Here is a 68,087-nt window from a genome sequence, read left to right on the forward strand (position 1 = left end):
GAGTATTTTGTCTAAGAGCCATTAAAAATAATTTTAAGAGACTACACATAGAGCTCCTTTATGACCCAGCAATCCCACTTTTAGGCATTTACCCAAACCATCACAAACAAGAGTATACTAAAACTACCAGCACAACTATGTTTATCGCAACATTATTCATATAGCTAAGATATGGAACCAACCCAGATACCCCTCAGTAGATGAATGGATCAAGAAAAGAATGACACCATCCCATTTGTTAGGAAATGGAAAGACTTGAAAAAAATTATAATAAGTGAAGTGAGCCAGACTCAAAGAAACATAAGTCCCATGGTTTCCCTTATCTGCAATAACTAGTATATTTCTAGGACAAGCAGAAGAGGTCAAAAGCGATGTACATATGACCATATAACCTGATGCTAAATGGAATAACCCCAAGATAGGGACACAAGGGATTTTATCTTTCTTGTTGTTCTTTTTAATGTATTTATAACGTACTATGTGATTTTTTTTTTTGTTTCTTTGTATGTTCTTCCCCCATGGTACAATCCCTGTTGTGATTGTATTTGATCCTGGTGTCCTGCATTTTGTATATACATTTTTCTAATTTGGGGAGGGGAAAGGAAATAACAAAATGCTGAAATAGGGCTATAGCATTACACATTACACTATGTTGAAAACGAACTTTACAACTTTGTGGGGTGGGAGGGAGGAGTTGGAAAGGTGGGGAAGAAAGGGATGGTAGGGGAAAACAAAGGAAGGGGTAACAATGCTCTATAGGAAATGGACTCACTACCCTGCTATGTGATTGTAACCCCTCTGTACAGTATCTTTACAATAAAAATATATTTAAAATTTAAAAAGAGTGTTCCTCAATAAAAAATTAAAATAAAATAATAATAATTTTAAGGCTGTGAAAAGGGTGACACACAAGACATAAAATGGAGAGATTTTAAAGGGGCTCTGTTGCTCTAGAAAGAAAGATACACTGAGCCTCAGTTTTCCCCTTTTCTTGCCCATACATTGAAAAGTGACTTTACTCCTCGATATGACCAAGAGGGAATATAATATCATAATATTAGAATGTCCTAATATTGAACTCAAAAAGGATCTTGGAGGCAAGAAGCTTGTTACACTATCTAAGGACAAAATAGGGCTTTTCCAAGTTTCCAGAAAGAGGCAGGAGAATAGTTTTATACCTGCTTGATGTTGCTTGATTCTGAGGCTTTGCTTTCATTGTTCTTACTGCTGTACTTCAAATCAGAAATATCCCCCAAGGCATGGTCTGAGAATCAGAGAAACCCTACAGCAGCCTTAAGTATTTTACTGCTCAAGCCAAGGGAAGACATGACTATACCTCTGGCAACGTGAAAGGTACAGAGTCTTTGATCTGAAAGAAAAGCAGGTCCTATTGCCATAAGTATTTATTATAAGTCTTTGATCAGACTGGAACAGAATTGTACTGTGTGGCTAAAAGTTGAATGTGTAGCCTCTGGAACTCTCTTAGGGTTAAGACCGTCCTTCTCTTGTTTGAAGTTGTTTTGCAAGGAGCTATTTTTCTCAAGACTATCCTAACTCCTTCATTGCCTTCAGATCTCCAGATAAAGTCAGATCCCAACATACCACAGATGGAGCCTTGTATGGGCTATTCTGGGAAGATATAATCAGCGTACTCCACAATTCTTCAACTGACCAATCATTTATATTGATAAGAAACTGGGAACCAAGTGCAGGAATGAATAATCATTGAACTGGTATAGTATAGACTAATGTATCGATAAGCATTTACTAACTTGACTTTCTGGAATTTCATGTGCTTAGTTTTCGTGAGTGCAAATGGCTCTGGCATTTTGCTTGTTTGGATGACTGAATAGCCTGATGGCCTATGTCCAAGGAGATCAAGATGCCAGAACAGCTCTGGTATAACATGGAAGAAGGAATCCAGAGACTTGGGGAGATGTAAATAGCTCAAGAAATTTATTATAAGCAATCTATCCCCTCTACCCTGGGAGATGTTGGGGGTAGTTCACTATGGAATTTTAAAATGCTTTGGGAAGACGGGAACCAGTATTATCCTTGAAGAGTCTTGCAGTGGCTGTTCCTTACAGAATAGGTTAGATATTATCACTGGGTTTCTGGGTTGTGGAGAGGCAGAACATCATGGCAGAAGGGCATGATGATGCTCACTTCAAAGATGCTCACTGATGGCCATGAAACAGAGAGGGGTAACACGAAAGGGCCAAGGCCAAGGTAAACCCTTCAGAGGCAGGCCCTAGTGACACTTTTCCTCCAACCTGACCCCACTTCCCACATTCACCAACCAGGAGTCTACTCAACATTTGAAACCTTCTTTGGATTCAAAAAAAAAAAATCAGTAAAACCAAAGCCATCATAATCTAATTATCTCTGCAAACACCCTTATAGACACATCCAAAAGTGTGTTTTCCAAACCTCCTAGATGTCTTCCAATCCGAACAAGAGGATAGACAATATTAATTATACTATTCAGATTCAGGCTCAAGCAGTTCTAGCTGGAAGGCTCAAGGAAAGTACTGGAACAAGTGTGATTTGTGGACTGCTTAGATACTCCCTCAGTCCGCATGTCCCTCAGTCTCTTCTTAGGGTCTCCTGAAGAGTTCCCTGTGGTCAGTCATGGAAGGAAGGAAATTTATGAGCCTGGTTTACAAATAAGTCCGCATTATCAGCTGTTTCCAACAGGAAGTTGTTCTAGCTACCACATTAAAGCTCTACTCCAAGGTGTCCTTATAGAAAGTGGAAAAGGTAACTTAAAGTGAAAATAAAACAACAACAACATTTAGATAGGACATTTGGTTGTACACTTTACCTGGAAGAGCTGTTTACAGATCTCCTCTTATTCATAGGCTAAGTTGAACAGTTGATCAAAGACTTAGAAAGAAGTTTGGTTCCAAGAACGTATCTGGAGGAGGAGGTGAACTTCTTAGAACAACCAGAGAGAGTATCACCTGGTGATTTGCCACTCTGAAGTGGGTAAAAATGGACTTTGAAATGATAGATGGAATTCAGTGCTTCTTCTTTGTGGAAGTATGGGAGTCTTCACTTGCATAAATGGTAGAAACACAAAGTTAGCATTTGGAAGGAGATAAACATGGGCAAGAATGTGAGAGCAGATACTAAGTGGTCACAAAAGAGAGATTAGGCTGGTTGTTTGCTGGGCTACCCATTCTACTCTGTTTCACTAGAGAGCAACACTTGCAGTTTGCCTTTCCAAGGTTCTCTGAATAAGTTGATTCTGGTTGGTTAATCAATGGCAAACTGGTGGAAGGTTAAGGGGAAAAAACACAGCATTGGTCCCTGTCTGTCCCTACGCAGGGCAGCATCTCTGGTAGTTCTGCCTTCCTGTGCTTGTATCCAGTCTCATAACTTTCATTGTCATTCTAGTCCCTGCCACAGGGCCCAGTTCCTGGATTTTCCAATCATGGGACTAATAGCTTCTTTTATTATTAATTTTGATTGCCTGCCATTCCCTCCTTGGCATTTGGGATCTTTTCATCTCTGAGGCTGGATCCTTATATTAAATTCCCCCTATTGAGCTATCTGGTGAGGGCTGTTTTTCTGATTTCATGACAGACTAATCCGTGTTGCTCCTGAGAGAAGTCTCCTTCTGGTGCTGTGCAGTTACCTTAACTGTGTGTTATAGTTCATCAAGTTCAATGTTAATGTCCCCACACACATTTAGATTAAATGACTCTACAATGCCTTTTTTTAATTTTTACTTTTTATTTCTTTTTTTTACCTCTCATCAGAACTAAACTGAAGAATAAGGAAATTGCCCAACACGGTTTCTTGATCAAGTTCTTTCTAGTTAGAATTCACCAGCCAGGTGAGGGTGGCTCACACCTGTAAATCCTAGCTACTCAGAAGGCTGAGATCTGAGAATCAGTTCAAAGCCAGCCCAGGCAGAAGAATCCCCATGAGACTCTCATCTCCAATTAATCATTCAAAGTCTGGAAGTAGACCTGTAGCTCAAAGTAGTGGAGTGCTAGCCTTGAGCAAGCAAAAGCGCTCAGGGACGGTGCCCAAGCCCTAATTAGGTTCAAGCTCCATAACTAATAATAATAATAATAATAAAATAAAACAAGAATTCATTATTTGCATCTCTGTCATTTTCTTAGAAAAACTATTAGAAATTGATTTTTTTTAACTATGAAAGTCATTGATTGGTAAATGACAAACTATCCCAAGTTTAAAAACTTGATATTATATTTACAACACTGTGATCAAGTGTCAGGATTAAAATTTTAAGAGCAGTTTGCCTGGATGGAAACAGATTGGAATTGCTTGTGGAGTTGCCTTTGAACTGATTGAAAAGATTGAATTCATCTAAAAGCTTGATTTGTACTGGAAGCTGAGCTTGTTAGTTTGGTCATCAGAAGGGGACTTCAGTGTCCAGACCCCTGAACTTCTATACAGAGCTGCCTTCACCAGAACAGGAGGGAGTATGTGGGTGTGTGGGTGTGTCTGTGTTTATGTGTGTATGTGTGTGTGTGTGTGTTTGAGAGAAAGACAGAGGGCCAGAGAGAAAAAGAGAGACAGAGACAAAGAGTCAGAAAAAGATACAGAGACACAAAGAAAGGCAGAAAGACAGAGTAGGGGGAGAGATACAGAGAGAAAGACAGAGAAAGAGGCAGAGAGGGGGAAAGAAGGTAATATTTTATAATCTAATCTTAAAAAGGATATATCATTTCTATTATGTGCACTTGGTCAGTCAATCTAAAGCTGGTCAGCAGAAGAAAGCAGGAGCTATGTGAAGATGCCATAATAGGAACTGGGTTTATTGAGACTTCCTATGAGACTAGTCACCTCAGAATCTCTGTTCAACCAAAATGGCTCAGTCTCCAAACCTTTCTTACATGATATGTAACATTTTTTTCTCCCAAGAAAAGCTAAGTGAGGCTACCACATTTAACATTAAAATACTATCCGTGTTGTTAATTAAAGTCTCTGCCCACTTCAACCTTCCAGAATACCTTTCGTTATTTTTTTTTCATTTTTGAAAGGAGATTTTATATAAATTATTTTACTTGTGAACTTCACCATAATCTTTTTTTTTTTTTTTTTTTTTTTAAAAAGGCAGGCTGAAGGAGCCAGGAGCAATCTGGGTTCTTGCCTTGAGCCTGACAGACTCTTTACTACACTTTGCTACTTATCTTTGAAATGTAAACAGATTCCAAATTCATTTGGTTTTTGTTTTAAAACAACACCCCCTTGAAGGGTCTGAGGTGGTTATTTTTACTGGTGTAAAATCACTAATGCTCAATGAGACTTGTAATTGGCCTCAGGAATCCTCTTTCCAAAGCAGTAGTTAATGTGGTTATCTCCCTTTTAAGAGAGCCAGGCTCAGTACTTAACAGATCCACATAACTTATTCTAAGAGGTCTAAGGGGTTTGCATTTTCAGGTCTCTTTTATTCTGTGGCCTTTTAAGCTACAAGGAGGTCAATCATTCTGCATTATGGTGAGCCTGGAGTCAAGAATGGAAGGTTTTCTTTCAGAGTATCAGCCTAAAAATAACACCAACACCCAAGAAAGCATGGGTTGGATTTCTTTAGAGCATTGGGTCCCAATTCTCCAAAGCAATCCCTAAACTGTCTAGGGGGGGATGAGCCAAAAACCTCCCCTTATTTGAAATAGATTGGCAAGAATTTCACATTATTCGCAATAGAGAGTCCTAATTGATGAGTGGATTATCTCAATTTACTCTCCTTCCTTGAAATTTCCGCTTCATAGATGGTAGTTGGCATTTAGCTGGTCACATGTAATGTTGCTCCTCCTCTTCCTCTACTTGTCAAACTCACAAACTCAAAGATCACCACTGTGCAACCCAGACACAGGGAGGCACAGTTAGGTAACCAAAGCTAGATATGAAGGGGCTTCCCAGGGAAGGGGTCAGGCACTAATTCCAAGTCAGAGTTCAAGGCTTGTTCTACAGTATGACTTTTGACATGTCACTTCCTGACCCAGTATTAAATTCTGTCACCCATATGATGGGAGGGAGGTGGAGTTTGATGATCCTGTTGGCCTCCCCACACACACTTTTTTTTTGGACACCCTAGAATGCTGTGCTATCTCTGCTCTGGACTCCTTTTGGGTTAATAAATCCATGTGAAGGCTTGCCCTGTCTTAGCAATTGTGTGTGTGTGTGTGTGTGTGTGTGTGTGTGTGTGTGTGTGTGTGTGTGTGGTTTTGCTTTTCTCCAGTCCCATGGAGCCAGTCCTGTTCTTCCAGTATCCCCCTTAAGACATAACACATACATGGATGGCTCCCTTTGGGGCTGTGGGAGAAGTTCAGTGGGACTTAGTAACTCATCAACAGAGGATATGGGAAGTTCTTATTTCTCTTTTTTTCTCTTTTTTTTTTCCAAATATAAAGTTAAGTGTGTCCAACTGGAAGACTGCAACACACTAAAGCCCAGCAGTTCAGCAGTCTCCTGGGTTTGTTCCTCAGACGAAGAGCCACCCCTACTCCCTCCCCCACACCCTAACCCTAGAGGCCCACAGTCCAGTGGCTGTACAGCTATGAAACAGATGAAATTCTTAGGGGTTTCGGGTTCAAGAAAAATCACTGTCTGAGCCATGGTGGCAAGCACCACGGTAATCCCCATTACCTAGGAAGTGGACTGGGACCAGTCATGTGAAATCAAATGAGGGCAGTTCATCGCTGACTTAAGAAATGGATTTTTTTTTTTTGCAGAATGTTTAAAATAAATAATAGTCCTTCCTTCCTTCCTTCCTTTCTTTCTTTTTTTTGGGGGGGGGGTCGGTCTTGGGGCTTGAACGCTAGGCCTGGGCACTGTCCTTCAGCTCTTCAGCTCAAGGCTAGTGCTCTATCACTTGAGCCACAGTGCCACTTCCTGTTTTATGGTGGTTTATTGGAGATAAGAGTCTCACAGACTTTCCTGCCTGGGCTGGCTTTGAACCTCAAGCCTCAGATCTCAGCCTCCTGAGTAGCTAGGATTACAGGCGTGAGCCACCGGTGCCCAGCTAATAATAATAATTTCTTTTTGGAAGTTTTTGTTGTGATTTTGCTCAGATCTTCATGGAATTGTTATGTTTTGCACTTTTTAATGTGTTTTTTTATTGTGAAAATACTGTACAGAGGGGTTACAATTACATGGGCAAGATAATGAGTACATTTCTTATCAAGCATTGTCGCCTCCTCCTTTGTTTCCCCTTCCCATCCCTTCCCATCCTCACCCCACCCCCACCCAATCCTCCCCGCTCCCCCATAATAGTCATTTCTAATAAACATTTAATATGGTTCAATTGGCAGAGAATTATAAAGTAAAAGTTATGAAATTTATCTTAAAATTTAGTTGAAGATGCCTCTGTAGGCTTTCACATACATTAGGTCCCACTGAATGACAGTTCCACTAGCACATACATGATATGGGAAGGATGGGGTCATTTTACAGGTGGTGGCTAAAAGGCCAAGGGCTGCTAGGAAGCCAGTCAAGGCCTCAGATCCTGCTGCTAGTGTCACCTCTGCCCCTTTGGTGCCTTCTAGAAGCAGAGGAGTTCTGAGTTGGTTGATGGCTTTCCTTCTGACTCTGTGAGTTATAATCAGCTTCTAAGGGCTTTTAGAATATGAGCTAATAATACAGGGGTGAAGTATGGCAGAGGGTAGTGCAGGCTGGGAGTACAGGAGAGGAGGCTGGAGGGAGCCTTAACAGCTTTGAGAAAAAGGCAAATCCTAGCACAGGCCAACATTCTATCCCCTATCAGTTGTGTGATTATAGTAAGTTTCATAACCTCTCTGAGCCTTCGTTTTGAGGAAAATGGGAAAATCATATTAGACAGTACAGGTAAGAGCTGCGTGCTGTTTACAGGTATATTAAAAAACTTGAAGCATATTTGTATGTGTGTGTGTGTGTGTGAGAGAGAGAGAGAGAGAGAGAGCGACAGACAGACAGACAGACAGAAAGACTGAGACAGAGAGGGGTGGGGGAGGGTCTGGGCACTATCCCTTAGCTTTTTCACTCAAAGGTAGTGCTCTACCACTTGAGTCACAGCTCCACTTACAGATTTTTGGTGGGTAACTGGAGATAAGCGTCTCCAGGCCTTTCCTGCCCAGGTTGGTTTTGAACTGTGATCCTCATTGTCCTGGGGATCTCCTGGCAAGCTATGAGTTGGGCTTTGTGCTCTTCACACCCATACTCCTAGAAGGACCATTCACAAACATTCACTGCTTAGAGTGCCACTTTAGTAATTAGCCCTACATTGCTAATTACCCTTTGCTGATTACAAACCGTGCTGACAATCTGTATAGGCTTGAGCTCAAATGGGTGGGTTTTGATTTTTTTTTGCCACCATCTGATAAGAATGGTGACTGATTTTAATGCTGGTGTCTTATCTTCAAGTGGGTAGACAATAGGACATTGTGATAGATTGTACTGGAACTGGGGAGAAGAATTGGACAGGCCCTGGGCCTGTGCCTGTGAACCCGCCTAGGAGCAACTCCCTGTAGGATCAGGAGACAGCAGCCTTCTTGTAGGGAGATGTTTTTGTTTTGTTTTGTTTTCCTTGTTAGTCTACAGTGCGTGGTCTGTAAGGTCATTTTGCTAATAAGAAATAGTCAATGAAATCGCTCTTGCCTGCTCAGCTTTCCACACGCAGGCTGCCGTTTCCAGCACACACAGTCCTTGGTGTGGATGCTGGTGCCTTTCCTCTCTAATGCAAATGGGGCACAGAGACAGGTAGTGACTTGCCTAAAGTCACACAGGACCTGGCAAGAGCAGTACAATGGGTCCCCAGTGAGCCATAGTGGTGAAATAAATAATATAGCAGTACCTGACCACCGAACGAAGCACTTGTCCCTTGTCCCCCATTTAAAATTTTAATTTAAATTTTAAAAAGAAAAGAAAATGGGATGGGGAAGCTTGGGAAAAGCCAACTTCTAGTGTAATCGTGGTCATCGCGAGCCCCGTTTCAGGGCGCGGGTTCTCCCTGCAAGATTTCAGTCTCATGTCGCTCTGCCACCCTTGTTCTTTGGGCGAGGAAACCGAGGTTCAGAAAAGTCGGGGATCGCACCTGCCGCCCTGGGCTAGCAGACCCCAAATGGAGAAGGGAGGAAGAGAACACAATTCGAATCAGATGTCAGCCCGCATAGAGCCCGGTGGAGACGAGCTGAGCGGCCAGCAGACCCCGTGCGTCAGCCTTGCTCCTGAACACCCGCGAGGCGCGCGCGGCAGTGGCCGCGGGGACCGGCGGGGACCCAGCCCCCACTCCGCCCTGTGCTAATGGGGGCAAAGCTCGGCCGGCGCCATCCGGCAGGCCGAGTCTGATAATAGCCCTGATTAACCGGCGGGGCAGCCAGAGGCAGGCCCCCGCCGCCGCCAGGGCCACCGCCGCGCCGGCCAGCGGGACCCGCCGAGCCCCGGGCCTCGCCGGCCGCGGGGCGGAGCGGGAGGCGCGCGGGGCGCAGCGGGGCGCGGCACGGAGGGGCCGGGACCGGGTCCCCCTCACCTCCCCACCCGTGGCAGCGGAGGCCACGTCGCCTGGCGGCGTCCTTAGAAAAGAGATTCTCTCCACCCCGCCTTCGCTCTGGACTCCTCCGAAATGGGGAGACCGAGGTTGGAGGCTCGGAAGGGAGTGCTGTGGGGTTGGAGAGGGATCGGCGGGTCCCAGACCCGGGGTCTTGCCCGCGGCTGCCTCCGGTTGCCAGGCCCTGGGAAAGCTGGCGACGGCCGCCTGCCCAGCCCTGCGCCAAACCGGCGCTCGGACCGCGGCCGGCTTGCAGGAATCAAATCCCACATCAGGCACAGCCTTGGCCTGAATCTGATTTAGGCTGGGGTCACCTCCCCTGCCCTGCCCTCTTAGACAAAGTGAGGCTCAGAGCAGTACCCACAGCCCAGGGACAAGCCGATTCCAGCTCTGGAAAATACGCGTCCAAACATGGGGGTCGCGCACGGGGCTGCTTCCAGCAGGCTGGAGGTAGCGAGCGTCCCTTGCCCTTGGTAGGTGGCAGGGAGGGACCTGTCCTGCATCACCGAACCCCGAGATTACCAGGGAACAAGCCAGATTGCCAAGGAACAAAGCGCCAAGACCTTATTGGCTGGCTTTCTGCTCAGGCAGCTGAGCGCGCTGGGCAGTCACAGCTGCCCACACCTCCACACACACATGCAGGTGTTTGTAAACTACAGGTGGATCGAGAATATACAGCTGGGTACCAGTGGCTCCTGTTTGTAATCCTAGCTATTCAGGAGGCTGAGATCTGAGGATCCGTGGTTCCAAGCCAGCGGGGCAGGAAAAAGTCCGTGAGAATCTTATCTCTGCTTAACCAGGAAAAAAAAAAAAAAAAGCCGGGATTGGAGCTGTGGTTCAAGTGGTAAAATGCTAGCTTTGAGGGGCTAGGAAAGCTTAGGGAGAATGTCCAGGCCCTGAGTTCGAGCCCAGAACGAGGGGGGAGGGTGCGGGGGGGGGGGTGGGGGGGAAGAAGGAAAGGAATGCGTGGAAACGCTGGCTCCCAGAACTTGAAATGTACACAGACCCCTTCAAAGTGTGAATGAACCAAGCCCAGTGCACCGGTGGAGTGTGGTCTGCAGACATCCTACAGAATGCATTTACAGCACAAAAGCAGAGACCCTCAGGGAGCTTCTGTTCCATTCTGCACACTGAGATCTTCTCTGTCCCAGAGCTCAGGAACCCAACCCATAAATGCCGCAGAGAAGGGTGGTTCCTGGCTCCCAAATGCAGGGTTGAAATGTGAAACACAAAAGCACCACAGCCTGATGCCAGATCCTAAGCGTTCCTCTGGAAGGGCTAAAGACTAGTGCAGGATGATGGCCTTGGTGTTTGATTGTCTTAGGTATTTTCATCATTAAACTTTTATGGCCACCTAAGGGCCTTTCTATATGATTTTTTAATTAATTTATTTCTGTTATCTTTCGTTGTACAAGGGGTTTCAATTCAACATATCAATTTATAAATACCATGAGTCTTGATCAATGTCACATCATATCCATGCCTTTTTTTTTTTTTAGATATCTCGAAGCTATGTTTTGAGTCCTGGATACACAGCAGTCATCTGCAAAATTGGCCACATTCCAGCCTTCTCCACAAGACACTACCTGATCTGAAGTGAATGGTCTCCCACAAATAGGTTGAATCCTCTTTTAGTTTCCTTAAATCTTGATCAAAGGGTTCTGGTCCTTGCTCCATCGTCAAGCCTGTTAACAATACGGAGCTCCTCCTGCAGGAACAAATGTTCTGCATTCATTTTTTGTTTTTTGCCTTTTGTTTTTGTTACATGCATAAGACTTTTAATCCCCTGGGAAATATGACACTATTTTGTCTGAAGCCAACTGACCTCTGGGAATTACCTTCCAGTCCCTTACCAGTGAGTGTCATCAATTGCTGGGAATAAAAAGAGCCCCATAGACAGGTACCTGGAGTGATGGATTCAATGTGGGATTTAGTTAGTGACCGTGTGCTTAGAGGCTCACTTCTTGCCAGGTTTTCCCCACCTTGATTCCCAAACTTCCTGATAAAGGCGTGGCTAATGGGTAGCTGGTTCTGGCTGTTGAAGAGGGAAGATGGGACCTGATTGGAAAAGGAGTGCAGACTTCTACCAGTCGCTGGCACAGGACCGTGCCCTTGAAGCTGCTAATGGCAGGTTGGATCTTCCACTGAAATTCACAATTGCTGGAAGTTCAACTGCATGATATCCTTAAACTAGCTCTATGTTGCTAGGCAACCAGACAGCCTGGTGGTCCTCTACAGAAGGTGCCTTCTTTAGAGTTGGTTGAGCTTTAAACACCTAAGAAACTAGACTCATCCAGCCTTCAACCAAAGCACCTGGGCAGGTCCCCTGCCCCTCTCCTCTTTCCTGTGTGGGCACCAGCTTAATAACCCAGTGCAAGTACAAAAGAAGGAGCTACTCTCCCCAAACCACAGTTGTTTATTGTCACCCACTCCTTAACTTTCCTGAAAGGCCCAGCCGGAGAGACCAACACAAAACTTAGGTTGTCAAAACCCTCAATAACAAAAACCAACCAACCAAACATAATCCTTTGAAGATCAAAATTTAATTTCAAAATCGTGATGCACAAAAATATCTAAAATTTAGATACACAGCAGCCATCAGCAGCAGGGATGGAGGGGAGGTTGGAGGGAACGAGATGGGGGTCGCCACCGCCCCACAGCTCAGGAGACACGCGTGGCAGAGTCGGTGTGGGTTCCAGGCCCAAAGGATCCCTTCTGCCCCCACATCACCCCCCAGGCCGAACCAAGGGCGTTGGCATTTTACCTCCTGAGGACATGGACCCTGGAGATGGCTGCAGATGCCTTCAGCCTCCACCATATCCCTGTTTTCGGTGGCAGCACAAGATGCCTTTAAGATCTGATGCCGGTGCCAGAGAGCACACACATCATCTGGGTCCCCACGGTGCCAAACTCCTGCGGTGCCTCTACGGCGCTAGTTCTAGGCTTTGGCTTTAGAAAAGGAACTGGGCGAGGTTGTCTGGGCGTTCGAGGTCACGTCTGGGGTTCCGGTTTCTCAGGGAGCAGTAGAGTTGGAGAACGCTTAACCCGGCCACGATGTGCGTGGGGACCAGGAAAGGCTCCGATCACCCCTCGCGGTAGCTTGGATCACGTACCACCCGCCCCCCATTCCCGCCGCCGCCCACCCGGGCTCTGCTCCCACCCTGGGCACCCGGGGATGCGCCTCCGGACGCCCCCACGGCTCTCTGCACAATTTCCTCTGCTCTTCCGGAGACAGAATTTATGATTCCAAGGCACAGATGTCCTTTAATGTAGCTTTTTAAAGTGTCATCAGAATAAAACTGGAGATGGATGGAGACAGGGACCTCGGCCATCTTCGGGTGCGGCTTCCCGCGTGCTGAGAAGCGGGGCTCGCCTCTGCCCATCTCCAGTTCCCGCAGCGGGACGGCGGTCCCTGCATGACAGCTGTCACCCGTGGCACCTGCAGATGCCTCGCGAAACCTGCCCAGAACCGGCCCTGCTTCCCCCCAGTGAAGTGTTGTTTGGTCGCGTTCGTTAAGCGAGGGTTATCTTTGGCCCAAAGAGGGAAACTGATTCCTTCCTGGTTTAGCGATGGGAGTTGAAATTCTGATTTCAGGAAAACACAAGTGAGAATTGGGAAGTGCCACTGTGCCCTCCAGGTAACCAAACTGACGGATTAACACGATCTTACATTCCTAGGCTCCCAAATTTAGAAAGAAAAGTGTAACACTATCACGCTTCTGTTCACTGTGTACATCCAAAAAAAACGTTACAGCTTCAACCCAGCATGCAAGCCCTGCCTCCCTTCCTCCCTTCCAGCGAGAGTTTGCAAGAGTTAAAATCATGTTGAGCTTAACTGTTAGCGTTTTATGCAGTAGGGACTTTATTCACGCTGTACTTTTTGTTGTTGATTTGTTTTTAATTCTTTTTTTGTGTGCTGGTACTGGGGCTTGAACTCAGACTCTGGGCACTATCCCTTAAACATTTTCTGTTCAAGGCTGGCACTCTACCACATGAGCCACACCTCCGCTAGCTTTTTTAGTGGTTAATCGGAGATAACAGTCCGTCAGACTTTCCTGCCTGGGCTGGCTTCAAATTGTGATCCTCAGTTCTCAACCTTCTAAGTAGCTAGAGTTACAGGTGCGAGCCACCAGCCCCTGGCTGTATGTTTTATTTTTAATCTACAAGTAGGAGTTTTGATCAAAGCTTCGGAAGATTTAGGGAAGCTGCACAATCTGGAGACTCATGTGTTCTGGTGTCAGGATTCAAAGCCTTCTTTCAGTGCAAGGCAATTTCTAGTATGGGCTCTGCAGTCCCCTGCCTGCACCCTGGGAATTGAAAGGGTGGAGGGAATTTGTTAGTGTGATGGCTCTGTTTCCACGCCCAGCATGGTGTCACCTATTAATCCAGTGTATATTTTCATGGGAGCTTGGAACTGTGCACTGTGGGCCTGGAGGAGAGCTTTGAATCCCACTTGGACAGCATCTCTCTGCCAAGTGCACCAATTCCCAGTGTTTTATAGCAGCACATTGATTTGCAATGGCAATAAATCTGAGAGGGACAGTGTGGCCCAGATAATTAGCTTGTAGCACGTGTTTTACTGCTGGGGTTTCAACACCAGCAAGACACATAGCTCAGGGCCACCTGAAGGGCTCACCTCTTGTACCAGGATTTGTCACAGGGCCATTTCCATTGCACTGGTTTGCCCCCTGCCTCCTTGCTGGTGTCTCTGTTACCTTTAATAGGATTTCTTGACCATGGGAATCCAAGAGCCGTGGCATAAACACTCATGGAGGAAGAGGGAATTGATTTGTGACAGTGTGATTTTCTCCTTACTCCTCTATTTTTCTGAAGATTTACCCTCATTTCAATCTGAGCCAGTGAGCTAATTAAGAAAAGACATACTGTTCCCTTCCCCATATAAAATACCATGGGAAGCTTAAAAAATGAAGTCTAATTCCACACCTAGTGCGTGAAAACGAAAACCAGAGAACAAAAGCTGTGACATTCTATTGAAAGTCTCACCTCCTTCCTGTTGAGACCCACCCACTTCTTCAAGCAAAATATTTCTTGACAAAGTTTAAGCATCTGAGATGGGAGAAACAGCATGTGAACCACATTGGCAGGAAGAAAATATCATCCTGAGACAATGTATATGGAAGTTTGAGAGGATCATGGGGTGGGGGTGGGGTTACTAACTAAAGGGATGAGACTGGATCTGCTTGTCCAAAACCAGCAAAAGATTCAAGACTAGAATTCTTAGATGCACCGGGGTTAAGCTTCTATTCTTAACCACAGGCTAGTGTGAAAGTCAGAAGGCAACTCACAGCTCAAGTTAGCTCTGCTGGGGACTTCCAAGGAGCAGCCAACCACAGCTGCGGGGTACAATCACCGATGGTGCCTGCAGTGGGAATCTTAGCCCATGACCGCAGAATGAAGAGGAGGAAATCTGCTCCTGGCTTTTCTCTCTTAACAGAAAGTGGATTGAAGTTGTTAAAAGAAAACCTATTACTTCATACAATAAAATAATCTTATTCTTAAAAAGCAAATAGAGATGAGCTTAACCAGAGTGTAAGACCCTTCCAGCAAGAAAGTCTATAGCGGGAGGAAGTTCCCCGAACATTGACACATCAGCACGTAGCACTTGGGTAGCCATGTAAGAATATGCGATGTATTTGAGTGGCTTTCATGCAAGACCTTATTGGAAAGTCTTGACACAAGATGGTCAAGGCAGGCTTTAATCAGAACTCACACATGGCCTCATTCTGCTTATATAAATGCCCTCAAGAGCTCTTTTGGCTCCCAGTCACTTAACTTTATTTCAGGAGCCAGAGGAGATGGTGCAGTGGGAAATGGAAGCGATTTCCTCCCTCCCTCCCTTCCTCCCTCCCTCTGTCCTTCCTTCCTTCCTTCTTTGATTCCCTCCCTCTCCTTCTTTGATTCCCTCCCTCCCTCCCTCTCTTTTTTCCTTCCTCCTTCCCATCCCTTCCTTTTTTTCTTTCCTTTCCTTTATTTTTCTTCCTTTTTTTTTTTTTTTGGTCCGGTTGTGGGGCCTGAACTCTGGGCCTGAGCGCTGTCCCTCAGCTCTTCAGCTCAAGGCTAGCGCTCTACCACTTGAGCCACAGCGCCACTTCCGGCTTTTTTTTCTTTTTGCTTATGTGCTGCTGAGGAATCTAACCCAGGGCCTCAGGCATGCAAGACAATCACTCTACCACTGAGCCACCTTCCCAGCCCCCCCCCCCCCCTCTTTTTTTAAAGACCTACCAAGAGGCTCCTAAGCGCCAGACCTACTGGCTTGGTTTGGAGAACAAATATTTACATGTGTGGCTTGATTGTGTGTGTCAGCCTGAGTTTACACGGCTCCCAGTGAAGCGGATTACCCTGCGAATTCGGAGAATTTGAGTTATTCGACCGAGCAAGGCCAACAGGACCTCTGCCACCCCTCACCCCCGACCGTGGGAAGTCCTGGTTGCTACCCAGTTTGCAAAGACAGAAGGTCCGGGGTCCGCAGAGTCCGGGCGCCGTTAGGTCCCGCGGCCCCGCTGCGCGTGGTCCCCGCGAGCTCTGCGTCCTGGCCCGAGACTTTCTGGGACCGGCCACCCCTCCACTTCCCAGTGACTCTCTGGGAACAGGAACCCGAGTCTGCAAGCACACCCCACACTCGCAGCGCCCCTTGGCAGGGCTGGGTCTCCCCAGGCTCCCCGCCTAGGAGCCAGAATGAAGGGAGCATCGGGTGGGGGCCTCTTGCAGAACCAGCTCCGCGGGCAGCTTTGCGCCCCAGAGGCCGCTCCGCAACTTTTGGAAGTTGGTCGCGGAAGAACGAAAGAAATGATCAGGACGCTTCTTTCTGAGCCTCGCCCGGCCCGAATTCCAGGACCAGCGACTCCGGAGCCGTCAGCAGACAGCGTGGGTCCGGGACAGCGGGGCCGGGGCCGGGGACGGTGGGGCCGGGACCGGTGTCAGCAGCGGCTCCCGCGCCCCGAGGTGACGGCCCCAGCTGGGATCCGCGGCCCGGCTCGGGTCCTGCCCGCTCCCGGCCACTCGGACGCCGCGCCCCCAGCCCTTCCCGCGGCCCCGCCTCTGTCCCCAGTCCGGTGCTCAGCCCCGCCCCCGTCCCCGCCCCTAGCCCGGTCTCCGCCTCAGTCCGGGAGGCAGCCCGGAAGCGGTGACGTAGGACGGCGCTGAGTGGCTGCGAGCCGCCGCCGCCGGCGAATTAAGACGCGGGCCGCGGTGGCCTGGCTCAGTGACCGTCGCGCTTCGCCCGCTCCGCACGCCGCGGTCGGGCCCGGGTGCGATTAGGCAGGTCGCTCCCGGGACAGCCCGGGCAGCTGGTGCCAAGCGGAGGAGGTGGAGGAGTAAGAACCCGGGGCGCGGCGGGCCCTGGCGGGGCGCAGCTGGTGCCCGTCCCCGCTGCGGGCGGCCGCGGGCCCCGTGGCGCGCACAGTGCCCACGCACCTTCTTCGGCCATCACCCTCTGCGCCCAGTTCTTTCCTCGTAGGCTCCTAGTGAGGCCGGGGAGGGGAGGCCTGCTCGGGGTTCGGGCCGTCGGACCTGCAGTGCCTGCGCCCGTGCGCTCGCTCGGCGTCGCGGGCCGGGGTCTCCCGTGGGGAGCACGGACGCGGGCCTGCAGGCCCGCAGGCCCGGTGTCCGATCAGCACCGCGCGCTCGGGGCCATGGAGCTCACGGCGTCGCCCAAGCCCCAGCTCTCCTCCAGGGCCAACGCGTTCTCCATCGCCGCGCTCATGTCCAGCGGCGGCTCCAAGGAGAAGGAGGCGGCGGAGAGCACCATCAAACCGCTGGGTAAGTCCCTGCTCCCCGCCGTGCTGGCCGCCAAGGCCGGGGGCAGAGGGAGGACGTGCAGAAGTGCCGGCGTCAGTTCCCCCGATGGGGGCGGTGGTCCTGTCCCCTGGGCCGCGCCGAGTCTCCGCGGGGCCGCGCCGGGCTGGTTCGCTCTCCCTTCTTGTTATCTGTGGGCATGTGTGATTTGCTGGCATTAAAAAAAAAAATCAAAGATAAGTAGCAAAGCGAGATTTTCGGTGCATGTAAAAGTTTCGTACTCCTTTCGAATGTCAAGCTAGTGCACACCAAAAAATAAAAAGAAAAAACACGGCTTATTTTTGTTTCTTTGCTGTCGAATAGACTCTACAGCACCATCGCAAAGCCAGGTGCTCCGCTCACGAATCACGTCCTTGAAGGCGCTTACATTTATTTCATAATCGTGGTCGTCTTCAGTTGAGCTTGGCAGAAATATTGACTAGTAACCTTTTCTTAAAATCCTCAACTTGCAAAACTATTTTTTTGCTCTGCTTTGCGCAGAGGAAAGGGAGTATGGGCGTACGCTTTTCTCTGCACGAGTGAACGGTATGGGGAGGAAAATGCTGGTGTGGGGGGGGGTAGGGGGAGTGGGTGTGTAAAAATCCCTTTGCGATTGAAGGGGAAGGAATTGTTCTCACCACCTACTTTTTTGGGAAAAAGAAAAATAATATTACACTTCCTGATCATTCCTCCCCACCCCCAAACATACAGTAATCAAATAGCAAACTTAAGGGGATTGATTCTTCTGTATAACCTTCCCTAATTTTTCTCTTTCCTTCCCAACTCTTTAATCTGTTATATCCAAAATAATAGTAATAGGAAAGAGAAAATATAATGAAAAATAAGAAATTTGGGCAGAGATAAATGAGAACTAAAATCTGGAAGCAACATGGACCAAGGAAATGGAATCTTGACCATCTATAGAAAACTGGACATCAAGAAGTCTGTCCTCCAGGGCTTCTTCCTTTTTCATTCTTCCCACCTTCCTTCTGTCTAAATCAAACCCTGCCAATGGAAGGAGAGCAAGTCTTCAACGTGAGATGGTTTAGGGGGGAAAAAAATCACAACATCAAATACTCATTTCAAAGTTGTATTTCTGTGACTTCCCAACATTGTTAGTTTCTGTTTAGGGGCTTTGAATTCCTTTTAAAGACTCCCATCTCATTTTGGTACGGAGTAGGGAAAGAGGATTTCAGGTTAAAATTCCCAACAGATGCATGGCAAGGGGTTGGGAAGCCTGTCAGCTGTGGCCACTGGCCTTTCCATACTTCTTTTTGATTTTCCTGAGGAAATGAACCTTCCATGTAAATTCTTAAACTTGTAACTGTGAAGCCGTTCCCAGCTCTCAGAGGCCCCTCTACCCTCTCCTTCCCTACTCCACAGTCGTGAGGGAAAAAGGAGCATCCTCCCCCTGGGGTTGTTTGTTTGTGTCAATCCTGGGGCTTGAACTCAGGCCCTGGATACTGTCCCTGAGCTTTTTTGCTCAAGGCTAATGCTGCTCTACCACTTAAACCATGGCTCCATTTCCAGCTTTTTGGTGCTTAATTGGAGATAAGAGTCACTTGGCCTTTTCCGTCCAGGCAGGCTTTGAACTGCGATCCTCAGATACCAGTCTCCTAAGTAGCTAGGGTTACAGATATGAGCCAAACTGTCCTTGTCCCTTGACTGACTGGCTAGTTCCTAAGAGGATCCCAGCAGGAGGAACACCTCAACTTCCTGGTACCTTTATGAATGCAAACTGTAACTAAAGGTAGGTGGTTCAGTGCTCATCCACTTCAACACGTTCCCCAAAAGGAAGCTAACAGTTAAGTCTTTAAAAAAGAACCATTGGGCCATTTCTATTTCATTTTCTTTTCAGCCCCGTGCTCTGGCTACTCTGGGACTTAGGGAATTTGTTCATTGTTGGAAAATAAGAAATATGTTACAGTTACTTGCTAAATCCTTACAAAGACACCGTGTGTATATGTCTCCAGAATTATTACCTGAAAATAAGATTTTACTGCTAGATTGGTCTGGTCCCTTTTCTTTGGTTTTGAACCAATCAACATGACAATTGATTTGATTATTTTTAACTCAACATGTTTCCATGAGTGAGATTGTCATTGTCTGGGAAGAAAAGGTAAAACTTCACTATTTCTGATGTGTTTGCCCCACACCAGAAGGGTGAGAAATAAGAAAACATGTGAAATACAAGTGAGTCACAGATGCCAACATAGATCTATACACTGGTGATAAAGTTTTATCTCATTTTCCTTCTAGACACTTAGAAACAAAGTTGCTTTGGAGATAACTTTACAGGGTAGATTCCAGCAGTTTCTTTTGACAGGGACACTTAGAAAAGTTCCCCTGGTTGGCAGAGAGCAGGCGTCTTGGTTCTCAGGCAGTGAGTGCTATTCCAATTGCTGTTGGATGGTAAAATATCCTTCCCACTTCACTTCCCTTCTAGCTTGGGACCAGAGCTGCTTTCCTTACATCCAGAACCTTTCTGGGTGAAAAACAAAAAGCAAAAAAACCTGCATACATTGCCTATTTCCGAGAATAAAATGGTTCCAAGTGCTGGGTCCCTATTGGTTGAAGGAGAGTGTAAGATGATTCAAATCCAACTTTTTCATCTGAAAGCCCAGAAAATGGAGAGGCAGGCACTGGAGTGAGCCAGTGATGAGACTGATTGATTGATTGATTGATTGATTGATGATGATGATGATGATGATGAAGAACCCATATCTCCACTCCACCAACCTCCTTTCTTTTTCACTTATGGAGGGGTTGCCTCTGAAAATAAGGAAAGTATTGACTGAGCTCTTAGGCTCAGGTTTGAGCAAAGTCTCCTGGTGTCAGAGGCAGCACTAGTAGGCGCCTGTCCTCCAAACTGCACATATCTAATTTGAGATTAAAAAAGAACTCATTGGAAGATTTGCCTTTTCTCTTTCCAATCGTCACCTTTCAGTTTCTTCACTTGGGGTATTTCTCCTCCACAAGTGTGTTTCAGTAATGCTGGGAACAGGAGTCATGGCCACGGAGGAGAAGCCAGGTACACGTTGTGCGGAGGCCCACTGCTCAGGTCGTCTGTGGTGGAATTTCACAGCTCAGTCCTCCAAGCCCATCTCCGTGTGCCATTTTCTTTCCCCGGGGACTGTCCTGGTTAGATGGTGACGGGTCGTTCTCCGTTCTCTACCTGCAGAGCAATTCGTGGAGAAGTCGCCCTGCGCCCAGCCCCTGGGCGAGATTCCGGGCCTGGAGGCGGAGTTCGGGGGCGCCGGCGCCCCCTCTTCATCGCCCTGCACGGAGCCCTTGATCCCTACCACGCCCGTCATCCCCAGCGAGGAAATGGCCAAGATCGCTTGCAGCCTGGAGACCAAGGAGCTGTGGGACAAGTTCCATGAGCTGGGTACAGAGATGATCATCACCAAGTCGGGCAGGTAGCTGGGCCCGGGCGGGCGGGCGGGGAGAGCGGGGCGGCCGACGCTTGGTCCCGAAGCCGGCGCGCAGCTTCCTTTAATCCGGGCTGCGCCTTCCGAAATTGCTGCCGCGCTGGAGTCCGGGTTGCAGGGTCTGGCTGGCCGCAGCCCACCCTGCTGGCCGGCATGGAGGCTGGTGACCCAGGTGCCCCACGGCAGGCACTTGGCCAAGCCCCCCTGGTGCTTGTCAGGGCGCTTGAGTGAGCGGCAGGAGTTTGGTTACTTTTTTTTTTTTTAACCACTAAAATTCAATGCTGGGCCACCGATGAAGCTGCTAAGAGGAGACCCCAAGAAAGAAAGGGGCTGGGCGGGGGGTCTCCAGGGCGCCAAAGCTGGAATCCGGGCAGAGGTCCCTGCAAGCAGGAAGCCGCTGGGGTGCACTGATGACTGGTGAGCGGACAGACCGACAGACTGGCCAGGAAACAACGCTGGGACACCCACACCGTCTCGGAAACCCAGGCCGGGAATCGGGGGGGGGGGGGGAGGGGGGGAGGTCGGCTCCACTCTGGGCCATCTGGGGTGACTCTGGGTCCCCCCAAAGACAGAGTGCTTGATAAAGAAAACGCTGGGTGCTCCCCACCTAATGCCAGACTTTCTGATGTGGGGCAAAAAAATTCCAAATCGCGGGACTTTCTTCTAGGTGCGTGAGGGAAGTCTGGGGTCCACCCCAGCCGTCCAGGAAGCAAGGGGAGGGGGGGTATGGGGGTTTGGGGCTCGTGGGGAGGGGTCCTCACCGCGCTCCGCCTCTGTGACAGGAGAATGTTCCCCACGATCCGGGTGTCGTTCGCGGGAGTGGACGCCGAGGCCAAATACATCGTTCTGATGGACGTGGTTCCGGTGGACAACAAGAGGTACCGCTACGCCTACCACCGGTCCTCCTGGCTGGTGGCGGGCAAGGCCGACCCTCCGCTGCCAGCCAGGTGCGTGTCCCCGGAGGTTTGCAGAGCCAAAGTTCCCCCTCCTGGAGGGAAGTCTCTGGCTCTGGGAATGTTCCCCAGGGTCTGGTTTTCTTTTTCTTTTTTGTTTTTTTGTTTGTTTTTGTTTGTTTGTTTGTTTGTTTTCCAGCAGGCTCTGTCTGGTGTGAGTTTCAAGCCTGAAAATTTCAGGATCACATTACAAAAAGCAAAAAAACAAACAATACAAAACAACAAAACAAAACAAAACCAAAAAGCCCCTATAGTTAGGTCGCCAAGAAAGGCGGTTTGTAAATAGAGAAAACATTTTCCATCCCGTTTAGAGTTCGTTGCAGAGGTGTTGCATTTTAATTTGAAGATTTATTTACAAAGGTAACCCACTTGATAGCCCTATAACATTTCTGACAGCCTCAAGATAGTAAATAAACCTGCAGATGAAATAGTTGACCTAGAAAAAGGATTTGTTTCAGTTTGAGGGTTCACTTAGAGTAAATGTTTGTTAACAGCAGTGTGGTTATATCTGGGCATAATAAACATTTGGATAGATTTTGGTTGTTTTGATCACTGAAGTACTCAGAGAATTTTATTAAAAAGAGCCAGCTCTTTTATTTTCATCCACAATTTCAATGGATGGAAGTAATTCAGGAAGTTAGTATTCTTTTACATGAATCATAATTAATATATTAGAGATTACATATTATTTTCTAAGTAGTCACTGCTAATATTTTTCTAGGTATACCTGGCTTTAAAAAAATTAAGTTATAAACCATTATTGCTTTTCTTTTGCCCCAAAAGGCCATATATTTGTGAATAGCTATAGCTCAGGTCATAGAAATCAAACTATATACTTAAATACAAAAAAAGAATATTAGCTGGTGCTGTTTTGCACTAAAAGAAGTCACAGATTTTAAGTAGTTTAATAGCTAATTTTTTATGCTTGGTAGGTTTTTTTTTTTTTTTTAATCAGAGCTAAGAATTTGTTTGAATGTCCCACTTCAATATTGTTTTCAGTGAAAGAGCAGGGGCATGGAGAGAAAGAGAAAGGAGAGAAGGAAAGGGAAGGGAAGGGAAGGGAACAAAAGTTTTTTTTTTTAGTAGATTCCTAACCATTTTCACAAGCAAACACTCTTTTGTTTTTCCATTTCTTTTCCCCAGTCCCAGTCTTTCTTCTAAGAAGTTAATCGCTCTTACTTAGCATACATTTTTCTTCCTATCTGAAGGTATGGGGAAATAGTGCAGGCCAGCAGGACTTTGGAAATATGACATGTCTTGTTTATGTTACTAATCTGTTTTGTTAGAGAAAGAAAGCTTGTACCAATACACTATCTTAACTGAAGCATGTTTAAGCTATTGCTGGAATTTTAAGTTTGTGGGGGGGAAGGCCTTGCTAAAGAAGGGGCTCACTTCCTGTGATTTTTTCTTTTATCCTAGTTCAGCTTACATTAGTATTGCATAAAAATGTGTCATGCATTATGGAATAGAAGTATTCCAGATAATTCAAGAAACTTCTTTATTATGATTACTTTTATCATACTGAGGATTGAACTCAAGGCCTCATGCTTACTAGGTACTATTATTATTCAACATTTTGTTTGCTATTTTCTACCTCCCTGAAAGAAGAGTTCAGGAAGTGGGAATTTATGCATTGGTGACCTGTCTTTGAAGTACTTTATCTCAGATTGAAGTTCATCAGTCAGCCATTTCTAATCAGAAGAAGTAAAATTTGACAATATTATTTGAGAGTCAATTCAGAATGCTTTATTCATGTTTTTATGTAAGATACTTTATTTCAAGTAATTTATATTTAAAAAGTTTGTGTTAATGTGATTATATACAGTGAATGTGATTACTAAAGAAGGGAGAAGGCACATTTGTTACATAAATAAATGTGGACTTTCAATAATTTGGGACTTTTTTAGGGGGAGGTGGAATGTGATCAATAAAATACTCTGATTAGTAAAATACACTTGCAAAATTAGAGCTTTGGAGAAATGCTATCATATTAGGGCCATCCAAGAACACTCCTAAGTAGAAAGCATTTTTGGTCAGGACTGGTAGCTCATCCCTTTAATCTCAGCTGGAGAATGGGAGGATCTCCTTTTGAGGCCCGCTTGGGTGGAAAGTTTGAGAAAGCCAGCTCAATGAATCAGCAGGGTATGGGAGCACACACCCATTGCTCTAGCTGCTTGGGGGTATCACAAATGAGTGGCTAAGATTGTCCTCTGAGGCCAGCTCCAGGCAAAAAACATGACCCTCTCTGAAAAAAAGTTAAAAAGCGCTGGATGTGGCTTACAGGCCCTGAGTTCAAACTCCAGCACCACCAAAAACAGAAAAAAGTAATTTTGAGTGCCTTTGCTAAGAGCCATGAAACAAACAAGCAAAGTCCTGGGGTTCTTTAAGTTCCTTGGGGGAAGAGGAAGAATGTGGTGCCGGCAGCAGTGCTGTGCTTCCCCTGGAGGGCCCTGCAACCCTCAGTCTGGATACTGGATTCTGTCACAGGAGGTGACACATGTCCTGTTCTTTATATGAACTTGCAAGGAAAGGTTCTTGGAACTTTTTATTCTTACTTTGTCCAACCAAATTATCAATGTTTACTTAAAATTTTTAAAATTTTCATCAAAACAAACTGTTACTTAGATGAAGAAATTTGTCAGGATGTAGCTCAGGCATGCAATGAGTGCTTAGTATGTACTAGGTTTTGAGTTCAGTCTTAGGGTCAAAAACATAAAAGAAAAAGAGGGAAAAGGAGAAAGGAAGGAAGAAAGAGAGAAAGGGAAAGGAGAGGCAAAAGGAAATTTGTTCTATAAAAATAATTATTTTAGATGCACCTGTGTCTCATGCCTGAAATCTGTCTACACAGGAGGCAGAGAGTGAGAGGATCATGATTTAAGGCCAGCCTGGGCAAAAGCTTAACCAACTATTGAATGTGGTGGCTCACACCAGTTATCCCATGGGAAGTGTAAATAGGGCTGGTCCATGTATAAATGTGACACCCTGTTTGAGAAATAACTGAAGCACAAAGTGCTGAAGACATAGATAGATATCAAGTTCAAACCTTTGTACTGCAAACAACAAAATCTAAGGATTTCATCTTCTTTCTCTGATTTTGAGAAGATTGTGTCAAGAAGACACGAAGATAGGGTTTTATAGGAGCTGATTTGGGGTGATAGCAGGTCTAACGAATGGCCTATATTTTACTTTTAAGTAGGATGATGCACATAGCAACTTACCAATAAATGATAGTTTTTTTTTCTCCCAGCAGAACTTCTTTTCAATGTTTAAGCTGTTTACAAATAGATTAACTGAATAATTCAAAGCTCCCCAGCTTGTTTAAACTTTTTGAAAAATACCTACAACAGTAAAACGTTTGCATTTCATCATATAGATCTATAGTTGACTAGATAAAAACAACCTATCTTAAAAAATGACTTTCTCAGCAGAGAATAGAAAAATATAGTAAGAATTACCTTTTTCTAGATTATAAGTACATAAAAAATACATGAAATGTTTGGGAGTTATGTTTGCATTGCTATATTAATAAAGATGAGATACACGGAGCAAATAAAATTGGGCAATTATATAAAGTTGTATGTTCTTCACAACAAAACATGTTATAACCCAGAGGGGTTACAAGTACATGGGCAAGGTAATGAGTACATTTCTTATCAAGCATTGTAGCCTCCTCCTTTGTTTACCCTTCCCATCCATTCCCGTCCACCCCCCCACCCCCCCGCCCTCCCCACACCAAAGTTGTGAAGTTCTTTTTCAACATAAGGACTTGTACATCTCATTGTTGCAATGGGTCCACCTGGATCCCTATTTAAACGATTAGTTTTTCCCCTTCCCCTCCACAAATTATACCAACATCAAATACAGTGAAAGCAGGGGTTATACTGTGGGGGAGGGACATACGTAGCAACAAAGAAATAATCTTATAAATGTGTTAGAAACAATCACATGAAAGAAAAAAAAACATTTGAATACATATCTTAGGGTTCATTTTCCTAACATCACCTTATCTGACCTTTTCTGCTTGACTCAGACATATACTAGATATTGCAAATAAGGGAATTGTAATTGTAACACCTCTGTACAGTATTTTCACAATAAAAAAAACATATTCACCCTTGCACAATCAAAAAAAACATTTTATAACCCAAAGAAATAGATTCATTTATTTAAATAATGTCTGGCTATGTAGCCTAGCCTGGCCTTGAACTCTTGACACTCCTGCTTTAGCCTTGTAAGTGCTATAGGTATTCACCACAACATAGGATTCAAGCTAGATTTTCCAATAGTTTCTCTGGTTGAATGCTGGTGGCTCACATCTGTCATCCTACTTACTCAGGAGGCTGAGATCTGAGCCAGCCCAGGCAGAAAAATCTGTACTATTCTAATAGCCAATTAACCAGCAAAAAGCAAGAAGTGGAGGTATGGCTCAAGTGGTAGAGCTCCAGCCTTGAGTGAAAAAGGCAAGTGAAAGTTCAAGGCCCTGAGTTCAAGCCCAGTACTAATGTGCGCTCATGTGCACACACACACACACACACACACACACACACACACGTAAAAAGTATCTCAATAAAGTTCTCTTCCATTTTCCCTAGGCTGTACGTGCACCCAGACTCTCCCTTCACTGGCGAGCAGCTACTCAAACAGATGGTGTCTTTTGAAAAGGTGAAGCTCACCAACAATGAGCTGGACCAGCATGGCCATGTGAGTACAGTGCTAGGACCATGCCTGTCTGCTGGTTGACTGGGCCCACACATCACAGGCGTCTCTCCTTCCATCTCCCTGATGCTCCACTTTATCCTTGCATCTCTGACTCCCTGAAAAGGCACACATGTTCTTCAAGGACCCCTAACTGCTGCGGCCAGCAAGGCCTTGGCAAGGTGCTGGATGCCACAGTAGGTGAGGGTCAAGGACCTCCAAACATGTCTGCACCAACCTTGTCACCTCTGCTAAGTCAGCCAAGGGGTGAGACTCTTTCTTTCTTTCTTTTTTTTCCTTCCTTCCTTCCTTTCTTCCTTCCCTCATTCCCTCTTTCCTTCCTTCCCTCCTATCCTCCCTCCTTCCTTCCCTCTCTCCCTCCTTCCTTCCCTCCTTCCTTTCCTCCTTCCTTCCCTCCCTCTTTCCTTTCCCTCCCTTCCTCCCTTCCTCCCTCCCTCCCTCCCTTCTTTCCCCTCCTTCCCCTCCTTCCCCTCCTTCCTTCCTTCCTTCCTTCCTTTCTTTCTTTCTTTCTTTCTTTCTTTCTTTCTTTCTTTCTTTCTTTCTTTCTTTCTTTCTTTCTTTCTTTCTTTCTTTCTTTCTTTCCTTCTTTCTTTCTTTCTTTCTTTCTTTCTTTTTCTTTCTTTCTTTCCTTCCTTCCTCCTTCCCTCTTTCTTCCTTCCCTCCCTCACTCCTTCCCTCCTTCCTTCCTTCCCTTCCTACCCTCCCTCCTTCTTTCCTCTCTCCCTCCTTCCTTCCCTCCTTCCTTTCCTCCTTCCTTCCCCTCCCTCCTTCCCTTCCTCTTTCCTTTCCTCCCTTCCTCCCTCCCTCCCTTCCTCCCTCCCTCCCTTCCTCCCTCCCTCCCTTCTCCCTCCCTCCCTTCCTCCCTCCCTCCCTTCCTCCCTCCCTCCCTTCCTTCCCCTTCCCTTCCCTTCCCTTCCCTTCCCTTCCCTTCCCTTCCCTTCCCTTCCCTTCCCTTCCCTTCCCTTCCTCCCTCCTTCCCTCCCTCCCTCCCTCCCTCCCTCCCCCTCTTCTCTCTCTTTCTTGCACAGGCTTTTTTCCCTGTGGCTTAAACTCTGGGCTTGGGCTCTGTCCCTGAGCTTCTTTTTGCTCAAGACAGGCACTCTTATCATTTGAGCCACAATGCCACATCCAGCTTTTCTCAGTAGTTTATTGGAGACAGGCATCTCATGGACTTTCCTGCCAGGGCTGGTTTTGAACTGTGATCCTCAGATCTCAGCCTCCTAAGTAGCTAGGATTTCAGAGGTAAGCCTCTGGTGCCAGGCAGGTGAGGCCCTTTTGGAGCCTACTGAAGTCTGCTGGTGTTGCCATCTGATTTCTGTTGGTGGCATCTTGGATCATCTGGATGGGAAAGTGAGCCAGGATTCCTGGGGGGGGGGGGGTCCTTAATTGTGTTCTACAGAACATGGTCGTGAAAGATGCAGCAGGCTACTGCGAGAGCTGATCCAAACACCTTTGCAAAAGCACTCTTTACTCTGTGGATGCAACCCCTTTCTGGAGAGTTTTACAAATTTCAAAACATAGACAATCCCTGGCAAGTAAAAACCAAGTGAATTCGATTTTGTATCACTCAAGTGTTCATTAAAATGTTAGAAAAAGAGTAATGACAAAACTCTGAGCATTTACCAATAGTTATTAGAACAAACAGCCATTAATGAAGGCCCTTGAACATTTGCTGAAATTCTTTTCTAAAGGTGTTATCTGTGGTGTGATTCAACCAAAATTTACCTGTGAATTCTGTTTCAGAGTTTATGCTACAAGAAAATTTTAGGCACATTCACAGAATTGCTTTTGATGAGGAAAGTCCCTTCCTTCTTCCCTCCCTTCCTCCTTCTCTTCCTCCACCTATCCCTTTCTCCCTCCCTTCCTTCCTCTCTTACTTTCTTCCTCCCTCATTTCCTCTCCTTTCTCCTTCCCTTTTCTTCCTCTCTCCCTCCTTCTTTCCTTCCCTTCTTCCTTTCTTTTTATCTCCATTGCCAAATGGATATGAGTATTTTCAGTTTCTTTCCATGGCTTAGATATTCCAGTGTAACTACTTTCTCTCTTCCTTTTTTATTAAGTGAGAGTCTAGTTACTTATGTTTCAGTTTTTACTGGCTCTATGGAACTCAGAGAAGTACTTCATAATCTTTCTCCAAGAAAAATGGTTTAGAGATTTTTAGATATGTCTTTAAATGATTGAGTAGGTCCTGGAGCCAAATAGATCAGATGATAACAAGGTGGCATGTTCAGTTCTAGTAACTAGGTTAGCACAGAGGTTAGTGGGAATGGCAGAAAGATTGGTTATATTGTTGTTCCATGTGGACCTGTGGGTCTTGGTTCTAAGGCCTTCTTAGTGGGTGATCAAGTCTCTTAGATAAAGTGGCACCCTATTTGCATTCATCCCCCTGTATCCTATAAGTCATTTCTAGATCACTCACAGTGCCTAATACCACATAAACACCATGTAAATAGGTGTCATGTTGTATCATTTAGGGAACAAGAAAAATACTTACATGTTCACTACAAATGTGATTCCTCCTCCTCCTCCCCTTCTCCTCTTCCCCTTCTCCTCCTCTCCTCCTCCTCCCCTCCTCCTTCTCCTCCCCTACTCCTCCTCCTCCTCCTCCTCCTCCTCCCCCCCTCCTCCTCCTCCTCCTCCTCTCCTCCTCCTCCTCCTCCTCCTCCTCCTCTCCTTCTCCTCCTCCTCCTCCTCCTCCTCCTCCTCCTCCTCTTCCTCCTCCTTCTCTCCTTCTCCTCCTCCTCCTCCTCCTCCTCCTCCTCCTCTCCTCCTCCTCCTCCTCCTCCTCCTCCTCCTCCTCCTCCTCCTCCTCTCCTTCTCCTCCTCCTCCTCCTCCTCCTCCTCCTCCTCCTCCTCCTCCTCCTCCTCCTCCTCCTCCTCCTCCTCCTCCTCCTCCTTCTTCTTCCAGTCCCAAGTACTGTCTCTGAGCTCTTTTGTTCAAGGCTAGCACTCTACCATTTTGAGCCACAGCTTCACTTCCCATTTTCTGGTGATTCATTGGAGCCGAGTCTCATGGACTCTCTTACCTGGGCTGACTTTGAAATGTAATCCTCAGATCTCAGCCTTCTGAGTAGCTAGGATTATAGGCATGAGCCCCAGCTCCCAGCCATATATGATTCTTTAAGGAATATTTGTGGTCCAAGGTTGGTTAATTGTGCAGAAACACAAAACACATTATCAGTTATCCTGAAGTCACCAGTATTGAACCTGTTCAAGGCAATCAGCAGAAACCGTCACCACACACCCTTGTTAGCCAAGAATGTAAGAGGCCCCGTCATAGCCTTAGCAGATGCAACCAACAGAGTGCCTGGATTCTGCCACATTACTTAGGGAATGCTTCCCCACAGCTAGACACTCTGGCACTTTTTTAGAGGAAGGCTTCCCACGTGAGTCCCCAGTCTCTGGAAAGCACAGACCCAGAAATCTTTTAGGCCTGAAAATGAAGGGATTTTGTTTGTATGTTTTGTGTGGCCCAGGGGTTTGAACTCGGCCTACAGACTGTCCCTGTGCTGTTTTGCTCAAGGCTAGCTCTCTACCACTTGAGCTACAAACTTCACTTTTAGCTTTTTGGTGGTTATTTGGAAATAAGAGTCTCACAGACCTTCCTACCCAGGCTGGCTTTGAACTGCAATCCTCAGATCTCAGCCTCTTGAGTAACTTGTATTCCAGGCCTGAGTCACTGGTGCCAAAATGAGTTTGGATGCTCAGATTTAGCCTGAGAGCATTGTGAATGAGTAGAATGCAGGACTTACTTTCCATCTCTCCTCCGTAGATAATTTTGAACTCGATGCATAAGTATCAGCCACGGGTGCATATCATAAAGAAGAAAGACCATACCGCCTCCCTGCTCAACCTGAAGTCTGAGGAGTTCAGGACATTCATCTTTCCAGAGACGGTGTTCACTGCTGTCACAGCCTACCAGAACCAGCTGGTGAGTGCTGGTCCATGGTCAGCTCCTGCCTAAGGAGGTGATGGGAGGCACACATATTTCCAAGGAGAGGTGGATATTCCAGAATGCCAAATGGATGTCCACATAGAAAGAACGACCGAGTGCCAGCCCCAGGGCATCTAGCAGGGAGTTGGGTGATCTTATTTCCTTTAGATTGTGAATGGTCTACTTCCTGATTCAAACCTATCCCAGTCTACAGCCTCCAAGTTTCTTCTCCAGAAAATTCTCTGCTTTCCTTTCCTCCTCCGGTAACATGTAGAACCATGCTCTTATTGTTTGACAGAATTTAAAAATTCAACTTTTCTTTTTCTTTAAAAAAAAAAAAAAAACTGTGCCAATACTGGGGTTTGAACTCAGGCCTCAAGCTCTTACTTAGCGCTGTTTCTCAAGGCTGGTGCTCCACCACTAGAACCATACCTCCACTTCTGGCTTTTTGCTGATTGATTGGAGATGAGGGTTTCACAAGAGTTTTCTGCCCAGGCTGGATTTGAATCTTAATCCTCAGATCTCAGCCTCTGGAGTGGCTAGAATGACAGGTATGAGCCACCAATTTGTAGCAAAAATTCAGATTTTTCTGGTAAGTTAAACACACAAGTCAACCACTGATACTTTTATTATTTCGTGGTCATCCATAAGATTTACTCTAATTTAGAATTTTCTTTAAAAAAAATTTTTTTTGGGGGGGGGGGTCCGATTGTGGGGCCTGAACTCTGGGCCTGGGCGATGTCCCTCAGCTCTTCAGCTCAAGGCTAGCGCTCTACCACTTGAGCCATAGCACCACTTCCAGCTTTTTCTTTTTGCTTATGTGGTGCTGAGGAATTGAACCCAGGGCCTCATGCATGCAAGGCAAGCGCTCTACCACTGAGCCACCTTCCCAGCCCCTTAGAATTTTCTTTTACTCTCTTTTTATTAGCATATATTAAAACTACAGGGAGTTTCATTGTGATAATTCTGCAGATATGTACAGTGTACTTTGAACAAATTCACCACCCCCAGGATATTCCCTTAATGTCCCTTCTCTTCTTACTAAATGGATGTGTTTCATTATTCTATATTTATACATGCATATATATACATATACTATATATTCTTTCTATATACATACATAGTGTATGTATATATCTATATATATATAGATATATACGATATATTCTAAGTATAAACTCTGTATACTATAGGCATACATATATATACACTATTTATATACTCTACATAGTGTATGTATATATGTATATACACATATATGCTATATTATGTATATATATGTATCTATATACATAGATACTATATATACTCTATATACATTTCAATTCTCTTCATCTCCTAGTACTCTCCTTTCTCCCTTCTCCCTTCTATCTCCATTGAGCCCCTGTCCTCAATCCACTTTTTAGGCTATGTCCCATAATAATAATAATAATAATAATAATAATAAGTAGTAGTAGTAGTAGTAGTAGCAGTGTTTTAGGTGGAGTCTGCATATATGTGAAATCATGTGATAGCTAAAATCATGTAATATCTGGCCTGCTGAGCTAGGCTCATCTCCCTCAATATTACTTTCACATCTGTCTATTTTCAAGTTCCCACTAAGGGCCAAGCACCATCAGACACTTGTTGATTCACTTACTGCTTTCATGACAGCTGAAGCTCAAAGGGTTGGTTGTAATAGGGACTCCATTGGCCCAGGCCAGGAGAGGCTCAGTAATTTTTCTGCAGTTAGGAAAGACCAGAACTAGAATTCCTTTGGATTTATTCAGTACTTTTTTTTTTTTTTGCTGGTCGTGGAGCCTGAACTCTGGGCCTGGGCGCTGTCCCTCAGCTCTTCAGCTCAAAGCTAGTGCTCTACCACTTGAGCCGCAGTGCCACTTCCAGCTTTTTCTGCTTATGTGGTGCTGAGGAATTGAACCCAGGGCCTCATGCATGCAAGGCAAGCACTCTACCACTGAGCCACCTTCCCAGCCCCTGGATCTATTCAGTAAAAGAAACCCACACCCTCCACTCATGTGACAAAGTCAGTCATTCATAGTGTCTCTAGGACTTTACATCTTCCTTTGTGTGATCAGTGCATACAAGGGGTGGCACCCTTGTGATTTGTGCTGGGTTCTGAGTGAACAAATTAGGTGCTGGCTGGTAGCTGCCCTGAGTACATCATGGGCTGGTCAGGCATCTGTCAGGCAGATGAAGATGAAGTTGCAAGTGTAGGTAGCCATATGTGAAGGAGGAGCTGGAAGCCCAGAGAAGGAAGTGGGTGGCAGTGTGGGGCCCGAGGGCCTGCCCTGGCTGTACATCTGTGAAAGCATTATATCCTACTCAACTGCCCTTGACTTTATGACAACAACTGACCAGGGCATCTCAGGGCCCGTGGGACTTCCCATGGACTGCCTGAGGAACATCAGGGGAGAATTGGTCCCCTTTTGATTTAAAAAGTTTCAGAGATTTTTTTTTTTTAACAAGCCAATGCATTGTGTGTGTTTTTTTTTTTATCATGTAAATCGTCTTATTGTGAAAGTAAAATCTGTAGCTTTTCAGCTATCTGCAAAGTGACAGCGGGCGTTGGGCGACCCCCAGCGCACAGCCACGCCATGTTTCACTGCTGAAGTCCACAGGAGCCTACAGCCCAAGTGCCGCCGCCACGGAAGGCAGTGAGACCGATCATTCCATTTGCATTTGAAGGATCATGGAATGGAAATGTCAGAGTTCCCAAAAAAGAGTTCTGAAACTCCATTTACTTTATGTAACCTGACTCCACAAGTTTCATATTGCATCTATTATCTTTACAAAAACTTAAGAAAATGGCCTGGAGGCAAAGCTCAAATGGTAGAACTTCTTTTCCAGCATGCACAGGGCTCTGCAGGCCGCGGATAGGACCGTCTTTAATGTCTGTTAACACTCAAAGTTTCCAATAGAATTGTGAGGAGAACCTCCTTATTATTGACACTAATAAGTTTTGTTAATTAAACTTAGTATTTTTTTTAATATTCTTGTTATTTTTAAGTGGTTTTATTGGTAGTTTTCTTTGTAAGCAATGGAAGTAGCATCTTTTTTTCCTGTTTCTCTGCTTTTTGCAAGAGGATGATTGCATTTCTTTACATTATTAGATAAAAGCTAAATCCATTACACTTTCAACAAACTATTTCATAATTTAAGACTTAAAGGTCATGTATTGTTTTCAAGCAGGCAGATGATTGCTGAAGAGTTGAAGCGTAGGTCAGGTTTCATTTTTAAATGCCTCTGGACACATCTTTTCCTGATAATTGGAGAAATGGCCTCTGAGGGCCAATATCACTTTGTGGCTAGAATCCCCAGCTGGATTCCGAGGCCAGGAATATCATGGGGGTACCAGCTACTACAGAAGCTCCCTTCTTGGTGACACAGATGTTGGCAAATCTGCCCTCCATTAGGCATGCATTTACTTGTAGATAATAGAGATGTTTAAGGGTTAGAAAATACATTCTTTTCTGCCATTGCAATTGTATTTTGGCCTGAATTAGTAATCTGGACATACATTGGCACACATTCATTGTAGGATTTCTAAAGCACAGTCTATCCTTACTTGCTTATACTTCCTCTTCATGGAGGAAGAAAGATTTCTACTCCTGATTTTCAAATAGGGCCTCACGTTTATTCCTTGCTAACCTGGATGGTATTCCTCCGATTTGTGCTTCCTTCATACTGGGATGACAGGAGCATAGGATGGTACTGCTTTTTATTGGTTGATATAGGTCTTGTGAACGTTTTGCCCAGGCTGGCCTGAAACTCTAGTCCTCTCAATCTCAACCATCATACCTAGCTTGAGACACTAAGGGATTTGCATTAACTCTGAGCCAGTCATCTTTACCTTTTGGAAATACAAATAATCAAGAAGATTTTCAAGATCCCTTTTGGGAACAAAGTATATATAACTATTATACTAGGTAGATCTTCTCTCTGTATTTTCATTTATTGTAGAGCACAATAAAGCTTGGTGTGCTTCACATTTAAGAGGAATGGCTATAGGGGCTGGGAAGGTGGCTCAGTGGCAGAGCGCTTGCCTTGCATGCCTGAGGCCCTGGGTTCGATTCCTCAGCACCACATAAGCAAAAAGAAAAAACCCGGAAGTGGTGCTGTGGCTCAAGTGGTAGAGTGGTAGCCTTGAGCTGAAGAGATGAGGGACAGCGCCCAGGCCCAGAGTTCAGGACCCACGACTGGACCGCCCACCCCCCAAAAAAGAGGAATGGCTATAAAAGAACTTGTGCCAGTAGTAGTTTCCCTATCAGATATTACCTGCTGTTATTTTCAGAAAAATTGTAACTATTTGCAAAGCCATTCACTGACAGTTTTATAAATGTACTACTTTTTAAAAAAAATCCTTTCACTTTCAATTTTATAAATGTGATTCTTTGTTTTGCAGAATAAATACTGGGGTTTGAACTGAGGACTTCACATGTGCTAGCTGGTACTCTACCACTTGAGCCATGGTTCCAGCCCTGGCTTTTGCTGGTTATTTGGAGATGGAGTCCAGCAAAATGTTTTGCCCCAGGGTTGGCCTCTAATCATGAGCCTTCAGATCTCAACCTCCTGAGTTGCTAGGATTACAGGCATGAACCCCTATACCTATGGGATTTTAAGCTCCCTTAGGACAAAGATGCAGTGTTCTTTTTTTTTTCTCCACATCATCTGACATCTAGCACAGTACATAGAAAAGATAATCAACCCTCATTAAAGCTGTGGGTGAATTATTGTGAAAGTGACTTTGTGGATTCTAAAGTGCTTTACAAATATGCAATAGTGTCTACGGCCATACCACCCTGAACGCGCCCGATCTCGGAAGCTAAGCAGGGTCGGGCCTGGTTAGTACTTGGATGGGAGACAAATATGCAATAGTTTAAATTGTAGTTTTTCAGTAGAATGAGACAAATCTCTTGTCTTTGAGCATTTAAAAATTTGTTAGTACTTACAATCTAGGAATATACTGATTGCCTGGGCCTCAGAAGATATTTACTGTTTATTTCAAACAAAGCATTGTTTTCTGCATGGTACATATGTTTTAATGTGCCATGGTGCAACTATATTAATATTATAAGAATTATACATCTGGGGCTGGGAAGGTGGCTCAGTGGTAGAGCGCTTGCCTTGCATGCCTGAGGCCCTGGGTTCGATTCTTCAGCACCACATAAGCAAAAAGAAAAAAGCCGGAAGTAGCTCTGTGGCTCAAGTGGTAGAGCGCTAGCCTTGAGCCGAAGAGCTGAGGGGACAGCGCCCAGGCCCAGAGTTCAAGCCCCATGACTGGACCCGCCCCCCCAAAAGTAAATAAATAAAAATAGAAAAAATAAAAATTACATAAAAAAAAGAATTATACATCTGGTGCGGGTGGCTTATACCTATAATCCTATCTACTCAAGAGGCTGAGATCTCAGGCTCATGATTTGAAGGAAGCCTGGGCAGAAAAACCCACGAGACTCTGATCTCCAACTAACTAGCAAAAAGGCACACGTGGAGGAGTGTCTCAAGTGGTGGAGCACCAGCCTTGAGTGAAAAAAACCAAATGAGAGCAGGAGACCCTGAGTTCATGCCCCCCCCCCCCCACACCCCTACACATACACACACATACCACCCCCCCACCCCCCCCACACATATACACACCCCTACACACAACACACCCCTACACACACACACACCACACCTTCAACACACACACACACACACACCCCTGCACACACACAAGAATTATAAATACCCTGGTAAAGACAATACTTGAAGCTGATTCTTATTAGAAACAAGTAGTTTCCATAGACATGTAGTGTTCTATAAATGTCTTTACATGGAAGGGTAACAAAACAAGGACTAATTCAGTTGCATGAAAAGGTGAATGGAGATAAATTTAAATTTATCTTCTGCAGGCTTTTGATCCTTCATTTATGTCACATTGATCAGTATCAATATAGCATGAAACAGGAGGCTCTTACTAGTTATCTAACCTTTTTCTTTACTTTGGTCTAAGGTCTCTTGTTCATAGTAACGAACCATGTAGGAAGGGGAAATATCTCCCTTTATTCTCCATTTCCCACCAGAGGCTGGGGCTCTGCACAGCTTTCCCCATTAGGTGCTCCAATTCTCCATTTGGGCCCCTGCCTCTCACAATGGCCCTTAATACTTGACAGCCCACTTCAAGTCTCCCCCTTGCTGGCAGGTTTGCTAACCCAACTGTGTCTTCACTAACTCTTTAAAAAATTTATTGTTATTATAAAGGTGATCTAAAGAGAGGTTACAGTTTCTTAAGCCAGGTAAAGAGTACATTTCTTTTTAGACAGTGTCACCCCTTCCCTGGTGATCTCTCTCAGTTTTTCCCTCCCATCCCAGTCCCACAACTAGTATAGTTCCTTTTCAACATAGTGTCCAGTGAGTTCCACTGCTGCATTTGCTCACCCTTTGTCTTACCATTTCTGTGGCTATTTCTGATGTTACTTTGTGGACCTCATAAATGAGATGGTTTTGTGCTCATTCTTTCTAGATAACCAAGCTGAAAATAGACAGCAATCCTTTCGCCAAAGGATTTCGGGACTCCTCCAGGCTCACGGACATTGAGAGGTGAGGCTCACTTTCTGTTTACCCTTTGGTCGAGATAAGATAAAGGGAAGGGTGAGTTTGTAAGAACACAGGCTTCTCCCCTGCAGAAACTCGAACCCTGCTGAGTCTAGCCTGCAACAGTTCCCTGCGTTCTTTCCTTCTAGCTATAAACCCTGAGATAAACTGCCAAATTCCTGCAGCCAGATCTTTCCTAGCGCTTCTTTAAGTGAGGGGACAGATGTGGACCCGTTGCTCAAGATGTACCCTCTCCTGTAGAGGAAGAAAAGCCAGGGCTTTCTTCCCATCAAAGACTTCATCCTCTCAGTGCTTTTAAGCTATGTGATTTGTGGGGGCAATCTGTGGGGAAGTAGAACTCGGTAGACTTGGTTCTGCTGTGAATATATTGGCTAGTGCCAGGTGCGAGATCCGGCATTGGAAAGGGGTCAGTGTGATTTAAGTGCAGATCACATAATTTTGACTGGCCGGTAGACAGCATGAAAAGGAGGAACATCAGGTCTCAGGACCTGTCAGAGGACGAATAAACATCTCCTCATGTGCCTGTCACTTTCTCCACCTTCTGGTTGAAATGGTTCGTGAAGTTTGGTACCATCGAGGTAATGGACAGTGAATACTGAATCTTGAGGTCCTTTGTGTACCCAAATGAATGATAAAAAAATATGTTTTCAAAGAGACACTTAACCTGATCAGTTATTTCTAGTTCTTAACCAAACTGACTTTCTATACTTGATCCCCCCCCCCCCTCCTTTTTTTTTTTTTAAAGTACTAGATGTGAACTCAGAGCTGTGTGTTTGTTAGGCAAGGCCTCCAGTGCTTTTTTGTTGTCTGTTTTTATTTAAGATGGGGTCTTGCTTCCTGCCTGTTTGGCATCTGGACTTCAGTCTGCTTATATTAAGTTTTCCCTTGTTGCTAGGGTGACAGGTGTGCGTCACCACCTCCGGCTTCCTCCCGCTGAGATGGAGTCTCTTGGATTTTTCCATGTGGGTTGGCTTGCAAGCATGATCCTCCTACTTTTAGCCCTCCTGCCTGGCTTAGGATGACAGGTGTGCACCAATGTGCCCAATAATGAGTTGCGAAGGTCTTGTAAACTTTTCTACCCAAACTGACCTTGACCCATTTTCCTCCCAAGTAACTAGGATTACAGGTGTGAATTGTTCAGTGCTTCATTCTATCTTTTTACAAGCTCTAATGTCTTTACTGACAGGTGCAGTACTTAGCTATTAGCCCTCTGGCATATTGCATCCCCACATCTTTGTGTGACTTGCCTGCTAGCTGCTATACATTTCAGCTGCAATCATTGCTCCCTGCAGGGTCACATCTGGTCTCAGCACTTCCATCTAAGCTCTCCTGGCAATGCAAGTTGAGGGATGTAGCAACCTCTGTCTCATTCTCCCTACGCCTTTCTAAGTGTCAGAGTGTTGAGAGGTGGTTCGTTGGGAGGGAAAGGCTTGGTGGGCAGGCAGAGAAGCCAAAAGGGCTGGCTGAATATTGGATTTGAGTCACAAAGAGATGAATTAGTTGGAGAGCTCTATAAATGGCTAGAGATGGTGAGATCAGGACAAGAAACCCAGGCTTAGAGTTATAATCTATTGCAAAGTACCAAGAGCAGGCAAGTGGGTAAGTTCAGTTGGAAGAGCCATCAGTCTATGAGAGTATGGTACCAGTTGTCTAGATGACAAAGGCCTCTTGCTTTAGGTAATGACTTTTTGTGAGGTGATTCCCTATTTGTGAAGGCCAGGAGCTTGAGTGCTGATGAGTTTGTGCAGCTGAGATGATGTTAAATGACTTTTCTTTTGGTTTTATTTTGGACTGGGCCAATAGTATATGTTTCCCACATGTGCACCATGTTCTGTCTGGTCAAGGGTAAGCATGATCTATCAGGAGTGAAAGTCTTGGGATAGAAACTCAGCTTGGCCTTTTCCTGAGTAAATGATCTTTTGGCGAAGTCACTGAGCCTGGGAATCTGTTTCCATCTAGAAAATGACAAGAGTAACCACTTATTCCTTTATTGGAGGATCAAACAAGATGAAATTTAGGAAAACACTTTATGAATCTCAAGTCAAAACCCTTCCTAGATAAATGTTGCATCAAACTATTGTGCCTATCTAAGTCATTCTTCATTGCCGTAATGAACTGTTTCTTGGGTATAAACAGCCTTGAAGTCACTTGTGTTCCTAAGAGCTAGGAGATCGCAGTCTGACTGAAGGGCAGGTTGGGTAATGTGTGTTGACTAAGCATCCTGATGGGGTGATTCTGGAGGACCGAGAAAACCCGCTTACATGACTAGCTTGACGTCTTCAAGACAATGCAGTGATGATGATGTCTCTGAAAATCAGCTTTGCATGACCTAAGTAGTGTGAAATTAAGCCAAGGTTTTGGATTTCATTTCCAGGTATTTAAGTCTGAATTTTTCCTAAACAGCCTTTGGGGATGAGACAAATCAGATCAATTGATCTTTAGAGACCTAAAGAAATTAAATTAGTCTGGAGTCAGTTACTGCACTAAACCATCCAGTAATTGAATTGCTCCTTGTAACTGATTGAAAACGGCCCTATCTGTAACAATATTGGGAGCTTTTCTTTATAAGAGATTGGAGAGAAAAACACATCTTTTTATGACATGATGACAGATATTGCACTTCTCTAACCTAATTGAATAGGATGTTATAAATATGTGACCTTAATGATTTCAAGGTTCCTGTTCAAGATTTACAGCTTACCAGGTGGGGCAGCCAAACAAAAGTGTCTTTGGGGTTGGCCCTGTTTGCTCAGACCTAGACATTTCACAGTGCTCTTCCTTCTAGAACTGCAGAAGCTTTCTTGACAGTAGGTTTCTTCCTCTGCTTCCACTAAGGTTCCATTCAGAGTTAAATGTCAGTCTTACTCTAGAGAAACACACCTTCCCAGTAGGAAACTCCATCTCCTTGTCATCATTATTAGACTGCTTTATCATTCTGAAAATCAGCTTTGTATGACTGATAAATGGAAGAGTTTTCTCACCGTGTCTGTTGTTTTCTCTCATTGTGATTTCTATTCTGCACTGTCCTCACTCCAAAATTATGTATAAATTTTAAACTGTATACTTCCTATTACTTTTTTGCCTCCTACATGCTTTCTCTAATGTATGTAGTATTTGTTTTGGTAGAAGGAATCAAATAGAAATATCATTATATTTTACAAGTGGTTTCAATAGCATATAATTATCAATATATTGATTTTCTTATTAATAATTCTCTCTTTATCATGTGCCAAACTCTTATCTGTACTAAATTGAGAGCATAGGAAAATACTGGCTGACACTTCAGTATCTAAGATGGTAAGCCTCTGCCCTTTTTATTTTTTTAATTTTTATTTTTTGCTGGTCCAGGGGCTTGAACTACAGGGCCTGAGTGCTGTCCCTGAGCCTCTTTGTGCTCAAGGCTAGCAATCTACATGTGAGCCATAGCACCACTTCTGGCCTTTTCTGAGTAGTTTATTGGAGATGAGTTTCACAGGATTTTTTTTTTTTCTTGGCCTGGCTTGGCTTTGATCACAGTTCAATCTCAGCTTCCTGAGTAGTTAGGATTACAGGCGTGAGCTACCAGTGCCCAGCTCTCTGCCCTTTCTTACTTGTTATTTTCAAATTTTGTTGTTGTTCATTGATCTTTATGCTTCCAGCCATTGCAGTCATTTTGCCAAGTCTTCAGAAACAATCTGAAGACCCTAGGTTGAGTATATATAATATTTGGGGGGATAAAACACAAACCTTCACAATTCTGAGGCTTCCCTTTTAGAAATATGTCACTGATTTGTCATTGCCATCAAAATGTCCACTTACATTTTGAAGCATCTTAGTAATTTTAAGTTCATCAGACCCACACACATTTTCTTATACAAGTGGCCACAAGTGACAGGAGAGGACTTGACATCAGAGTCTCTCTTAAGGGAGAGGGAGGAGAGAGTAAAAGCAATAACCTATGATATTTGAATCTAGAAGGGAGGAAACAAGACAGGTAAAACTGTGAATCTTCTATATTGAGGTATGTTAATTTGGGGAGGAGTGTGGGGGAAGGCAGTCCTATGGCTTGAACTCAGGGCCTTGGTGTTGCCCCTGAGCTTTTTTGCTCAAGGCTAGTGCTCTAGTGCTTGAGTCACAGCACCAATTCTAGCTTTTAGGTGATTAACTGGAGATAAGAGTCTCCCAGACTTCCTTGGCTGGCCTGGCTTTGAACCTCAGTCCTCAGATCTCAGCCTCCTGAGTAGCTAGGATTACAGGTGTGAACCACCAGCAACCCGGCATACTGAGATGTGTGTTAGGTATAAAACAAAAACTCAAGAGTCTCTTTCTTCCCATCTCAAAAGAGAGAGAGAGAGAGAGAGAGAGAAGGGAGGGAGGGAAGGAAGGAAGGAAGGAAGGAAAGAAGGAAGGAAGGAAGGAAACAATTGTACCTGGACTACCTTGTGAAGACTGAATATTAAAAGAAAATGAGTGAGTATCATTATTAGTTGAAAACTATTGATTAGGCAATAAAGAGTGTCTTAGCTGGATATCAGTCTCTCCCTCCCATCACCCTGGCTTCTCAGGAGGTGGCAATCAGGAGGCTCTTGGTGTGAGGCCTTCCTCTTTCCTCTTGTGGCTCCCCATGCTTTTGATGTTCAGTTCAAGTCCTTTGGCTGTTCTTTCCTAATCTCCCTTGGTGGTTCCTCCTCAGCACATCCCACTACGGATGCCGATGTCTTCTGAGCCCTTGCCTTCTCAGTCTGCACCTATGCTGGGTCATCTGACTCCGCTTTAGACTCTTACATGCTGATGATTGCCAATGTGACATGTCTTGTTCTCTTTGATCCAGAGTCAGGCTCTTGCTTTTACTTTTTTCTTCCCCTTAAGAGAACCTGGGATTTTACACACCTGAAACTGAATGACTAACCACCCTCCCCTGCTCCCGCTCTCCCATTCCTGATTCCATCCTTTCCACATTCTGCCCAAACACCCAGGGGCCACCCTTGACTTGTTTTCCCCTCCATAGCCAAAGAGTTGATCAGTCTTGACAACTACTCATTCTAAATATGGCAAAGAGGTTCACTTTTCATGTTACCACCCGGACTGAACACAGCTGTCTCTCTCCTAGATTAGTTAGGCTAATTTTCTAAGTGATCTTTCTCCCTCCACACTTACAGCCCTTCAGTGAAGCAAGGGGAATGATCTTGCCAAAGACAGGGAGTTGGATTGTATTCCACATTCAGAGTTCTCCCGGGTATCATCTTCTCATTTAGAGAAAACTCCAAAGATGCTATAGAATTTACCCCATACCTCTCAGCCCATCTACCCTCTCTTGGCTCACATGCTGCAATTCCACTTGACTCCTCATCTTCCCTGGAACAAGCTCAGGACCTGTCCACCTTCAGGATCCTTGCCCTTACCTTCTGCCCATGCTATGCTGTCCTGACATCTGAGTGGCCCAGTCATTGGCATTTTGTTTCTTAATGTATCTTCAGGCTTTGAAACACGTCTGGTATGACTAAGCATTCAAGTACTTGTTGAGTGAATGAATGCTATGTCTTCTTAAAAATACCATGCAGAGTATCAATATTTGAAACAATCTTGTTTGAAGGTCTTCATTGATTTTTTTTTAATTTAAAAATGAAGTCTTCTGATAACTGATGTGTTTAGTGTTAGAACCATGTCTGATTTCTGTTCGATTTTCTTTGTCTTTTAATTTCTCTTCTAGTTTTTGTTGTATTTATCAAATTCTTTTCTCTTTTATAATTTATAATGACAATGAATACTCCAAGTTCTCCATGTGTCAGGAAGGGCCATAGACCTGACACATTTCATTTAGCTATGCTTCACATAGAAGAAACTGTGATCCTCCTATTTCCTAGATGAGATAACTAAGCTTTAGAAAGAGAAATGCATATGGTTTATTTTTGAGCTGAGCCTCAAGCCCACGTCAGTTTGTCAGAAAACAAAGTTGCTAAAAGCAAACTGTTCTATCAATATGGAAAGACAGGTTTGTGTCTTTCTGTATCAGGATCTACTAGCAACAAATCCACAAACTACAACAAACTACAATCCCATTGTCTTTACGTACAGAATACTCTTGAGTTCAATTGGTAGCCATGACCCACAAGTTCTCCATCCCAGTCCTCATTGCCAACATCAATAGCGTTCATATCACCCATCACATCACATACAAGGAGACACTGATTTAGATTTCTCATTGGTTATGTGATACAGAATCTCTAAGAAAGGGTCAAATCTGTCACAGGACTCAAGAGGACCAGGTTGATTGACAACAAAGGCAGAAAGCTGATAGAGTTGTAAAAGAGTGAGGGTGGTCAGAACCCAGTCACAGACCTGGACTGCCATCACTGCCAAGGTTCAGAGCTGGTAGCCCCAGGGGAGGCAGGCAGTTTTGAGTGGGAAGCATTAAGCAGAGAGACTGTACTGAGCTACAGCCTGGGGATAAAGTCGGAGCTCTTTGTCGGGCAGGCCATGATGCACACAGGTCCTCTAATGATAGGTCATGATGTATTAGGGTATCCTTCCCTCATTTATATGTTCCAGGTGTGAGGGTTGCACCATTTGTTGATCTGGCGTGTTCATGGTTCTGGTTTTCTTGATATGGTTTTGGTACGCCTGCATGAAGTGAGTGTGGCTCATGACTGTGCAGGACAGATGGTGCTATGGACTGTGCACACAGAGGACTCTGCCTCCCCACTTGCCTTAGCATGGAGGACAGTACTGTTTTTATAAAATTAAGTCACTCAAGGCAAGGCACAGCCTGAGAACTGCTGCTTGAGTCACCAGAACCTGATACAACCGGACCTTTAGAAAGGGCCCTTTCCCTAATGTTCAGAATGTTGCTTTAATTATTGCCTATAATTTCTAAAAGAAAATAATTGTAATATCCATAGGTTGGCTTTTTTCAAGACTGAAACTACATTCTTCTTAAAAAACAGGTAAAGAGAGATGATATGTACTCCTACCTGGCCCAATACTTTTTGCTTAAATAATCCAGGAGGTAAATTTTTTATCTTTATTGACTTTATCAAACCTTTTCCTTAATGTTAACATAAGGATTGCAACATTTTAACAATCACCATCAATTTAGATCTAACTCTGGTCTTTCCCATTTCCTGTGTACTGTTCATATCTTCTGCACTGTCTCCAGTGACTGGACTTGAACTCAACTTTGTTCTCAATTGCTGGTAAATATTGAATAATTGCTTGAGCAAGGGAGGTGGGCGTCTTCCTTATAAGGATATTAGTCAGATTGCTGTTGCTTTGACTAAATGCCTGAAATGACAAAAGTTGATTTTGGTTCAGAAGCTTCAGTAGATGGCTCCATTGTGGGTAGGCCCTAGGAATGGGTGAAGAGAGGGGTTGCTCACCTCATGGTGTTCAGGAAGCAAAGAATGAGAACAGAGTGTCAAAGACAGGCTGACAGTGACCTACTTCCTGCAGTGAGACCCCAAATATTCTTCCTAAGGGCACATTCAGCTCTGGACGCTGCAAGGATTGATCCATTGATAGATAAGGTCAGCACTTTGGTGATCTAATTGCCACTCAGTAGCTCCTGTTGGGGACCAAGCCTTCCACACATAGAATCTCTGTGCACGTTTTATACCATAACTGTTACCAATTTTGTCATTACTGGGTTGCAGTGTTTTTTTCCTCTGAACGTTCCACTCTGCCTTTTAAGTAAGTCATTTGGCTCTTATGGATTATAGAATAAAAATAAAAGCTCATGGTCTCTTCTTTGTAAGAAACTCGCCTGTTTTCTCTCTGTCTGTTGAAATTGTTTTCAGAATCTTTTGCTTAAAACTCAGAAATTCTGTTAGCATCTGTCAAGCTGTCGATTTTTCATGAGTCTTTAAATAAGATTAAAGTTTTCACATTGAGAACACAAGTCTTAATTGAGCCCAGCAAAAAATTCTGGGTTTGTTTCTCTCCTCCCTCTTCCAATGACTTCTGTGTTTGTCTCTAAGCTTCCATTTGGCCAGCTCCAATCAGGCTCTTAAGCTCCTGTTGAATGTATGTTTTCTATCTCTTGAACCTTATCTCTTTCTTTTTTACTCTGAAGTTTTGCAGAATTTCTTTCAGCTTTCTAATTTTCAGGTTCTGGGTCCTTTGGCATCTAATATTCTTCCTTACAGTCTTACTGAGTTTCTGTAAAATGTGATGATTGTTATTTTGTCATATGCAATGATGAGCTCAGAATGTTTCAATGCCATGCTTCTTACTCTGTGTATTTCACTAGTACTGTCTGCTTCAATGCTGCTAAAAATGGGAAAACACATGTTGGAAAATTTAAATATCCTTCTTTTTCTTGCAACAGATTTGTTGCAAAGGAAATAATTAGCTAGGCTTCATTAAGTGACTTTTCTTGTTTCCAACTGCTGTTTCATAAGATCCTGCTGATTTTCTTCAACTATTTTTATGTAACGGAATATCTGCTCATTGAATATTAGAAACTAAGATTAATGCTGAATAAAAGTGCTCCGTCAGCTCTTCAAATGCAGAATACATGTATTGTTAACTCGTCAGTGTGGAAATAAGAGTATTTCCTTGTGTGTTGGAGAGTGATTGCTGGCAGGAGGAGGCAGCCTCTGAAGAGAACGTTGACTGCACAGGGGTTGTGGTGATCTCTGCCTGGCCTGGCAGCCAGGATCCAGCTAGGGCAATGCTGTATCCAACCCAGCACCACGACCTTGTTTCCAGAACTGTCGTCAGCCATAGGCCACACAGCCTTCGGTGTACCAAATGCACTGGCACTGAGAGTGCTCCGGTGAGATTTCTTCCTTCTAAACCCCAACAGTAAGGATTTGCCTCCGTTGACTAGTCAGAGGTCTGTGTTCATGTATAACCTTTGTTAATCCAAGTGAGGGGCGAGGTGAAGCTTTCCTCCTTGCTCACTGATGAATGTCAGACTACTAAATGTACCCCTTCTTCCTTCTTTGTGGCTGCAATAGCTAAGTGTGAAATTGGCACCCTCCTCATTTTCTGGCTTTCGCTTGTATTCTTCATTCTTTGGGTGTGTCAGGAAATTAAATACATAAGCTTATATCACTCTGTGAGGTTGGAATTCACTCTGAGAGTCCCTGTGGGAAGTGATTTGAAAACAGCTTACACTGACTGAAACTTTCAGACTCATGAAGTTTGGACACAAGCCCAGCAGGATACAGGTCTCTCTGTTCAGAACTCAGCTACTCTATTAGTTTAGATGAGGAAGGAGACATTCAGAAACCAAGCTGCAAATCTAATACTCTGGGAATTTGTAGAAATTTCAACTGCCTCAGGCAATGAAGCAGTAAGTCTTGTAGCAGATTCAATAAAGAGGCTTACAGCTTGCAGATAACTTATAGGTCTTTCATAATGACTTACAGAGATAGAAGTAAGTAGCATTCATCCTGTGAGAACCTAAGCTGGTTTGCCTCTTTGAACCAGCCAATAGTCCTGAGGATCCCCTAATCCCTCTACCAGTTCCCCCACAGCCTCACTTTATAGAGGAAGTCCAAGCCCAGTTGTGATAAGGAATCTGATTGCACAGCTTTTGGGAAAACTGTTTTTTTTAATTCTCCAATGAAAATAGACTTAGTATAAAGGTTTCCATGCATGAGATAAAAGCACTTTTGTTAGGTAACAGTTAAAATTTCCTTGTAACTAAAATCTATTAATTTAATAAAACAATCTGTTAGAACAACAACAGATAAAGGGAATGGGTAATTCCTCTTTTTAAATTATAGTTACTACAAAATTCCTTTAACAAGGCATCTTTCTTTCTTTCTTTTTTCTTGTGCCAGTACTGGGGCTTGAATGCAGGGCTCTTTGATCAAGGCTGGCACTCTACCACTTGAGCCACACCTCCATTTGTGGCTTTTTAAATGTTTTTTTTTTTAATTGCAAAAATACTGTACAGAGGGGTTACAGTTACATGAGTAAGGTAATGAGTACATTTCCTATTGAGCATTGTTACCTCCTCCTTTGTTTTTCCCCCACCATCCCTTCCCTCCCCACCTCCCCCATCCCCCCCCCCCCCCCACTCAAGTTGTACTTGTGGCTTTTTACTGGTTAATTGGAGATAAGAGTCTCACAAACTTTTCAAACTGCAATTCTCCAATTTCAGCCTCCAGAGGCTTGAGAGGCTTGGGCCACTCACACTTGGCTGTTTGTGTTTTTCAGAGGGACTTCTTTATTCACAGAGACTAAGATGAAGCATTTATTTTTACCACATTGTGTGAATGGGCATGACAAGCCAGGAACCCAAGTCTCAGGATTCATTTTCATAACTGAACTTAGAGTTATAAAATAATCCAAGTGTGCTCTTACTTGTATCTACCTGAGAAAAGGAGGCTCACTTCCTGTCTTCCAACTCGGTGATGTTTATTTATATTTTCAGTAATCTGCACTTTGCACGAGACATTCTTTCTTCCAGTTGGCACAGCCCTGGAACTTAGGAAACTTCCTGAGAGTTTTTGTGCCCTGCCCCATCCCCACAGTGGTATAGTTCATTTCTTCAAGTTGCTAATGACAATATAAAACTAGAACTATATACTGCTGTGAAAAAGAAAACCAAATAGGATTTAGTCAAATAAATACAATTAAAATAATCTAAAAGCTTTTGAAAAGATTAGAGCTATTTTTGATTTCCCAGGGTGGATTTTATATTTCCATTCTCAAATTAAAATTGATGATTTGGGGGCTGGGAAGGTGGCTCAGTGGTAGAGAGTTTGCCTTGCATGCCTGAGGCTCTGGGTTCAATTCCTCAGCACCACCTAAGCAATAAGTAAAAAGCCAGAATTGGCACTGTGGCTCAAGTGGTAGAGCGCTAGCCTTGAGCTGAAGAGCTGAGGGACAGCGCCCAGGCACAGAGTTCAGGCCCCACGACCGGACCCCCCCTCAAAAAAATTGATGATTCGTCATACATCTCAAATTGTATTATCTAAACATTTTCATTTATTAAGAAGTGTGTTAAGCTATTAATATTGATGTGCTGCAATTTACAATACTTATGTATAAAATCCTTAGCAAAATATTGTAACAAAGAGTTATTTATAAAGATCTGGTGAGACTAGATATAAGCATGAACAAAGTGATAAGAGAAAAGAGCTTGGAATATTTTGCTTTCTATAAATTACATTTGCTTTTAATGGATTTGACATTTTCCCTTTGAATACAATTTTGGTCAGGCCTATATCTAGAATGTTAGAATTTGAGTTGCTATAACATTTAACTTTTATTTGATTTTGCTTCTGATTGGAAGGCTTAAGTGAATCACAAAAAGTTGTAGAGACTAGAAGTGTCCATTTCTTCTGAAATAAGAATGATTAAGTGACTAGCTTTTGGAACACATAACCTTGATACTTCTTAACAATTAAGATTATTTGTGTTACCTGTAAACATGTATGACGCATTCATGTGCCAGGTACTAGGTCATCTCTTGTACTGATTTACCTCGCCTTAATCATAACCTGGAGACGGAGAGCTTACCAAATCCCTCATTATACAGGAGAGAAATGAGAGGCGTGGAAAGATGAGGTTCTGTGTTTTCAAACTAGTTCACAGGTGCCAGAGCTGGGCTCAAGTTAAGCTGAAGCGAACTAAGTGACTCAGATTCATTTGAGTGATTTTAAGTGATTCTGAACATTTCCGTAAGTGCAGCAAAGTCATCTCCACTACCCTCTGTTGCCTTCAATAGATGGCTGTGGTTGTGCCTGTGACAGATTTCCTTCCTGGAATTGATGCTACAAAGCAGTCAGAAGAGCTCTTTTGTCGATCACCTGTGTTCTTTCTTGGTAGACAGTAATTAAGCATTAGGTACTAGAAAGGCTGAACTTCAATAATGATACCCCTATAATTTTCCCTTTTCAATCCAAAGGTTAAGTTTACTAAAGCTCCAGTCTCATGCATTAGGATATGGCAGAACTGAGTATTCATGGTACTGACATAGCTTAGAATGCCCAAACCACTCAACCTATTAGGGGAATCATACTTCATTTTTCAGGGTACAGAATCTTAGCGATCCTTGCAAAAGGCTTCCAGGCTAAACAAAATCTTTGCACTTTCCACTCTGCTGCAAAGAGGGATTAGATGTAAAGTACACAGTGTAGGCTGACTGCTCTTTGTAACATCTTGGAAGCGATGGCTCTGATATGCACACTGTGTTCAATCACTTAAAAGGTAATAATGCAATTACTCCATCCGTTATAGAAGAACTGCCACTGCTCTCAGTTCACTTTCAGGCCTGACACAAGTAAATCACTTTGATAAAACCCCCTTCCCCCTCCTGCAGACGAGCATAAGTAATGATACCAGCGATCCAGCAAGGACAAAATGAATATAATGTACTTTTTATAGAAAAGCAAAATGTTTCACAAGGCAGTGATTCATCATGTTATTTGGAAGATGAGTTTTCTTTTGTGTGTATGAAAGACGCTCACATGATCTTAGAGAGGCAAAAATACACAGTCTTCTTTGGAAATTAAATGCTTGAATTTAGTATTTTATGTACAAATTATGGAAAGAAGGATATAGCTTGAAATATCCCATCCATTGCTTGGGGCCACTGATGGCCATTGAGGGCTATTCTTTTATAACCCTGTCAAAGGAAAATATTTTCTAGGATATTGAAACAAATTCTTTCCTTACACGAAAATATCTCCTTATTCTTTCCCAAGTGTATTTGAAATATTACCAACATGTTCATATGACTCAGATTTAAAGGGCATCAGCTTGAATGTACATTTTATCATTTGTCTTTGGGTTACTCAGTCCATTTGTTTTCCTTTATAATGGCCCAGGTAATCCAAAATGATGGTCATTCTCTAATATTACAGTGAATGAAGTCTTTGAGGAAGTGACATTAGCTATTTAAACTGCTAGATTGCACATTCCTAGAGTGTAATTCTAAAATGATTAAAATTTATGACAGGTAGCAGGCTAGTTAGGTTCTATGTTCTGCTATACTATCATTTCCATTACCCTTTTTTGGAGGGGGGCATAACACATATGAATTGACTATGGTATATATTATATTATTATATATTAATTAATGGGCTTCAGTGTGTTATTTCAATACATGCATACTCAATGTGCAAATCAAACCCATCCTCCCATTCCCCCTTCCCAACCATTGCTAGCCTTCCTTCAGATTCGCTTTTTACTTTTCAATGAAGTTTGATACTTGTCCTTTTGTAGCAAATTCAACACAATGCCCTTCAATTTAGCCATTTTGCTGCAAATGATAGAATTTCATTTTCTTTATGGCTTAGTACTCCAGTGTGTGTGGTGTGTGTGTGTGTGTGTGTGTGTGTGTGTGTGTGTGTGTGTGTGTACACTTCTTTATCCATTCGTCTGTTGATAGATCTCTAGGTCGATTGTCTTATTGCAAATGGTGCCTCTACAAACTTGGATACGTAGGTATCTCCCTGGCATGCTGATTTTACTACCAGAAGGGGGAATCGATGGATCATATGCACATAGTTCATTCACCAGTACCTCTCGGTGAATGATAAAAAGTTTGCTCAGGGATATTTAAACATAGGTTGCATTTTAAAGCAAGTGACTCACTATAGCAAAGACTCACTAAAGCAAAGACTCACTAAAGCAAAGACTCACTATAGTTTACCATTTTCTCATGAATGTGTTAATTTTTGTCAATCCAGTTTTATGATAGGTACAATTTTGCCCTGAATTACAAATAACATTCTAGTCAATTTTCTAGGTAATATTATATAGGAAGAACAAAAGTAAGGATGACAGCAGACATTATGTCAGAAACAAAGTGAGATGACAGTGAAGTAATATCTTCCAAGAACTGAAAGAAAAAAATTGGTCAGCCTAGAACCCTATCCCACAAAAGCTATCATTCAAAAGCCAAAAGCATAATAAATATTTTTTTTCCATATGTCTATAAAAACTGGAATTTGCTACCAGCAAGTTTCATTATAGATATGTTAAAAGCAGAGTTTCAGGTGAAAGGGATTTTTTTTTCTAATGAAATGGTCTTTATTTCTTTGATGTGAAGCTGGGTAAGTGTGTACCAGGCCTTGGCTGGGCCGTGAGGCTTTTCTGGAGCGGGCAGCCAGTATAGGGTGCTTTGGATCTTTCATGCCAGCCACAGACATGTCATAACCATCCTTTTGTTTCCAATCTGCCAAGACTCCAGGAAGTAAAAACAAATTGTTCCATGGTCCTGAGCCAAGGCCAGCTCCTACAATGACTCTGTTAGAAATCACTCCACAGGGCAAAGATGGTATCAAGAAGAAAATTAGAAAATATTTTGAGCTAAAGGAAAATAAGTCTACTACATATAAACCTCACAGGATGCCAAACCATTACTCTGGAAACTCATAGTTTCAAATCCCTTTGTTAGAAATGCAGAAGCATCTCCTAACTTCCTTCTCAAGAAACTGGAAAAGGAAGAACAAGAAAGACTCAAAGTAAGGAACAGAAGGAAAATAATAAATATTTGAGTAGAAATTAGTGGACCAGAAAGCACTAAACAATAGAGAAAAATCAGTGGCGTCAAATGTAGAGAAAACTAATGAAACCGACAATCAAGTAGGGAAGAAAACACAAATCATCAGCAATGAGAGGAGGGGCCTGATTGACCAAACTCAGTATTCTTTTGTGGATATGGAAAGGAAGGTTAGTAAAGGAACATTATTACGTACTGAACACTCACACTTCTCATTTTGCCAAATGAAATGGACAAGTTTCTTAAAGCTGCAAACTACCCTATCTCATCAAAAGGGATCAATAAAGCCAATAGTTGTGAATTTGTAGTTAAAAACATTTCCATCACACACCTTCATAAAGTATGTTAAGGAGTTGTAGAGAATTGAAAGTGTGTTTATTACCAATAGCAGCCTTGATAACCACAATAATTTTTTTCCATGTGTAAACACTGAAATAATACCACAGGAGTATTCTTTGTGTTCTGTGTATTTCAGCAGCCAGCTTTCAGTGAATGCTAAAATCCATTCATTTGTACCTGAACATAGGCCAGGAAGTGGGATGATTACTTCTATTAGTTCTGAACCACTTGGAATGAATTCATTCTGAACTTCTGCCACTAAGTTATTGGTGTTTGAGCACCAAATGGTTAGCATGATTGTCAAGTTAACTTGTGCGGTATGTCAACTTTAAATCAGCCTAATGTTTCCTGACTAAAAATGTTAAATGGCATATATGGATTAAAAAAACTGGATTTGTAGTTGACACTAATGAATTAATCCTCCTCAGTTCATGTTTTAAATAAGGGTAGGAGTTTTGTGCTAAGACTCTTTTAAGTTATGTGTACCCTGTATCCATTATAAAGTAAAATGGTTTTTATGATCACCCTTATTGTCTTCCTTGAAATACATTGTTATGAAAAAAATTATAGTGAAATCATCTTGGGAAATAGAGGGAAAAAAAAGCAACGTATTTATTGTTCTGTTTACCATATTTTAGAATTCACATTCAAACAAGTGTTTTGTAGTTTTACATTACCTTTTTACCCATATAATATGGAGAATGTAAATTTTTCTCCCAAGTTGCATATTGTCAATTCTAGTATTAATTCAGCAGCAATGGTAAACATGTACTAAACATGGAAATAAAGTTTAATTCTATTAGAAAAAAAAACTTTTCCATAAGAAAACTTCAAGACTTCACTGTTAAGGAAGAAATTACAATTCTATCCAAACTCTTCTAGAAATTTGAAGGGAAGAATTTTCTTCTTCATTTTTTGGTGCCAGTACCAGGACTCGAACTTAGCTCAAGGCCTTATTTTCTCACTTGGCTTTGAGCCATGACTCAGTCTCTCATTATGCTGGTTAATTGAAAGTGAGTCTCAGAGGCTTTTCTGCCTGGGCTGGCTTTGAATTGCGATCTTCAGATCTCAGCCTCCTGAATAGGGATTATAGGTAGGAGCCATTGGTGTCCTAGTAGGGAATACTTTTAAACTAGTGTTATGAGACCATCATCACCTTAATGCTAAAACTAAAGAAGGATACTATAAAATAGAAAACTATATCCCAGCATCCTTTAGGAATATACATGGAAAAGTTCTAAAAAAAATCTAGTTAATCAGGTTCCAACAAAAGTATAACAATATAATTGACTTGAGTTAAGCTCAAAAATGCAAAATTAGGTTACTCTTTTAAGTTCAATTAATGTACCTGGCCATATCAGTGATTCCAAAAAAGGAAAACTATTTGATCTCTCAGTAGGCAGAAAACACACACACACACATACACAGCCACTTAACAAAATCCAGAATCAATTTCTGATTTAAAAAAAAAAAAAACTTGAGCAAACTAGAAACGGAAGGGAACTGTTTCCGTGTGATAAAAGGAAATGACAAAAAACCCTGAGGGCTAATGTTATACCTAACAGCAAGCTACTAAGTGCTCTCTGTAAGATAAAGAATAATCGTGTATGTCCACTTGTGCAGCTGCCAGCTCAGACTTGTACAGACTTGTACTGCCATTTCAGTAAGTCAGGAAAAATAAACAAAATTAAGAAAGAGTATGAGGCTGGGAAGGTGGCTCAGTGGTAGAGCGCTTGCCTTGCATGCATGAGGCCCTGGGTTTGATTCCTCAGCACCACATAAGCAGAAAAAGCCAGAAGTGGTGTTGTGGCTCAAGTGTTCGAATACTAGTCTTGAGCTGAAGAGCTGAGGAACAGTGCCCAGGCCCAGAGTTCAAGCCCCATGACGGACCAAAAACAAACAAACAAACAAAAAGTGAAGAGTAATACAGATGGGGTGAATTTGATAAAAATACATTATAGGCATGTTGTACCTATTACAATGAAGTCCCTTTGTGTACTTAATTTATACTAATAAAATTTTAAATATTATGATTGCAAAGAAAGAATTAAAGATACCTCTGTTCACAGACACTGTGACAAACTATAGAGAAAATTCAGATCTATAGGAAGGCTATGAGCTATTTCGGGATTAATCTGGTACAAAGCTTTGCTGAGAAAAGCTAGATAAAAAAGACCTAAGCAAATGGACTATATTGCTTCAATGTGAAGATGACAGTTCTAAACAAATAGATCTATCGATTCAAGCCCATCTTTATCAAAATGCCAGTAAGTGCTTTTATTGTAGATATTACTCAGGTAATACTAGATTTCATGCAGAAAATAAAGTGGAACTAAAATAGCCAAAACATCTTTGAAAAGAAAAAGGGCTAATACTGTATAATTTCAAGAACTTTGACTCAGTACAATGTGAGTCTAGTGCCAGTATCTACAAATAAATGAAGAGAACAGAAGAGAAAGGGAGTCAAGAGCTAGATCTATCTCCAGTTATTTATTTAGTTAGTTAGTTAGTTAGTTAACCAGTTAGTTTTTGCTGGTCCAGGGGCTTGAATTCAAGGCCTGGGTACTGTCCCTGAGCTCTTTTTACTCAAGGATAGCACTCTACCACTTGAGCCACAGCACCACTTCTAGCTTTCTTGGAGTAGTTTATTGGAGACAAGAGTCCCACAGACTTTCCTTCCCCGGGCTGGCTTTGAATTGCGATCCTCAGATCTCAGCTTCTAAGTGGCTAGGATGACAGGTGTAAGCCACCAGTGCCTGGCCCTTCATTCATGTGGAAACACAGTTTCCACAGCACCAATTGGGATGCATGCTTTACAAGTGAAGTGGAAAGTGTTACATTGTGGGAACTTATTATGACTGTTTGTTTTCCTTATTCCTTAAGTGTATGGTTGGGTATCAGTGTTGTTCAGTATTGAGCAAAAAGTGTAATTCAGTGTTGATCTTCACATCACCATTGTTTTCAAAATGCATATTACATAAACAAATCTGTTATTAGCATGAACGTTTGACTTACGTGACTTCTATTTGAATGAAATAAGATCAAATGATCTAATGCTAAAATAATTTTGTTTTAAAATTAGCTTCACTCTGGGGTTCGTAAGTGAGCTTGTAATTGTCCTAACTTTTCTGTAGGTTTAAATTTCTTAAAGGTTGTTTATGTATTCCTTCCCTCATTTTGTAAATGTGAATCTTAAAGCACTCAGTATTCATGATCGTAACTATCCATACTGTCACCTAAGTTATGCATTTATTTGATTTGTTGATCACTATTGATTTTTTTTTGAGGTATTGGGGTTTAAACTCAGGGCCTTGCCCTTGCTACATAGGTGCTCTACATAGGTGAGCCACACACCCAAGGCCTTTCTGCTTTAGTTATTTTTTGCTAGGGTCTCCTCACATTTGTATTCCTGGGCTGGCCTGGACCATGATCCTCCTATTTATTATCCTTCCTGCATAACTGGGATGTCAGGCAGCTAACATCCCCTTTTTTATTCTTGTTGAGATGAGGTCTCATCAACTTTTTGCCATCAGGTCTGGGAAAGTCTGTGGCTGTTGTATGTACATTTTGGTGACCTTCTCTCAGATGTTAAAGCTATGCAATTTGAATGAATTGAATTTTGTACAAAATATTAGCTGAAGTCAATGTGGAGATTCATTGCAACCCCAAACTGCAAATTCCTTCATTCTTTCTCACAATAAGTTCCCTATTCTTGTGGCCAGATTTCCTAGATGAGCCCTGTTCATCTTTGTCCTTCACTCAGAGGTCTCCTGGGGGTTGTCTTTACTTCTGTTAATGCACACGTCTCCAATGTCATCTTTCCCTGATGTGGCTTCCTTTTATCTGAGAAAACAGATGTCTAGACTAATGAATCATCACCAGACTCTTTTTTTACCACTGAGCTCTGTCATGAACTCATGATGCTTCCTTTGTGCCCTAGGGAAAGTGTGGAGAGCCTGATCCAGAAGCATTCCTATGCCCGCTCGCCCATCCGCACCTATGGAGGAGAGGAGGAGGTCCTGGGAGATGAGAGTCAGACAACTTCAAATAGAGGTAAGGCCGTTCCGGCCTGTGGGGCTTCCAGGAGAGTGAGTTCTGGAAGGAGGATGAAGGAGGTGATGAGAGATCCAGTCCTAGGGTTCAGGACCATTCCAGGAGAGCCAGCCCCCTCTGACCCTCCCCTGCTGCCTTACTTTGCCAGGCTTGTGTGATCCCACTGCCTGAAGGCCAGTGGAACACTAAAGTTATACTGAGCAACTAAGCCTCAGGTCAGCCGGTTCTTGCCTGTGATTTACTACCAAGAGCTACTGGATTTTAGGACACAATCCCTTAGCTCAGAGAGACATCTTTAAGTTGAGGAATCTGTATGTTCCACCAATAGTAGGAATGCCTTATTAGAACCAAAGGGTTCTAATAGTGGAAAACACTTGTCTTGGGGAAAGGAGCTATGTGGAAGCAATGGCTCAGTGTCACTAGGGAGAATGAGCTGTGTTTCCACCAGGAAGGTAACTTATGTAGCAAGAAAGTCCAGATTCAGAGGGCAGAGGAGCCCCGTCCTGGGAAATGAGGTTTTGGTCTGGAGAAGAACTTCTCACATTGTTCTACATCTATGATATGGAAGACTGTAATCATGAAAACATGAAATTTTTTTTGTATGTATATGCTGGCCCTGAGGCTTGAATTCAGGGCCTGGGCTATATCCCTGAGCTTCTTTTGCTCAAGACTAGCTCTCTACCACTTGAGGCATAGTTCCACTCCTGGCTTTTATGTTTTGTTCAGTTTTTGTAGTTTATTGGAGATAAAGAGTCTCATAAGTGTTTCCTAGGGGCTAGATTCAAACCTTGATCTTCAGCCTCCTGAGTAGCTAGGATGACAGGTGTGAGCCACTGGCACCCAGAAAAAACATGAAGTATTTCTTATAATTCAGATGATCCATTAGCTAGAAAATTTGCTGTCAACTCTTACTTAAACTTGTACAAGGGTAAATGCTCACTGTGGCTTTGGACAGACACCAGGTAGTTTTGCAGTCTCTTTTAATGGAGATACCACAGCAGTTAGAACACATAGCAGATCTTTGAGGCTCTTACAAAGAGAATCAGGACACTTACTGGTAGGCAAGATTTTACACTGTAGCCATTCTGTGAGGCTATGTGGGTCATCTATTACGTCTTTTTTCTATGTAGATTTGCCATATGGTAAAAATCAACAGATTTCATGCTACTTGCTTTTTTTTTGATGATGCTGGTTTTCTTGTGCCTATTCTGGGGACTGAACTCAGGATCTGGGCATTGTCCCTGAGCTTTTGTGTTCAAGGCTAGCACTATACCACTTTGAGACACAGTGCTTTTTCTGACTTTTTTTTTTTTTTTGAGAGTTAATTGAAAATAAGAATCTCATAATCTTATGGACTTTTCTGCCTGGGCTGGCTTTGAACCTCTATCCTCAGATCTCAGCCTCCTTAGTAGCTTAAGATTTCAGGCATGAGCCATCTACACCTGACCACTGGCTTGCCTTTTTAAAAGACAGGTGCATTAAATAGGTTTGAAAGTAAATAGATCTTTGCAGATAGTTCGGTTCTGGATCTCTGTATTGAAATGGTGTTTTCCCTTGCAGGTTCAGCCTTTACAACATCTGACAATTTGTCTCTCAGCTCCTGGGTGTCATCTTCTCCCAGTTTCCCTGGGTTCCAGCACCCCCAGTCCCTGACTGCTCTTGGAACCAGCACAGCTTCCATCGCGACCCCCATCCCTCACCCCATTCAGGGGTCTCTGCCTCCGTATAGCCGGCTGGGGATGCCTCTGACCCCATCAGCCATCGCCAGCTCCATGCAAGGGAGTGGCCCCACGTTCCCTTCCTTCCACATGCCTCGATACCACCACTACTTCCAGCAGGGCCCCTACGCCGCCATCCAGGGACTCCGCCACTCCTCCGCCGTGATGACGCCATTTGTATGACTCATCTGAGGTGGGAGAGGCTAGATCCAGAAGGGTTTAGAGACCGAGGACAGGGTTGGGTGGGGGAGGAGGGTGGGATGAGGGGCTCTCCAGGAAACTGAAGAGGAGAGCTGGACTCGTGGTCAGACTCACAGTGAAAGGAATGTACCATGGACCAGGACTCATGTGTCGTAAGAAGCTACATCTTGGGACTCAAAGAGAATCAGTGTAATGTTCTTAGCCAGCCAAAGTCCAACAACTAACTAATAAGGTGTCGGTCTCGTTGGAGCATCTAAAAAGGCAGAAGAATGTTAAGACTCATCTTCCTCTTGGTGTGAAAAGATGCTATTGAAGCAGCCATGTATAAAGTCAGTGTGTATAGGTTTTCTTCCCGCTTTTCACAAGTTAAAGGCTATTCAAAGAGGCAATACCGTATAGCATACTGACCTATGAACTCACTCAGATTCTCCCTATAGGATGTAGGAGCCACTAGAGAAATACTTGTAGTGCTGTAGCTTACGCATGTTGCGTTTCTCCTTAGGCTAGTTTGGAGAAGGCTCTTAGACTAACGCCTCGTGCAGAGTGGATGGATGTGTGCTGATGCGCATTCTTCTTCGCCATATGGAAGAGCCACCATTCCACTCCTCCACAAGCTCAGGCTTTGATCTTGCTTCCTCACTTTATCTCCCTCGCAATCACTTGCTAGTTATGTAAGAACACCCATGTACAGTTTGCAAGCAAGCAGCTGTCTATGCTGCACTCTTAGACTGAAGTCTGGGTTTTCTGGGCTGCACTGTGACCACACACCCATGCAGCCCCTTCAGAGACAGCTGGGTCCGGTGATGAGGGAGGCTTTTTCCTCAATACTGATATGGCTGTCCTATCCCGAAGGGATTTTCTCTGTCATGGGATCTAATGTCCTTTTATTTTCACGTTAGCTTCGGAAGACTTTACGGTATATGGAGTCAGACTCTCATTTTTGATAAATCTGCTTTTGTTGATTGGCAGGGATTTAGGAATAACTGTTCTAAATGCTTGGGTCATCATGATTAATATATGTCCACAAATAGGATCAGATTGACCCTTTTCAAACACTATGTTCTATTTCCCAACTTGTGTTCTGCTCTTCTTAAGCCTCAGTAGGGAATTGCATGTTAACTTACTGAATCTCTGACGGCAACACCAGCGGTTCTTATAAATACATCAGAGTCCCATCCCCTTCATTTTCAACTCTTGCTGTCTTAAGCCTTTCTGTTATTTGTCTGATAGTAATGAATTATATTTTAGTCCTATGTAACCTGTATGCTTTTTTTTTGGACAACATGTATCTTAGCATTTACAGTCAGAGTAGCACATTGCTTATTTTGTAATAGTACAGTTTCCTCATGATAGAGATTTCATAAAGCTTTAGTCTTTCAAGTCTTTCAACTTCAGATATAATACATTCCAGCTACAGGATATAATCTGTCTTCTCAGCAAGTCCCCTCCTTCTCCCCCCCAAAAAACCTCTCTACTTTAATTTAATTTTTGATGTAAATTTCATTCGATTCTGCTCTTCCTGCAAAAGTACTGAGTCAGTTAGAAGAGATGGGATGCATTGGTCCAGATGGTAGAGACGTGGATTTAGAGGTAAATGCAATATACTTATCACAGCTGACTCCCCTGGGATTTTGTTTGGCTGCTTTAATGTTAGGTTTTTCCACATCTAATGCCCCTGTTGGGGGAACGTGCCTAGCTTAGGAAACAAGGCACATGGCCCAGCCTAACTCTGGGATGCTGTTGTGGTTGGATTTTGACAGACCATTCCCTCTCCTTCCCCACAATTACTTAGAAAGGAGCATGGATTTTGTTGACAAAAGCACTTCAGAGTCTTGTGACAGACACCATAGGTTGATCTCTAACTTTTTGCATGACTTCTAATACCCAGATGTCGTTCCTTTTTTTTTTTTTTATTGTTGGTCATGGGCCTGAACTCTGGGCCTGGGCACTGTCCCTCAGCTCTTCAGCTCAAGTCTAGCACTCTACTATTTGAGCCACAATGCCACCCTAGCCTTTTCTACTTATGTGGTGTTGAGGAATCGAACCCAGGGCCTCAGGCATGCAAGGCAAGCGCTCTACCACTGAGCCACCTTCCCAGACCAAGGACATTCTTTTTATTTATTTTTTATTTTTTTCATTCTTTTTAAAAATGAAATATTGGCAAGAGTTTTTAAAAGACTTAAGAATGCTGGGTAAGGTCTGCATCCACAGAGCTAGTATAGGAATTTCATATTGAGCAGATGACCAGTTGCTCCTTTGAATACAGAGCATTGTTGCTTCCACAGAAATAAGCAGACATTATTTCATAAAACGCAACATGCTGATACATTAGATATCCTGAGTCTGTGTCTGAATTTTCTTTTCAAAGGATGAAAGGCTTATTTTAATACTATTTTGACAGTACTCCCTATGTGGGTATTTTTTTGGGGGGGGAGGGCAGCTAACTCTTTTTACACTAGTATTTCCTCACTTTATAACTTTGATTTCTAACTAAGCAATACAAGACAGAAAATAAGCAGAGTGCTTAGAGGAAAACAAAGCATGCTGTTTGAAAATTTTACTCTTAAACTTCTAAATGAGATGTGTTTAGGTATTGTTACTATGTGACTCTGAGAGAGAAGCCCAGTGTGTGTGTGTGTGTGTGTGTGTGTGTGTGTGTGTGTGTGTGTGTGTGTGTGTGTGTGTGTGTGTGTGTGTGTGTGTGTGTGTGTGTGTGTGTGTGTGTGTGTGTGTGTCTGGGGGGGGAGGGGCTACAATGAATCAGTGGGAACAGCCATAGAAAGTGAGGGTAGAAATGGACAGATTGAGCCTCTCTGAACTACCCTGAGTATTGATTGTTATTAGCCTCTGGAGACTTTACTATTTAAAAATCCAAAGCCTGTTCTACCAAAAATAGATGGAAAGAGCTAGATATTTAATCAGATGACCAATGGGAATGGTAAGGACCCCGAGATAGATATCCCTGGAATAAAATCATGGCTCTCCCTCTGTACTTCTTCATACATAACATTATCAGAAGATAGTAATTTGATTGAACTTACAAACTGAACTGTTGAACTGCAACTCTTTTGTACAAACTACTTAAAAGATAATTTTAAAAATATACCATTGGGGGAGAAGGGCAGTGCTTAAGAAAAGAGGTCCTGTTTTGGCCCTGCTTTGCCAAACGCTAAGGGATGAATTAATAACAGCAGGTTCTGTTTTGTGATGTGCTTCTGAAGCATTTAGCAAAAATTGTATTTGTACTTCCATTTTTTACTTACACAGCACATCTTTCCTGTTCCCCTGCCCATCCTGTGTATTACATGGGTAAATATACTCCGCTTGTATGTCTAACTTATCACAAATTATTAAGTCTAGATGAATGACTGTGTATTCCACAGATGGTCCCTTTCGTTAGTAATAAGGATCATGCTCAGCACTTAGTCTTACTGGGCTGGCAAAGAACGGATGAGGTTAGCAGGTTTTGGAGCAGGGAATGTCATTTAGAAGGTGTCTTAGGCACGAGTTTGCTACAGGCAGGCGTTCTACTTCCAGAGCATTCCAAGATTTCCCTACTTCTACCCTTATGCGCGTCTCTGGTGATTTTTCTTATTGAACCCCTCAAAGAAAAAGGAAAAAAGTTTTTAACAACCCAAGAAATACTCTTGGAAGTAAAGTATCCTCATCTCCTACAGCTCATGGAATTTCCAGGGAGATGTTAAAATATCTATCTCATTTCTGTACTTCACATTACCTTTTCAGGCTGCCTTGGTCACATAAAGTTATGAACTTTATATAAAAATAGTTATTTAAAATTCAGACACAGTGGCAGGAATGACTTTACACTGCATTGAATACACTTGGGAATGACTTGGGAATGAAAGCTCTAAAACTTCAGTCATGTAAAGTGCAGGTTTGTGGAAAAACTAATGTTTCTTTTTTCTTTTTTTTTTTTGTCCAGAATCTTGAACTCTGAGCATGGGTTCAGAATTCCTGAGCTCTTTTGCTTAAGGCTAGTGTTCTATCACCTTGAGCCACAGTGCCACTTCCAGTTTTCTGGTCGTTAATTAGAGATGAGTCTCACGGACTTTCCTGCCTGGCAGGCTTTGAACTGGGATCCCCAGCCTCCTGAGTAGCTACGGCTACAGGCGTGAGCCACCGGTGGCCCATCTACAAACTGTTTTATTCAATAACTTATTAGTGACATAAGGAAAACTTTTATCAGATGAATACAGAAATAATATAATTAGTACAAACAAAACAATACTGTGCCCTGAATCTAGGCAAAGCAGGAGACACAAGTTAAGATTTTCATCTTGCTTCTCTAGAGAGCTATGTCTGAGAGGAAGATGAGTTTTACAGAAATTTCTGCATTATTTTAGAATGAAAAAGTTTTACAAGCAAACTAATGGCAGGTTACAAGCTTTTGAAACTCAAAAAAAATCATAAAGCCCTTTCTTCACAAAATACTAGTCTGGGTATGCTAACACTTACCTTTTTTCCTGAAAGTTTAAATATAAAAAGGTTCATTTGTAAGTATTTGATGGGAACAATCCATTCAGTCTTTTCAAGCCTTGTTTTCTTTTTTCCTGTTCTTCAAATAATTTTAGTCCCCTTCCCTTTAATACAAAGTATTCTAGTAATAAGAAAATAAAACCTCTATGTGTGTGTGAGAAAGAGAGAGAGAGAGAGAGGCAGAGAGAGAGGAAGGGAGGGAGAGGAAAAAAGGAAAGAGGGAGAGGGAACAGGAGAGGGAGAGAAAAATAATACCTCTGGACAAAAAATACAAATTGTTGTATTTTACTTCTGGTACATTAACATATTATACTTAAGTTTAATTTTTCTTTTTTGGGAAACCTAAAGTTCTCGTATTCACTAAGGAATGAGCTTGGGTTTGGCCTTTTTAGTATGTGCTATCACAGTTTTCTGTTTGCTGTGTCTTCTTCAGCTGCGTAATGAATTGCCTGAGAGTGGTCACTGGGCTGGGGGTGGGGGGTGGGTACTGGGGTGGGAGGAGGGCTTGGGAAATATTTTATGGAGAAAAGAAAAGAAGCTATAAGCCTAATACTATGAAGTAACATCCAATGAAGTTCTTTTTAAGTGCAATATATTTATTTCTGCTAGAAATGTATTATCAACCTTATGTAATATTTGAAGCATAAACATGTTATTTGTAAACAGCTAAAATTATATATTACCCTGAATTGTACAAAAGTACAGATGTGTGCATATTTCTTTCATTAAAAACGGTGTGAAGCCAGGCGCCGGCGGCTCATGCCTGTAATCCTAGCAACTCAGGAGGCTGAGATCTGAGGATTACAGTTCCAAGGCCAGCCTAGACAGAAAAGTTCCTGTGAGAGTCTTATCTCCAATTAACTACTCAAAAAGAGCCAGAAGTGGCACTGTGGTTCACGTGGTAGAGTGCTATCCTTGAGCACAAAGAGGGCCAGGGACAGCATCTAGGTCCTGAGTTCAAGCCTAGGACTGGCAAAAACAAAAAAAGGTGTGAGATGTACATGCATACATATGTGTGTGAAATATATATGTAATTTCATATATAGAAAGATAGATCTATATGAAATTACACATTTATACCTTTCACTATCTCATAGACTGTGACATTTGGTACCTATTTCCTCAAAAACAATAAAATAGGATTGTGAGACACAATGTCACAAATGAGATTGGGCTAATACAGCTGGGCCCTCCCCTAGACTCAGTCAAGGGACTATGAAGCCATATTATAATTCCGTTTTTCATCATTCTAGAAAGACCATTCGCAAGGACTAATCTCCTGTACCCATTCTTCTATATGGGTCCCTGTTTCCATTATGTCACCTAATGAATGCTTCCAGTTTCCATGCTGAAATGATCCTGACATCCCCATAAAGCATAAACCCCACCTCTCATTCCAGCCACAAGCACTATGATAGGCTGTAATGGAATTATGGGGAGAGGTAGGCCCAAAATAAGATTAGCCAAATTGGCAGTCTGACTCATTTTTCCATAGGACACTCTGTCAAAACATTGGTGTTATCACAGCTTCCACTTACACATATGTTTTATTATTCTAATGTTTTTTGTGCATCTTGGACACCAATCTATAGAGCATTTATTTGAGCTGGGAGCCTGTGGCAGGCACTGGTGGCTCAAGTATGTAATCCTAGCTACTCAAGAGGCTGAGATCTGAGTATCACAGTTCAAAGCAGCCTGGGCAGGAAAGTCCATTGAGATTGTTATCTCCAGTTCATGATCAAAAAATTAAAAGTGGAGCTGTGGCTGGAGTGGTAGAGCACTAACTAGCCTTGAGGGGAAAAAAAAAAAAAAAGCCCAAGGACAGCACCTGGGCCTCCTGAGTTCAAGCCCAAGTTACACACACACACACACACACACACAACACACATTCATTTAGAAGAACTTCAGACTTACTTACAGAACTGTTGGCAAGTATAGCATGAGAAAGAGTGTACATTCTTTGCCCAGCTTGCAAAATTGTTAACATTCTGCTGTTTTTGTTTTTGTTTTTGTTTTTGTTTTTATCGTGTGAATACTGCGTGGCACACACACAGAAATGCATGTGCACAGACAAGTAATTTAGACAAACTAATATATACAAATAAGCAGATAGGGAATGTATGTTAATTGCCTTTCTGAATGATTGGAGACTAAGTTGAACAAATGTGTTCGTTTTCCCAGATAACTCAAAACATTAAAAACAAGATCCTCTGAAATGACCACAACAATGTGAGCAAACTTCAGGAAATTTAGCAATGCTCTGTCATCTGTGCCTCCACGCATTCTTGTGCACCAGGACTGTCTTTTGTAGTATGTATTACCCTCAGGTACTGACTTGCTGGAAGAAGGCATACTGTATTTAGCTACCGTGTTCCTTGGGGCTCATTTAACATGCTGTAGCTCCTCAGCCTGCCTTGTCTTTCATGACCAATGAATCCTTACCTTTCCAATGGTTCATAATCTATTACTGTCCTTAATGATTTTGATTAGCAAATAGTTCCAGACTTTGTCATCAAGAACTCCTTCAAACTGGTGCTTTTGTCCTTTTGATTGCTTTAGTTTATTTTTTTTTCTTCTTCCTCCCATAATGAGGTCTTCCAGGCCCATCTTGTACCTTCCTTACTACAGCCATTTCTCCAAGGAACCTAAGTTCTTTTTACTACAAACCATGAGTTGCTTACCATACATGCGTATTGGGGTATGTGTGTCCCATGTCCATTCTGCCATCAAAGTTAGAAATGTGTATGCACGTATAAATTCAAATATTTGTATGCCTGTGTGTATGAGCATATACTATATTAGACATCATGAATTCACACTGACACCTCTAATCTAATGCTCCCCCACAGAGCCCTTCTTCTTGTCTGTCCAGTCCCTTTTTCTGCCTTTTCTACAGTGAGCACCTGGGCTCCTAACCACAGCAGTATATCTATTCACTTAAACCCATCACAGTCTAGTCTCAGATTATTTCACTGACACAACTATCATCAACCTTCTCAAAGAAGTCAGGATTTATTTGTTACTAAACTGAGAAGATACCTGAAAGCAGCTGTTTCATGTTTCATTTTCAACAGCTTACTGGTATTATGATTTCTTTTCCTATTCTTACTGATTTAGATACATATACACACATATATACATGTTTTTTGTTTTTTTTTTTTACCAAGAACACTAAGAGATTATAGCAAGGCTGTAGGTACAAAGTTAACACAAAAGTCAGTTGTTTTCTTGCATACCAATTATAAGCAATAGGAATTTGAAACAAACATAAAACATCATTTATGCCAGCACTAAAATATAAAAAAAGGAAAATCTTAAGTATACATAAAGTGTACAAAGTCTGTAAGAGGCAAACAAAAATGTAAGAAAGAAATGAAAGTAAGTCTAAATAAATGAAGAGACCCTCCATGTATAGAAACAAGAAGACTTGGGCTGGGAAGGTGGCTCAGTGGTAGAGCACTTGCCTTTCATGCATGAGGCCCTGGGTTCGATTCCTCAGCACCACATAAGCAAAAAGAAAAAAGCTGGAAGTGGCGCTGAGGCTCAAGTGGTAGAGTGCTAGCCTTGAGCTGAAGAGCTGAGGGACAGGGCCCAGGCCCAGAGTTCAGGCCCCAGGATTTGACCAAAAAAAAAAAAAAAAGAAACAAGAAGACTCAATGTGATTGTGACATCAATGGAAATTCCAGCAAGTTAGTTGTGGCTATATAAAAAGCTATTCTAAATGTTCATATGGAAAAGAGAGAAGAGCCAACTCAATATTGAAGGGCAGAGTACAAAAGACTGGTAAAAACTGGGTTTAAAGCTTACTGCAAAGTTATAATAATAAAGACAGTGTAGCCAGGGGCCGGTGGCTCACACATGTAATCCTAGCTACTCAGGAGGCTGAGATCTGAGGATCACAGTGCAAAGCCATTGGGCTGGAAAGTCCCTGAGATTCTTATCTCCAATTAGCCACCAGAAAACTGGAAGTGGCGCTGTGGCTCAAGCAGCAAAGCACTCACCTTGAGCTGAAGAACTGAGGGACAGCGCCCAGGCTGTGTGGCACTAGAGAGAGAACAAAGGAATGGATAGAACAGAATAGTGAATCCCCCAAAAACAGACTCGTGAAAATAACTGATCACTGACAAAAGCAGCAAAGACAATGTAGTAGAGAAAGTGGTCTTTCCAACAGGTGGTTGTGGGACTACTGAACATCCACCTGCAACATAAGATGTCTAGACACATCTTCTGCAAAATAAAATAAACATGCCAAACTGAAACTTCTACAAGATAAAAAGAGAAAATCTAGGTATTATTATTTCTTGGTTGGTTCGTTTTTTAATATATATTTTTATTGTAAAGATACTGTACAGAGGGGTTACAGTTACATGAGTAAGGTAATGAGTAAATTTCCTATCGAGTATTGTTACCCTCTCCTTTGTTTCTTTCAAGTCTTTTTATAATTTTTTTTTTTTGGGGTCCGGTCGTGGGGCCTGAACTCTAGGCCTGGGCGCTGTCCCTCAGCTCTTCAGCTCAAAGCTAGCGCTCTACCACTTGAGCCACAGTGCCACTTCCGGCTTCTTTCTTTTTGCTTATGTGGTGCTGAGGAATCGAACCCAGGGCCTCAGGCATGCAAGGCAAGCACTCTACCACTGAGCCACCTTCCCAGCACCTTATAATTATTTTTAAATATTTTTATTGTAAAGGTACTGTACAGAGGGGTTACAGTCGCATGAGTAAGGTAATGATTGCATTCCTATTGAGCATTGTTACCCCTCCTTTCCCCCCTTCTATCTCTTCCTTCCCAACTTCCCCAACTCCTCCCCGGCTCCCCCCCCCCCCAAGTTGTAAAGTTCCTTTACAACATAGTGTCTTGTACATCTCATTGTTACAATGGGTCAACCTGTATCCTTATCAACATTTTGTTATTTCCCTTCCCCTCCCCAAATGAGAAAAAATGTATATACAAGATGCACTGCACCAGAATCAATATACCAGTTCCTGGTTTTGAACTCAGGGCCTGGGTGTTTTCCCATAGTTTTATTTCTTTCTTTTTGGGCCCCCTCCTTTGTTTTTCCCCTACCATCCCTTCCCTCCCCACCTTCCCAACTCCTCCCTCGCCATCCCAATCCCCCCTTTCCCTGTGCCTGAAGTTGTAAAGTTCTTTTTCAACATAGTGTCTTGTACATCTCATTGTTACAGCAGGTCAAGGTTCATTCGTTTTTAAGACACAACATCAAAAGCATGATCCATTAACAAAATTTTTTATGATAGAGTACATGACAGTTAAAAACTTCCATTCTTTGATAGACAATTATGTTAAGAAGATGAAAAGACCCAGCATATACTGGGAGGGAGAGGATATATTTTCAAAATACATGTCTGCTTAAAGACCATTTAAAACACAAAAGGCCTCTTCAGATTCAATAACAAGAAACCAAACAAATTAAAAGAAAGCCCAAAGAAAGAACTTTAATACCTAGGAAGGCACAAGACCACAATAAGCAAATGAAAAGATTCTCAACACCATGTGATTACCAAATTGTCAATGGGGACAACTCCAAACACCACAGCACATCTATTGGAATGTCTAAAATCTAAGACACTAACAACAATACTGCTTGCTGGTGAGCATGAAGGTCTGAAGGACAACTGGGAAGGCAAAACCGGAACCACTAATTCAAAAGACCCTTGGCAGATTCTTGCAAAGCTAAGACAGAATTTCCCTAGAATCCAGTGGTTATGCACCTAGATTTTTACCCAAATTGAGTCGGAAATTTATATCACACAAAACTTGGAAATGAATATTTATAGCCACTTTATTTATGATTGCCCAAACTTTAAAACAATCAAGATTTTCCTCAATAGATGGATAATGAACTGACTGTGGATGACCGCCATCCTTGCAAAGGAATATTAGCGATACAAGGAAATATTAG

The 68,087-nt window shown here is 43.1% G+C and overlaps 1 protein-coding gene across 2 annotated transcripts; it reads left to right on the forward strand.

The window, feature by feature from the left end:
- Positions 1 to 17,119: 17,119 nt before the first annotated feature.
- Tbx20 (T-box transcription factor 20) lies at positions 17,120 to 57,654 on the forward strand. 2 transcript variants are annotated; one of them, XM_042695119.1, is made up of 8 exons: positions 17,120 to 17,278; positions 20,475 to 20,712; positions 21,507 to 21,671; positions 26,270 to 26,378; positions 30,163 to 30,321; positions 36,827 to 36,903; positions 55,641 to 55,753; positions 57,314 to 57,654. In XM_042695119.1, the coding sequence occupies exons 1-8, from the start codon at positions 17,152 to 17,154 to the stop codon at positions 57,652 to 57,654; spliced, it is 1,329 nt and encodes a 442-aa protein (XP_042551053.1). In that variant the 5' UTR covers positions 17,120 to 17,151. The 2 variants fall into 2 exon arrangements, with proteins under 2 accessions (XP_042551053.1, XP_042551054.1); XM_042695120.1 differs by lacking the exons at positions 55,641 to 55,753; positions 57,314 to 57,654 and adding exons at positions 37,979 to 37,983; positions 48,700 to 48,710 and having other exon boundaries at positions 17,152 to 17,278; positions 36,827 to 36,908.
- Positions 57,655 to 68,087: the final 10,433 nt, after the last annotated feature.

The sequence above is a fragment of the Dipodomys spectabilis genome, unplaced genomic scaffold (assembly GCF_019054845.1).
Source record: "Dipodomys spectabilis isolate Male_0828 unplaced genomic scaffold, ASM1905484v1 ptg000178l, whole genome shotgun sequence".
In the NCBI taxonomy this organism is placed as follows: Eukaryota; Metazoa; Chordata; class Mammalia; order Rodentia; family Heteromyidae; genus Dipodomys; species Dipodomys spectabilis.

Coding starts and splice junctions, on each gene's coding strand:
- Tbx20 (XM_042695119.1), top strand. CDS start 17,152: ATGGAGCTCACGGCGTCGCCCAAGCCCCAGCTCTCCTCCAGGGCCAAC. Junction 30,322..36,826: donor CAGCCTACCAGAACCAGCTG/GTGAGTGCTGGT, acceptor CATTCTTTCTAG/ATAACCAAGCTGAAAATAGA. Junction 36,904..55,640: donor AGGCTCACGGACATTGAGAG/GTGAGGCTCACT, acceptor TTTGTGCCCTAG/GGAAAGTGTGGAGAGCCTGA.